The 71,889-nt window shown below is 44.2% G+C and overlaps 2 protein-coding genes across 2 annotated transcripts; one reads left to right on the top strand and one right to left on the bottom strand.

The window, feature by feature from the left end:
- The first annotated feature begins 15,543 nt into the window (after nt 1-15,543).
- ERMN (ermin) lies at nt 15,544-27,971 on the top strand. The gene is made up of 3 exons (XM_028746226.2): nt 15,544-16,167; nt 16,946-17,026; nt 24,816-27,971. Exons 1-3 carry the CDS (start codon nt 15,921-15,923, stop codon nt 25,295-25,297), a joined length of 810 nt encoding a protein of 269 aa, XP_028602059.2. The 5' UTR covers nt 15,544-15,920; the 3' UTR covers nt 25,298-27,971.
- A 2,573-nt stretch (nt 27,972-30,544) lies between these two features.
- GALNT5 (polypeptide N-acetylgalactosaminyltransferase 5) lies at nt 30,545-65,274 on the bottom strand. Its single transcript, XM_028746205.2, has 10 exons — nt 63,490-65,274; nt 52,774-52,940; nt 50,907-51,026; nt 49,345-49,480; nt 48,295-48,414; nt 47,331-47,448; nt 46,171-46,494; nt 43,026-43,106; nt 41,409-41,570; nt 30,545-34,163 (listed from the first exon to the last, which is right to left on the bottom strand). Exons 1-10 carry the CDS (start codon nt 64,788-64,790, stop codon nt 34,023-34,025), a joined length of 2,670 nt encoding a protein of 889 aa, XP_028602038.2. The 5' UTR covers nt 64,791-65,274; the 3' UTR covers nt 30,545-34,022.
- Between the last annotated feature and the right edge of the window lie 6,615 nt (nt 65,275-71,889).

The following is a 71,889-nucleotide window of genomic DNA, read 5'->3' as shown; positions in this document are numbered from 1 at the left end:
AGAAAATTAGACATATTTATTATCTAAGTAATCAAACAAAGGCCCATTCACAAGTTTGGCTCTACCAGCACATTTCCTTCACACAGTTATTAAGGGTTTGCAGCTGTCCATTCTTGTTTTCTTGTCCCTTTCTGATCACATGGAAAAAGTAACCCATGAACCAGAAGTATATGTGTGTACTGGTTTGCAGGAGTACAGCAATTCCTGTGATTTGAGGAGCCTTAAGAAGCAAAGCAAATCTATTATAAGCATGAGAATTGATGAAATCTTGTGAACCAGCATACAAGTATATTTAGTATTATTTCTTGCATGTATGTGCAAAGAAGATTTGGCAACATTAATGACCTGGGTTCATAGAGCTATAGCCTTCAGATGTAACTACACTGCCTGTTCCTGTTCTTTGATGTATGGTGTGTGTTCCAGAAGAAAAAAAGACCAAGTGCTTTAATACAGCCCCCCCCCCCCTGTAAATATAGTTCAAATTGCATTTCATGTGTATATATTTGAATATCAGTTTTGAAGAATGAAGTGGTTGATATTTGTGTTTCAACAAACAAACTGAAAGGTGGTCACCAAATGGTAAATATTGGGATATGGACATCAGAAGTTGTTCCAGGGGCAGGGGGTGGGAGGGGTTAAAAACTCAAACATGCTAAAAAAACATAAAATACTAAATTTTCAAGGTCCACATTGGGGGGGGAATGGAGTTTTGAGATTCTGATTTCTAAGTGGCTGGTTCTAAAAAGGCATGCATAGCTCCACCTCTGGAGTTGAATACGTCTGGTCATGGCCTATACCTAGATGACAAATGTCCTGGAAACTCTGAACTCTCTAAAGCAGGGGTGCCCAAACTTTTTCCAAAGAGTCAGATTTGATGAAGTGAACATGCGTGAGGGCTGACCAAAGTTCTTGAGCTTTTTTTAGGGTTGAGGTTGTTGAGCTTTTAGGATTTCCCGCCGGGACATATGCTGCCACTGGGGCCTGTTTAAATCAACCGGTAGGCTGGATTAGGCCCCTGAAATGCTCTAAAGGAAGAAAGGAAGGATAGACAATGGAGGAGCAAAATATAGCAATGAACAAGGCTGCAATTCTGAGCACGTTTAAAGGTAAAGGGACCCCTGACCATTAGGTCCAGTCGTGGACGAGTCGGGTTGCAGCGCTCATCTTGCTTTATTGGCTGAGAGAGCCGGCGTACAGCTTCTGGGTCATGTGGCCAGCATGACTAAGCCGCTTCTGGTGAACCAGAGCAGCGCACAGAAACGCCGTTTACCTTCCCACCAGAGTGGTACCTATTTACCTACTTGCACTTTGACGTGCTTTCAAACTGCTAGGTCAGGAGAAGCAGGGACCGAGCAACAGCAGCTCACCCCGTCGCGGGGATTCAAACCACCAACCTTCTGATCAGCAAGTCCTAGGCTCTGTGGTTTAACCCACAGCGCCACCCACGTCCCCTGAGCATGTTTACCTCGTAGTAAACCAGACCCCATCAGTGTATATGTAAAGTTAGGATTCCCCCCCCCCCCCCAGTGTTCATCACCGTTCCCATTGAACTACATTAACCGTTTTGCACAGTTTGGAGAGTTCAGTTCTAATCAGCGCCCTCTTTGCTTCTTCCTCACCTACTGTTCTCAAGCAGAGTGAACTTAAAAAAAACAACATTTAGAGGATGTGGTCAGGGCCCCTTTCTTATGAATAATGGAACTGCCTGCTAGCAGCTGTTTTTCATGACGTGGCCTAAAGGGAGGAGGATGTGGCAACTGTGCAGAGGCTAAGCATGCCTGGATCTCACCAGGGTCTGGGTGAGAGGCTGTATGGGAACCTTTGAGATCCACGTTGCAAGAGATGCAGCAAGATATAAGCGTACCAAATTAATAAGCAAAACACCTTGACTGCAAGGAGCCAGAGTACCTGTACTAAGTACTCTGCTGATAAAGTAGATGAACTACTTGCTCACAAATAATTTTGTATTTTTAAAATTAGGGGCCTAACAATAAATTAGACAAGCACTGCCCCTTCTGAGTTTCAGACACCTAGTCAAAATTGCTCTATTTCAGGAGGTCTGTGAAACCTAAACATTTTACATGTTTTAAAGAAGGATTTTCAGTTCTTGAGGTTTTAAATTTTGGAGGTTTATGTTTTTTAATTTTGTATGTTGTAAGCTTTATTGTGAGACCTACATGATGAAAAGCAGGATATCATTTTTCAAAAAATAATAAATATGCGGCGAAGCAAATTTCTGCATGTGCTTCCTCAGCACACACAAGGGCGGGGGCGGGGGGCGGGGCGGGCGCTTTGGTCTTTCAAATTTCAGCAGTGCCCTGTGCGAGGCCAAAATTCAGCTCCCTCACCTCTCGCCTTCTGTTCTGCATGTGCACTATGCTATAGTTGTGATGCCCCAAGGTGCTGATGGGAGTTGTTGTCCACCAATATCTGGACGTCACTACATCAGCTACCTGTGCATTTGGAGAAACAACTTGGCTAGGAATTTCAAGAAGACACAGACCTCTATGCTGGCTGTATTGTACAAATTTGTGTCACAAGGTTACTAAGGCACTTTGCCCTGTGGTACCACACACATATACAGACCCGTTTGCCAGAATTTACTGCAGTTCCCTACTAAGGGTGAAAGAGCCAAGGGCTAATATCACCACATGAGGTTGACCCACAGTCTCTGCCCATGCACAACTCTCGAGGTGGGTGGGCTTTTAGGTATGTGGTTTAAAAATAAATAAATGAGGAGGTATTCTGTGGGAGGATATTTCCATTTTCTCTACAGCTGCAGGTTTAATATAGCATGGGAGAGAGGAAGTGTTTTTCTGTCATGCCACTATGCTAACATCAGCTGTTGCCACAGTAACGTCGACCTTAGCGCAACCAGCAGTGCTGACGTAGGGGGGCAACCGTCTGCCAATTGCCTTTGGCAAAAGACCTCTGGGCCAAAAGGAGTTCTGGGTAGTTGTTGCACCACCTCTATCTCAACAGGAACACCAGCGAGGGAAGTTCAGCATGGACCCAACCAGATGTAATTGGTTCTTAACATCTCTTTTCTTTCTTCTGGCATTATCAGACAGATCTCTTTCCTCTTGCTTTTTATTCCCCTGCTTCCTCTGCTAAGTCTTGCCTTTGAATTTCTAAGCCTGAGGGCAGGGCCTACATGACATGTCTTATTTTCATTTATACTGTGTATTGCATTTTCATTGGTGTTGAGACTTTTTTTTTGCGGGAAAACAGACTAATAATTGTGATGTCCACTCCTGCTTTAACAACTATCCCGCTCTGTGTCACCAAAAGCAAAGCATATCCATGTTGCTTTAGAACAACTGCTTTTACTCAACTGAATATTTAATCATAATTTTTTAGTAGATTAAACTACTAAAGATTTCTTTAACTGGGTGACAGACTTATTGAAAACGTATTAGCCAAGGAGTGCATATCTCAAACTCAGTCAACAGGAAATTTAGGACATAAGCAATGTTACTATTGCCTGTCAATGTCGGTGAAGTCAGGGGCAGCGCTACCATGAGACAGAGTGTGGCAAATGTTGAGCGGCAAAGAGTGGACACAGTGTGTGCACTGCAACCTACCCTGTCCACCTAACTTAGCCAGCTGCCTTCAAGTACAGAAGATGGTGTCCCATTGCCACTGTTGAAGTAAGCTTCAGCTGCCAGTCCAGTCTGCTTCTGTATGTGAAATGGTGAGAAGACATCACCTTGCCCTTAGCTTAGCAGTGAAATGCCCTGGGTGAAGTTTAAAGAGAAGATTATCAGCATCCCTGCAGCCAGATGAACATACTTATTGGTAAAATACTAGAGCTGTGTGCAAAGCCCCCTGCATCCACCTATGACCCGGATCTGGCTTCCCCAATCAGGTTGGCCCACCCAGGAATCACCTGCCCTGAATCCGGTCCCAAATTAGCTTGGCGATGTTGCACCTCCTCCCCACATGACTTCTGACCAAGAGCAGAGGGGCCAATTCTCTGCGGGGTAGCACTCTGAACAATGCAGTATCAGTGCCTCTCTGCAACACCTTTTGTCAATCCCGTGTTAGGCTCCTTTGCAAGCGGCCAATTCTTCCCCGAATTAGACATTTTACAGCAAACTAGAGCGAAGCTCAGCAAAGAAATCACACCCCAGTCTCACTCGCCTGCTTCTGTGGCCTGCTTCATACATCGAAATGTTTGAAGCTTTTTGACGCGGTTGGTAAGACAAACAGGAAGTGGGTGTCAGAGATACATGGGAGGGTGCTTAAAATGGTTCCTTTGATCTCAGGCATGGTTTAACCACATAGGGAGGATGTCTTCTACTTTCAGGCTTGAGATAAATTATTGTTTTTACTCCAGAGTGTTAAGTTTGATATGATGCACATTTCTATATATTTCTGAAGCACGGTGAAAATCCCAACTGTTGTTTGACCAGACACAAGAGTGGAACTTCTCTTCCTCCTCACAAAAGTGTATTTGTGCCTTGCTTTAGAAATACTGTTTTTACCCATTTGCAAATTTAATTCTTAGATTAATGGTATGGGGCTTAGCAGATTAATCTTTAATTGGATGACAGCCTTTCTGAAAATGTTATTAGCCTGCATAATGTATATCTGAAGCTCAGTTAACAGTTAATCTAAAATGTAAGCAATGTTACTATCATCTGTCAATGTTGGTTATTAAAAAAGAGAGAAAAGGACAGCTTATCAGAATGGGCATGAACATCATGCTCAGCTCTCTTAAAAACTACTGTCTGTCTCCATCCTTAGGATCAAACAGAGAATATGCAATAAATAGCTTTTTAAAGATCTGTTTAATACAGCCAAGAATAAGTGTGTAGAAAGGCATATATGTTCAACTTTTAGCATTCACTGCAATACTATAGTTGCTGTTTGGTTCCGAGACACAGCTCCTACTGCCCTCCACTGATAAAATTCCATTCACATAGCCTCACTCACTGTCAGTGAACAAAGTCTGGAAGTAATCATAGGGTGGATCTACACACAGGAAACACCCCCTCCCGCCACTATAAATAAGTCAGAAATTAGATCGTTATAACAACAAACCCTATGGAAAAACGCATATAAAAATTTCCTGCTCTCTTGCACCATCTAGTGTTGCATGTTTATAGCGCATTCAAACAGTTGTTTCTTCACTAATGCAGCTGAGTCCATGTACTAACTGTACAAATAATCTGAGGAAACAAGGAAGTCAGATGGTGAACAGCAAATGAACAGTGGTTTAACTTCCTTACATACAACTGTCAGATATAAACAAATGTATATATAAACCATAAAGATTTATACTCAGTTTCCAAATTACAGCCTTGTCTCTCCTATGGCATTCATTGGTTGCCTTTGATGACATGACGTACAGCAGTGTTGGCCAGTGGCGTAGCGTGGGGGGTGCAGGGGGGGCCGGCCGCACCGGGCGCAACATCTGGGGTTAGGGCAAATCCACAGGTTAGGGGGCGCAAATCCACGGGTTAGGGGGCGCAAATCCACGGGTTAGGGGGCGCAAATTACTTGCCTTGCCCCGGGTGCTGACAACCCACGCTACGCCACTGGTGTTGGCTGCTCTTGAAAACCATGTAGCACCTCAATTCCTTGTTATGCCTGGGATTTGAGTGAGGGCTTGGCTGCCCCACGCAGTGGGAGTCAGAAGGATGCAGGAGCTGCATCAATGCAGCATAGTAACATTGCAGATAAGATTCATGACCACCAATTTCAGTTTAGGACTCTGCTGAATTTCTGTGAGGTTCCATTTCTGACAAGGAAGTTCTGTCTGGGCAAGGGTGTGTCTGTAAAAAAAAGAAAACCCTAGCTTCTGCTCTTGTACTCATCTTTGTTGTTGGCAGCCCTTGTTGCCCAATTTGCTGCTGCACTGTCAGGCGGTGGGGTGTGGGGTATTGTTATCAGGAACGCAGTGGGTGGGTGACAGTGGCAGTGTAGAAACCTCAGGCTTTTGCACAGCTGGGATGGAGCTCACTGTACAAAGGTAAGAGTCGAAGGTTGCCTCCAGATCAGCAAATTCTGCCTTAAGAGGGGTGGTTGGGTGTGCCAAATCACAATACATCCAGTGCTAATATCCATACATACCCTGAAGAAAGCTGACCAGAGAAATTTCTTTCTGCAAGAACAATGCTCTAACAAAGAATTTAGATAATTCCCAAAGATGCATTAGATATCAGTAGAAACTGTCCCGGACCCTGCAATCACCTTCTGAGGCCCTTCTTCATGTGCCTCCTCCACAAGAAGTCCGGAAGGTGGCAACACAAGAAAGGGGCCTTATCTGTGGTGGCCCCCCATTTGTGGAATGCTCTCCTCAGGGAGGCTCTCCTGGTGCCTTCATTACATATCTTTAGACACCAAGCAAAAATGTTTCTCTTCAACAAGGTGTTTGGCTGATTAACATTGTATTCTTTTAAAATGTGTTTGTGGGAGCAGGAGGTTATTGGCTTGTTTTTGTTTTCTTGTGTATTTTGCATTTTTCTTTTGTGAACCACCCTGGAATCTTTGGGTGAAGGGCAGTATGTGAATAATATAATGATGATGATGAAAATGATGTCAATAAATGCCACTGGATCAAGCAGTCTCTTCTTATGTTCCCTTTTCTTTTTAAACATTCTCCAGTGGCCTCCGAGGGTAAGAAGTTTGAGAACCCCAGGAATACCCTAATGTAGACATTGAAGGCCATTAGGAGGAATCAGCTTCTAAAAGTCACATGGATATTTCATTTAGGTGCAGCAGGTAATATTCTATCAATGGAATAAAATGATTTGATAAAATTGCATAGGTTTCATGATGTCACTGCTGGTAAGAAAACATTAACTGGTTTTGTAGAAAATGTGATTGTGATTCACTGGTTTATTAGGAAGCTGGTTGCCCTTTCTCCACGGAGCACATTATGTACCTTCAATGCTAGATTTGCTTTTACTGATTCTAGGTTTTAAAGGATTTCTTGATGTCCCAAGAATCAAGGGGTTTCTTTATCCCCTGCTTAAGCTCAGGATAAAGAGGGCAACTCTAGCTTATTAACAAAGGAAATAAGAACTCCTTTTGAGAAAGAACTTTAAGGAATGCCATTATGACAGCCATTGTGAATTTGCTCACATATTGCTTAATCCTTTGTCAGTGGCGTAGCGTGGGGGGTGCAGGGGGGCCCGGCCGCACCGGGTGCAACATCTGGGGGTTAGGGTGCGCAAATCCACGGGTTAGGGGGCGCAAATCCACGGGTTAGGGGGCGCAAATTACTTGCCTTGCCCCGGGTGCTGACAACCCACGCTACGCCACTGTCCTTTGTATTGATAACTGGAACTTGGACAATTTGCCTCAGTTTGTCTTATGAACTAGTAACAAGTGCATTGTGCCAATATTTGTTGATCAAAGGCTACCAGTGATACATCTGGACACACAGATTATATTTCTAATTTGTGGTGTGCAGCATTTGGTGCTATGCAGACTACAACAGATTTTTCAGTTTAAATTAGAATGTAATTTGCAGCGATGTCTGATCGCAAAAAAATATGTTTTGATGCCAATAGGTGGCACTAGTAATAACAAAATTTGCTGTGGGAAAGTGGATTGGAGGCCTTTCTGTCTCTTACATGGAGAAATATGCCAAGTGTAAAAAAGTGTAAAAAAATATGCCAAGCATACCCTCTATCAGCCTACAAATAGTCTTACACAAAGGAAAATGGTTTTAATTTTACCTCTGCAAAACAGAGGCACTGCAAAGGCAGTACCGAACTGAACAGTGCTTTATACGCTAATTGCTGTTGGCATCCGTCTGTCTTGGGAGACAATGGAGGAATGCACCTTTGGGGGTGAAGTCAAACTGTTGCAAGGTTGCAGCACCTGCTGTGGCTGTAAAGACCAAAGTTTTGTTGCAGCTGAGGCAGATGAAGGCGTGCGGTTCTGCTGACGCTGGTGTACCACAGCATTTCTTCTCTCTGTGCTCCTCCCAGCTGTCATTCCTCCTCTGGTCAATGCTATGGATGCACAACCTGTCTGTCTGTCTGTCTCCAGGCATTGCGGTCGTCTGCAAGGGATACCCACATAGCAGGGTTAATGTTGCCCGCTAAGGAGAACTGATGAAAAGCAACCACTTTTATCAGTTTCCTAGCTCACTTGGGGAAGAGCCATAGCTCAGTGGTAGAGCATCTGTTCTGCATGCTGAACGTCCTACCAGGTTCAAACCTTGGCATCTACACAGAGGACTGGGAATGCCCTGGAGAACTGTTGCCAGTTGACACTGTTGAGCTAGATGGACCAATGACTTGACTCAGTTTAAGACAGATCCCTAATTTCACATAGCGTCTCATGATTTTCAGCTGAAGATGAATCTCGTGTGCCTTTTCCTGATGCATTTCAGTGGAAGGAACACATTCCTCCTGTTTCAGTTATTTTCAGTACCAATGGGTCTTCAGAGCCAACACATGGCTTCAGCTGTTCATGAACAGTCTAGTTTGTTTATATCTCATGGAGGATCTCAAGGCAGTGGACTTGAGGCCACATCGTGCCTAAACCTTGGCCAGACACAGATCAGATCAGCTTCAGCAAGGTTATTGCACTATGTGCCTTCCTTCTGACCACAACCTCCTCACTAGCATCTCCCTCTCCCAGACTTTATTCGTTTCAGTGATTGCACTCAGTCATGCAGACTTGCATTTGATGCGCCTATTCATCCAGGATTCGTATGTCACGTGGCTTGCCGAGTGCCAGGCCGGAGCTGTTTGTTCCTCTTCCCTTCCAAGTGCCCATTTGAGATGCTTTCACTGCTAGCATAATTGAAGGCTCTATAATTACTCTCTTGTCTCGTGGGCCCCACAGGGATTGTGGGCTGCCAAGGCAGTCCTTTGCGATGTAGTACCCAGCTGAGGACATAATCTTTTTGCCATGGCTGTGTGAGTCTCCTGTGCTACAAACGATAAGAAACGATATGGAATTCTGCAGCAAGGTAGCCCATATTCTGCAAGGAGGAAAGCCGAATTCTGCGATACGAATAAATAATGGCTTGCTCTTTTGCACGATTTATTCATAGTTGTTCAAGGAGCGGCACTGAAGCAGGCTACGCAGTAGGAGCCCATCTATGCAGTGATTGTCCACGAAATACTGACCGTTTCACTGGGCCTCCATGCAAGAACTGTATTGTGATAGGCGTCCTAAGTCTCTCCTTCACAAGGCTGTTGCAAAGCTCGATGAGACAGTCATGGTAAAGCATTATAAAGGATATCCATGGGAAGCAATAGAAAAACTCAAGTCTGGTCCAGCTATTCCCAGAATAACATATTCCTGGAGGACACTGTGCTAACATCTAGCCATAAGAGTAGGGCATTAAAAATAAGGGACATTGTGTCCAGCTTGTGAATGGTCCCAGAGGGAGGCATGGTGGGCAGTTGACAGAGCCCAACTGAGGAAGCTGTTTTAATGTGCTCATTAGCAGGAGTGGCTTGCCTGGGGCAGTAGAGCCACAGCAATAGCCTCCCAGCAGCAGCAGCAGCAGCACTGTTACTTCCTAGGGGGGGGGGGGGGGGTGAGAAAGTGATGAGCTTGGAGCTACATGCCTTCTCCTCTTCCAGCAAATAGCAGTGGCATTGCTGCCAGGAGGCTATTGCTGCGACTCCACCCCACTGGGTGGAGTCGCTGTTGCTGAGAAGTAATAATAAATTATTAATAATAAATTTTATTTATACCCTGCCCTCTCCAGCCTGAGCCGGGCTCAAGGTGGCTAACACCAGTAAAATTACAATTAAAACATAAGGGGGGGGGGAACCAATTTAAAATACAGGTTAAAATACAATTTAAAATGCAGCCTCATTTTAAAAGTAGGCCATAGATCAAAACCATAAGGGGAGGGAAACATAAGGGTCAGACTGAGTCCAAACCAAAGGCCAGGCAGAACAGCTCTGTCTTGCAGGCCCTGCAGAAAGATGTCAAGTCCCGCAGGGCTCTAATCTCTTGTGACAGAGTGTTCCACCAAATCGGAGCCAGTACTGAAAAGGCCCTGGCCCTAGTTGAGAACAATCTAACCAGAGTGTTAAGCACTGTCAGGGGCATCTGCTGCCCAGGAATGGCTGGAGCTTCCAGAGCAACTGAAGCTGGTGAAAGGCACCCATTTAAACCAACCATAGATGATGAAAACTGTTAAGTTGTGGGTGAACATATCAGACGACACAGCAATTCGTCAAACAGTTCTTGTTTATTCACAGGCCAGAACTGAACTGAACTGAAGGGTTCAGCCAGCCTGCTTATATAGAGCTCCACTAGAATGCAACAGTAACAATTTTCTGTAACTATCCAATCACTGAACGTCACTTTCGATCCCTTATTTGCATATGTGGACCTGAGTGAAAACTATCCACAATATCCCCCTGCTGGCCCAGGGTGAGAACTTCAGTACATAACAAAAACGTTTAAACCATAAAAACTTTTAAGTAGCCAGCCATAGACTTCACCAAAGGCAAGTAGAAATAACCAGTGTTGCCCAAATAAGCAGCCTTGTGAAACCAGAGGAGGAAGAGGCACTCGTCACCTCAATAAGAAGAATTCAGTAGTACAGCTTTGGGCCTGTGATAGCAAAGGTCCTACTCCTTGCTGGATAGCTCAGTCGGTAGAGCATGAGACTCTTGATCCCAGGGTTGTGGGATCGAACCCTACATTGGGTGAAAGATTCCTGCATTGAAAGGGGTTGGACTGGATGACCCTCGTGGCCCCTTCCAACTCTGCAATGCTATTATTCTATTATTCTGCCATACTATTATCCGGATGTAATATGGTGCAGGGCCTGATTTTCTGACCACAACAGGCACATGGGCTGCCAAAGAGATAGGCAGTTCCTTGAAGATGTGGGTAGCAGAATACGTAGGGCTTCTCCCTACTTGGGGAGAAAGGATTTCCTTCTCATCATGACTGCTTTTATCAAGTAAAAGTCTGGCTCATTCTGCACCTTCACAGCTCATTTGACTCTCATGAACAGCCATAGCGATAATGAGTCACCTCCTCCCAGCTCATCTTTATGACAGTGATGGCAACTCTTGATTTAAGTATGCGAGCTCAGGGACCATCAGAGGCCACCTGGGCTTTGCTCCCATTTCCCAGTGCTGGAACTGAGCCAAACAGGAAGGTTAAAATAAAAGAAAGTAAAATTAAAAAGTGTGTACAGTATATGCTTTGCCCCTAGTAGAAAGGATGCCATATAAAACAGCAAGTTATTGTCTTATGTGGCTTTAGATGCTGGGCCAGTGAAGGAGATAGTGAAGGCTTCTCTATATATACACATCAACCCAGCAGTTTTTCTCTCTTAAAAAATATGCTGTTTGACTTTTGTACAATGTATGCTTCTTAAACTCCACAGATATACAGTGGTACCTCGGGTTAAGTACTTAATTCGTTCCAGAGGTCCGTACTTAACCTGAAACTGTTCTTAACCTGAAGCACCACTTTAGCTAATGGGGCCTCCTGCTGCCGCCGTGCTGCCAGAGCACTATTTCTGTTCTCATCCTGAAGCAAAGTTCACATGCTTGTGTGAATGTACACCTGTTAATCTGCACAAAACTATTTGTGTACATAGGTTCACAGATCATATACTAATCAAACTGAGATCATTGAAATAAAATGTGTGATAGAAATATAATTCAACAACATTGAATGTAACATGTGACAATCCCTAGGATATAATGTGAAAGTATTGCTATACAGTGGTGCCTTGGGTTACATACGCTTCAGGTTACATACGCTTCAGGTTACAGACTCCGCTAACCCAGAAATAGTGCTTCAGGTTAAGAACTTTGCTTCAGGATGAGAACAGAAATTGTGCTCCGGCGGTGCGGCGGCAGCAGCAGGAGGCCCCATTAGCTAAAGTGGTGCTTCAGGTTAAGAACAGTTTCAGGTTAAGAACAGACCTCCGGAATGAATTAAGTACTTAACCCGAGGTACCACTGTAGCTGCATTTCATTTAATTGCACATTGTATGAAAATTGAATGCATGGTTCCTAATGTAGCCATGTAATCTGCATGCAGACTGATTCTGCTTCCAGGTCTCCTTCATTGGCAATGTACTGGTAGCAGGATATGATTGTATATTAATATTTGGAGTTGTTTGATAATTAGTCTCATGGGAAGCATAAAATAAGCGCTGCTGATTCATCTCGCAATGTGTTGCATTCTCTGTACTGTTGCTTATTTAAATCTGACTCTCCACCCCCACTAAGGGCCAACTGCTTCTCGAGAAAGGCTGAACTCTCACAACGCCAGGAGAACAAGACTTTGCAGAGTTGAAAGAACTTGAAGTTTATATTCTCCAACTCCTTATGTATTGAGGCCAAACTCTTCTAAATCTGGCATCGCACTAGATTAGCCTATTTCATCGACAAGCAGGATCAAGAATAAGTATTTTTTTATTATTATTAAAAAAAAGGTGCACCATGCCAGATGCATATTAAGGATAAATGAGTCCATTCAGCAGAACATAGATAGTTGGCTCAAGCAAGCAAATAAGGAATCAAGCTGAGATGAAGTTAAAATTGCCTATGGTCAGATAATTTCTTAATTTTAAATTGCGGGGGCTGGGGATTTACTAATCTTAGACCTCAAGACTAAGATTACTCTATCCAATAGCCATTTGTAGCCTCTCCAGATTTGATAGAAAACTTCTAGGCAACAATTCTATGCCTATGTAATTGGGAATAACCCCCACTGAACTCAGTGGGACATCTTTCCAGGTAAACATGGAGTTGGTAGCAAGCAGACTACTCCTGAAGCATCAAATTAAAAACAGGGTTTCGGCTGCTGTTCAGCACCTAAAACTTTGGAAGTGCCTAGCAAAGTTGTAGAAAACAAAACCAATCTTGGGATCTTCATATGTCCAACCAGGACTGGTTGGTGGTGGTGGGCCTCTAAGCACCATGTTCCATTGAGAAAGGGCATGTAGGTATGTTGCTCCCTAGCTTTGTAATTCTGTTCCAGGGATATGAGGGTTTCTATACACATTATGTACTGTTCATGGTTTTTGCTAAGAACAATCCTCTGCACCCTAGCAGCCCACAAGATAGGGAGTTATGCTTATATGGCTCTACCATGTGCACTGGTCTAAATTAGAGAACATTCAAATGAGATCTTTTAGAAGCTGATTTATATTTTTTGCACCTCTGTAGTGTTAATGGTTGGGGTGTTGTTGCTTTTTCTCATAAAATTATAGTCATATGAGATGATTCTAAACCAGGGGTGAATTGGATCTGACTGACAGGCCAGATCCTGGGTTCCCCGATTTCTGGATATGCTGCCTGCCCCCCTCTGAATCATCAATCAGGTGAACCATGACATCAGGTGATCCATTTTTCCTTTGTAGCACGACAAGTTGTGCTACAAAGGAAAATCCAAGCCACTTCAATTCAACCTCCACTTTGGACAGTGACTAGTTGTGCTACCAGGTTCCCCCAAGAAGAATTCAGTTGTACAGCTATTTCAGCAAGCTTGAAATCACCCTTTTCTTATTTATTTAACTTCCTTAAAGTTAAAAAGTTGTCCAAAACTGCCATGTGCTTGCAAAACAGGCCTGGAAATGTCCCTGGAAATGGTGCTATGAGATCACATAATGTTGTTGGTAAGGGCAGTACAGGGAAAAGGTGGCTTCTCACATGCGGTGTTGTGGGGGGCAGCCTTTCCCCCCCCCTCATGTGAGGAAAGGGTACAACAATTAGGGCTTTTTAGTTTGGAAAAAAAAGGCAATCGAGTGGATAGTGGGCATGATACAGCTGTATCAAATTAAGCACAGTATGGAGAAAGTGATTAGAGTTTCTCTCCCTCTCATACAGTGTCAGATTACCAAATAGGCAGAGCAAGCAGCGGTCTATGGCCCCATGCCTTTTAGGAGTCTGCAACAATGGATCAAAATAATATTGATTTGATCTTGTAAGTAAACTACCATCAAGCTTCCTTAGTTCAATGTTATCCCACTAGAGCATGCCCACCCCACCCCAAGATTTTGACTGCTTTGGGGCCTCCACAGAGTTTAATCCAGCACTGCTCTTATAATAGTAGGACCTGGGGCTGTCTAATGAAATTGAACGTTGAAAGATTCAGGACAAGCAAGAGAAAGAACTTCACATAATTAAACTATGGAATTTCCACCCACAGAATGTAACGATGGCTTTTGCCACCCTGGACTCCTTTGCGTGGAAGGGTGGGATAGAAATTTAATTAATGAAGTAAATTAAAATAAAATAAAGAGGATTAGATAGTCCATGGAGGATAAAGCTATCAAATATCAGGCTATCAATTCATGGAGGATAAGGCAACTACTCTTGATGGCTGCATTCTACCTCCAAAGTCAGAGGCCATATGCCTCCTAACGTTAGTCACTGGGACTCCTAAGTGGGGAGATCCATGTCCTGTTTGATAATTTTATTGGGTTTGGGCATTATTTCATTTTCTTCATAATTGTCAGGTCTCTAAAGACCAGCTTCTTTTGGGAGGAAAAGTGGGGTACAGACATAAAGAGGGACATGAAATAAACATAGGCAAATGAGATTAACTATCTTCAGATGGTTATGCCATGGCTGGCATGGGGATCTTGTGGCCCCCACAAGATGAATCATATGACACATAGATTGGTTAGTAATGCCCTCACAACACACACACACACACACACACACACACACACCTTCCTTCATGTGCAGAGTGCACCGAGCCTTGCCTGGATAGATACAGTTTGCAGTATACATTACTGGGTGCCATTGCCTTCATAAGAGAACAAGGGAGGCATTCATGGTGAGTTCTGACACCTCTTTTTCTAGAAAAATAGCACTCATTACTGTATAGGGCAGTTTTTAATGTTTGATGTTTTATTATGTTTTTATATCTGTTGGCAGCTGCCCAGAGTGGCTGGGTACAAATTAATAACAACCCTAACAACAACAACAACAACAACAACAACAACTTATTACTGTGGTCATTGTGAAAATAAAAGGCTGGGCTTTGGACTGATCCAAGAGAGCTCTTCCTATGGTAAAGACAATTGTCGTTTGCCAAACTGTGATGCTTGAACCAGTAAGAAAAACTGGACCAGACAAAATTTCTTATTTAAAGTCATTGTTAAAAGATCCCTATGCTTCGGAGCATTGGATGCCCATCCTTTTAGCATATAATTTAAATCAATTGTTTTAAAGCAATAAAAGAAAAACAATCTATGAGCTTTTGTGGGGAAGGACAGGTTAAAAATGGAAATAATTGGGCCTGTGGGTGTGTGATGGCAGCAGATGGAACACAGAGCTATCTGGAAGAAGGATAGCTGAAAGTGACACAATTGCATGCAATCCTACCTCCCTCACCTCCCACTTTCAACAAGTTTCCAATGGACTCTTTGTCCGAACAAGAGCGGTTCAAGGTTTAAGCAGAACATTTAACCTGTTTGGGAATGTTAAGCTGGTTAACTCACAGCTAATGTGACTCAAGGTAGTCACTTGGTGTGGATTAAAGATTTAGAACAATCGCCACTCCTGTTACAAGGCTGGCATACAAAGGGCCATTTATGACAACAAGGACAACAATCTCTGTTTATTACTGCCAGGCTGACATGCTGAAAGCCCCACTCCTGCATGCCAGCACAAAAAGCTTTGTTGCTTGTAGATTGTTTGTTTATGTAAATTGACATGGTGCATTTTATTATGCAACGGGGAAAGGCTCTAAGTGACAAGAAAAGTGCTGATTGGACAAGCCTCTTGGAAAGGGACCTCTGACAAAGCCAAGGCAAATCCTGACATTATTCCCTGCTTGGCTGCAACAACTTCAGGAGGACGGAAAGCTTGTTGACTCTTCAATATATCTATCTATTTGGTGGGGGAGGGATAGTGGTGGATGGTTTGATTTCTGCAGCGATTCTGGGATACCAGATCATCTCTGGACACATATCCGCAAGGAACCTCTTGGATACTGCAGGAATCATGACAGAAGATGTCCAGGTTCCAACCAGCATGTCTGAATATAATCGGAACGTGCCCTCTGAAAAACCTCAGCTCCAGGTCATTGATATTATTGATCAAATTGCAAATTCTGTCGAGATATTTCCTTACGAAACCGCAGAGCCTATTCCCGGTTCCCCACTTGCACAAGGAAACCAAGGAGGAGGCGGCAAACATTTAGCAAAGAGCACAGCATACGAAGTTTCAGTTGGGATAAAGGAACTACAAGGTAAAATGCCAGTTTATGCATCCCCCCCCCACCCTTTTTGTCTTGGGAATGATGTGAGATGCTTTATTATATTGAGATCTTTTTATTTTTCGTGAAATGTGAGAAATATAAGTGTTTTAAATGTTTTTCTTAAAGTGTTCTTTTTACTTCTGTCTGTAAGATTATAAATCCTTTGTGCTGAATGAGTAACAGTGGCTGACACTTTCTGAAATTTTCTCTGACCCTCAAAAAAAAAAAAAAAAAGATCTGTCCCATTATTGATATGGATATACATTTTTTTAAAAAGCAAATGTGGATCTAGTTCTAAACACGATCTAGCCAAAGTTAAGTGCTTTTAATTCTCCTGAATGGGAGAAATGTGAAATGAATGAGAATTAAAAGCAAGAGAGATTTAAGCATGTGTTGCATTCTCTCTTTGAAATCGATGCACTTTAACTTTGGCTGGATTGTGCACAACTTTCACTGATTTTCTATTAATTTTAATTGAGTTTTAATTTCTGTCAATGGAATTTGCTTCTAAGTGTTTGCTGTACCTCCCTAAAAAGAAAAATGGAGGGGAAGGCATTCCATTCCATTTCACTGGAAGTCGGTCCATTGACTGCTGTGGCACATATTTTCTACTGCAAGTGGCTCTAGATCAAAATCTAATGGGAAAAGATCACTCCAGGCAGAAAGGTTTAAGCTGCACTATATGGCTGAAGAGATTAGCAATTGCCGCTGTAATCACTAAACACTTTGTAGGAGATGTCAATTTTACACTGTCTTGTATCTTCTAAAGGAGAGCCAGAGGGAAACAAGGAGAGAGAAACTGACATCTTTTCCCAGGAGACAAGAAGCTGGGAAGAAGAATCCAGAGAAGGTGAGGAGTAGAGCTGCCTTACTTTTTTTAAAAGTAGGAAGAAAGCCACAGATTTTGTTAGCAGTCTAACCAAGATCCAATTTAATTTAATGAGGCACTTAAGCACATGCACAAGTCTCTCTCACGGAAATCAGTTGAGGCTAATTCAGTCTAGGGATAAGATCTCAACTCAATATGAGTTTATACTAAAACTGGTGGCTATTTCTTCAGGGTCGACAGCCAACTTTGCATACAGGATTAAATCCCAGTGAAGGATGTCAGTGATACGTGCAGGTACAAGATGCATGGATGAAAGACTACAGCTAAATTTGTGCCCCACAGCAGGGGTGATTTGTCTCCCCCTCCCCCTCCCCCATTTATTCATTCTTGCTCACAAATATTATGCACCTGCTCTATCTACCCATCTCTCTAAAATCATGGTTTGGACTCCAATAATAGACTCCATTAGGAAAGGCAGAGTAATTAGGACCAAGTTAGATCATACATGTACATTTACTTATATGCGAGTCCCATTGTGCTTCGGATTTCAGTCTAGGGGAAATAGGACAGTAATTTTACAGCTGTCTTGGCTTCAGAAAGGTGGTGGTGGTATAATCTACACATTTATCAGAAGTGACCTTGTCAGTCTTCAAACCTCAGTATTTTGGAGAGCTCAGCTTGTGAAGAATGGCTTTTCCCGCCAACACATATCTGCATTCACGCTGCATTGTACAAGCACACAATAAAACCTATTAAGTAAAATTTGACACCTTCCCCTCCCCAACTCCCATGCACAAGCACTTTATCTCCAAATTGCAGACAGCATTTTTACTACCTATCCAATTCAACCTAATTAATACTTAAGACACCACAGGCAGAAGTTGAATGGAGAATTTTGTCACAACGTTAAAGCACCAATTAAGCCAGAGAGGAGTTGAATGCGACAAGTGTGCAACACCCGTATAAATGATCATGTAGCCTGCCTATCTTCGGGTAATGCAAAGAGACTATATGCAATGTGGTGCTTGGTCAATCCATATGGCTACTTGCTTAGCCGAGTGGCCCTGCACACAACTGGGTGCACTTGCTGCACAATAAAGAACAAATACTACACATAATGATAGGTGGGTTAGTCTCTTCAAGGCAGCCCATAGTGTGACTCGGGTCTCACAAACATGTCTTTAAAAGAGGGTTAAACCAATTCATGGTGGGTGGGGCTGTCAATGGCTACTAGGGTTGTGAGTGGCCCAGTCCAGCAGGACTTTTCTTATGTTTAGGTCAGAACCTTTAAAGGAGCAGCCAGCAAACTGGCAGAGAAGGCAGGAACATGAGCAGGGCATGACACATCCTGTTTTTTGGGCGTAAAAATGGCATCGGGGGAATTTTGGTGAATCGGGGAAAACCGGGATGTATGGCAACACGATGGAAATAGCAGTGGAAGCAGCTCCAAATTTTGCTCAACAACTTCGCGGATGCCAGGATATATATTTTTAAATAAAATATGGCAATCTGAGATAGCTGTTTTTAACTTTTAGATTTTGTTTAATTTAAAATGTTTTATTATTGTTTCCTGCTCCGCGCCCCTTTGGGTGTAAGGGTAGGATAAATAAATAAAAACATTCTGTTGCAACGGCTGGAAATAAGATTTGACTACCAGACCAGTCAGCTTGTTATAGTTTTGTTGCTGAGCAACAATGTGCAGAGCTCAATGGAGTGAGAAGCCAGCCATCCAAAAGTCTGAGATGTACTTACCTGGAGACAGAGACAGCATCTGAAGTCTGGTCCAGTCCTAGGGTTGGGTGAACAGCAGTCTATGTGATCAGACAGTCCAGGAGTCAGGGAATCCAATGATCCAGGGTCCAGGGTCAAAACAACCAGGAAGCAGCAAGGTAGGGCCCAGAACTCCAAGTGTTGTTACCAGTATCTGACTGCTTCTGGAAGCTCTGCTTTAAGAAGCCTGAAGCCAGCTGTTTCTCATCAGCACATTCTCCTCTGTGTCCTTGAAGGCTGATCAGTTGCAGGTGGAGCCATTCCGCTTTCTCCCCCTTCAGGCTGTTGTTCAGCAGGCAAAGCTGACTCCTGGCCCATGACACATCTTCTACTTGTAGAATGGGGGAGGGTGCCATTTTGTCCTTTGTCTCAGAAAGCAAAATGGCTTTGGCTAGCCCTGTTAAGGGACTATACTGCAATAAACAAAGTCTGAATCGGGGGTAACCAGTAGTCTCCTATTTAAGGTACTGCTCAGGCACAGTGAATTAACTGTGTCCTGTTTAAACACAGCCCCACATTCAGATAATGTTCTCCCTTTTCTTCCCTTAGATTAGGAGGAAATCCCTGCAGCAGACCTGTGTTTAGGTCTCTGCTTAAGGAACCCTATTACCTTCCAGTCTAATAACCCTGTTATATTACAGACACCTGTGTGGAGGCTGAATGGTCAATGTTTCATGGACAACCCAAGTTCTGCTCTTGCTTAGTTTTTGCAGTTTCTAGAACATTATATATAGTCTCAGTCACTGATGATCCTTGGATTGTGTGGTGCCATAGCTTGCTGTGGAGATGAGGGAATGTAAAAAACAACAAACCAAATAAACAAAAATCTGTGTGGGACTTCCCACCTGTGGCAACTGCTAATAATGGAAACTGCAGCCTAGCCTCTTGCAATATCTTCCAACTTGCTGCGATGATGCAGCTGCTTTTGCATGTGTGAAGCTGGACACAGCAGCAACTGCAGCATGTTGCAAAGTGAGTGGCCAAAATTTCATGCATAGGGACAAGATATATATACTCTACATGGTTAAATGGTCTTCTATGATACATAACCTTTATGGCTGGTTTGAAATCATTCATGCAAGTGGTCTGACTGCCCATGAGCTTCCACTTAATGAGCAAACACCATCGCTGTCAACAAACAAGGGACGACAGGCTTCTAAACATATATATGATGGATTGAATCCCATGGAGTGTGATGCACATTTGGTTTCCTTTTTCTGGGGCTTTGGGCATGGATACCTATCCTATTTGCTTTTCTGCACACAGCTTCTAACAGATGGTCGGTATGGTCAGCTTGGGCAGTGATGATGATCACTGGTAGGGACAGAATTCTACATTCCAACCAAAGTTGCATCGTTTGGTAGGCAGGCGCATACAGACCTGTGTGAAGGAATTGTCTGATTCAGGTTATTCTCTCGGTTGTTAATCAGAATTCAGCTGTGATCTTCTGGAAAATCCCACATGAAGTTGTTAACTATGCAGAGAAATTTAAACAGAGTGAGGTACATACTTGTATTGAACTGGTTTGCATTATCTTCTATTTGAGGATACTCCCTGCGCTCCTCAGTTTCCTTAGCATAGACACAACTCTGTTAAGAAAGTTTATATTTCAGAAGGAGGCAAATGTTTAGACAGTTCATGCCTATGTATATAAGGTACATTTGCCATTTACCTTTCTCTTGACGTTAGATTCCCTGGTGGCAGTTTGTGTAACAATTTAAGCAAGGATAGCAAAAACCACTCTGCTCATCTTTCATGGACCAATGTCTTATATGGGGGAGAAAGGTCAACAAGGGCTGTAGTTAGAAACACAAAATGGAAGTAAGATAATATTTAACCAGAACCTTTGCTTTTTCCCGTGTTTTTGTGCACAGCGTTAAGGATCCCAATTCTGGCAAAGCTGGGGGGGAAATGGTGCTTTTGCAATATGTGTTCACACCTAACACCAGTCTCAGAAATGGCACACTGTTAGTGTTTGTCTGCATTCCCAAGGTGACATATGAAGGCAGGAAGGGTACCTAGTCCTGGAGATGGCATCATCAGTGCCTCTTTTTATGGGAAGAGCGAGGTAAGCACCTGAGTGACTTGCCTGATCGAGATTCTCATGAAGCCTACAGATAAAGGCAGCCTCTTTGCTTGTGATATTTCTAGAGATCTGAAACAACACACTTTAGAACCCTAGAATTGTAGAGTTGGAAGGGACCCTGAGGATCATCTAGTGCAACCCCCTGCAGATGGTTCAATAATAATAATAATAATAATAATAATAATAATAATAATAATAATAATAATAATAATAATTTTTATTTATATCCCGCCCTCCCCAGCCGAAGCCGGGCTCAGGGCGGCTAACAACAATAAAACAGTACAAAAGTACAGCATAAACAACATTCTAAAATCATTCATTATAAAAATTAATTAATTCAAGCCACTGGCAACCATTGGGCCAGAGCTCCGCGAAGATTGCCGAGGGAGGGAGTCAGGCTGTGCCCTGGCCAAAGGGCCTGGTGGAACAGCTCTGTCTTGCAGGCCCTGCGGAAAGATGTCAAGTCCTGCAGGTCCCTGGTCTCTTGTGACAGAGTGTTCCACCAGGCCTTTTTAAAAACCAGTGGGCATGAACCAATTGTTTAAAATCTACTTGGAAACTCCAATAGCTGCCTGTTTGAATGCAACACTTGCAAAGTTCTTCTTTATTACAAGTTCTACAGAGAAACTATCTGCAGATCACATTCCTTGTCCGTGTTGAGTTCTAGCTAATATGAGTAACAGTGCAATGATATGCATGGCTGCATGCAAACCATACACTTAAAACATATCTAAATCACACAGCTTCCTCCAATAAATTCTGAGAGCTGTAGTTTGTAAAGGGTGCTAGGAATTGTAGCTCTGTGAGGGCTAAATTACAGAATACCAGGATGCTTTGGGGGAAAGCCATGTTCTTTAAAATATATGGTGTGTACACAGCCTAGGTCTACTCAGAAGTAACTTTTTTTTTTTTTTGGTTCATTGGCACCTACTCCCAGGTAAGAGTGTATAGGGCTGAAGTCTAAAAATACCATGAGGAGTTTCTGCCCCGACCCATACAGCTCTTCTTCATCCAGAGAATAATCTGGCAAATTTTGCTAACATCATTTTTTACGTGGCTCTCCATGTGTTGCGACATTCCTGCTAGTCATACAGCTCAGCCCTGCACATGTTTATGTGGATATAGGTCCCATTAAGTTCAGTGAGACTTGCTCCCTAACAAGTGTGCATAGGATTGTATAGTCCCACAACTGAAACCACATTGGGTACTCCTATTAATTTAAATAGATGCCTGCCCTATTTGAAAATTACAAGTGAAACAGGGGATGGTACTGAATTACCATGTCTCTCCCAAAGTGGGTTATGGTTCCTTCCACCTTTAAATATTTTCTCCAGGAGTATCACGAAGCTGCATGCATGCCTATGTTCTGGTGACTATTTTAGGAATGGCTTTTGCTATCCCTTCTCACCTTGAGCATCCATGCAGGAAGCTTGTAGAAATGTGACCCAATAGTTCAGGTTGAATCAAGTTTGATAAGAGAAGGCTTTTTTGCTTTTATAGCTTTATGCCTGCTAAGTGTGCGATTTCACAATCTTGACAACGCATTAACACCGGTTATTTGGATTTTGCATAACAACTGTTGGCAAGTCATTCCATACATTTAGATCCACTTTAATTACATGTCAAAAGCCATCAATATCCAGTGCCACACAGAGGGGCACAAAGTGATGCTATTTTATCAGCGTGTGCTTACAGAAGTGCACTGAACTTTTATAAAATGACTTTGGCAAAATACTCCAAATCTTGAAAGAAGCTACAATAGAAGGCCTAGGATAGTTATCTTCAATATGGCATTCCTTTAATCACAACCAGATGTTAGTGTTTACTCATTCAATCTGGACTCTAGACCAGGGATGGGGAACCTGTGGCCTTCCAGGTGTTCTTGGACCACAACTCCCATCATTCCTGACCATTGGCCATGTTGGCTGGGGCTGATGGGAGTTAGAGTCCAACAACATTGGGATGGTCACAGATTCCCTGGTCCTGCTGTAGACAATTTAATGGGACACTATGTCTTTCTCTGGCTATCCTACCATTGAGCTATCTAGTAAGCCACACTGCACTTCAGTGGGGTGCACACACACACTTTTCAATAATTTCAAGTAGTTGGAAACAAGAGGTAGAAATGACTGTCACCTGCATGCTGATGTTGCTGTGACTCAAACCTCTAGATGACTTTTCCCAGCAGGTACCCCATAGCCTACTGGCCAGAGGGTGGAAAATAAGCTTCTCAGTACCACCTTCTGAGGCCGATTCTCCAGGAAGGACTGAAGCCATTGTAACACTACTAGGCCCAACCAAGAGTTGGATAGTCTGCTGCTTATTCAGTATGTTTGCCCAGTTAGATATTAGGATAGAGTGACCATGTGTCCTACTTGGGTTTGAAAGGCTGCTTGGTTTAAATCTTGTTTCAAGGTTAAGAACCATAAGAAGGGAGAGCATTTGCCCATCAACAGTTACCACCAGAACAGGAGACTGAGGAGGCAAGACAGGTCACATCATCACAGTCTTTCCCACTGTGTAATGCGCTTCTGTTTCGATTATAGTAATTTCTAAATGTGCACCTGAACATATAAATTAGCATAAGCCTATTTCATACAAATCCGTATCATCTTTTGTCCTTTTATTGGGTGGGGGGTGCATTTCTATTTGTTGGGAATGCATAGGTGGTCAGTCTATATCAGGTATTTTGCTGAGTAAGCCAGTATCAAACTAGGCTGCTCTCCTATGGTACCACCTCCTGAGCGGTCAAAAAGATACCAGACTCTACCTGCTGACCTCTCAGAATCCCCCTACTGACCAGATATTGTCTGAAAAATTCCAGGCATATTACTCTAATAAGAAGGTTGAGAAAAGTGGCTGTTTGCAGACAATTAGTTGCACTTTGAATCAAGAAAATATAGCAATTTAGTAAATATCTATTTCAAGGCTTTCAAGCGCTGTATGTTACACCTCAGTTATCTTGCTAATTTGTGTGTGGTGGTGGTAGAACGGGAAAATTAGATGGTTATAAATTTTTGCAAAATAATGATGATAAGACTATCTGCTCCGGGGACAGTTCCTATTTCTTTTTATCAATTTCTGGTAAACCCCTGCCCTTCCTGTGTCCCTCTTTCCCTTTTATAGATGCCTCACTAACAATTCGTTAGTGCAAGCATATTGCTAGAGAGCTCATGCTTCAGGATTCAAGTCACTTCACTGGGCCTCCTTAGAAGTAGTGTTGAAAAATAGGGTGGTAAGGATGGTGGAGAAGAGTGCATGGGGTCTCTAGTCCATTTGCTTATAAACTCCCATCAGCCCCAGCCAAGCATGATCAGGGATGATGGGCGATGTAGTCAAGCAGGTCCCCCAGCCCTGGTGTATAGGATCGTAGGCACAGTTACTTTATATATTTCAGAAAAAGAGTGAAAAGCAGAAGGGAGAACAACATTCCCCACTCCTGTGAATGTTTAGATTGATCTGTAGGGCACTGGTAGTCTCTTTAGTATGCTGGTGTTGTATGTGGACCATGGCCATTCAATCTCATTATTCTATAATACAATGTTGTTGTTGTTGTTGTTGTTGCTTTTTTGTGACAGTACTCACTGGTCCAAAGTACCATCGCCTCTTTTTTTTTGCTGCCCGTTGCAGCCATTTTGTACTGGCACCCACTAATTTTTTTTAATCAAAATATGCGCACTGGTACTTCAGTTTTTACAAAGACAAAACCTCTTCTGATTCTGCTTCCACATATATTATTTCAGTATTCCTCAAGCCAACCCCGTCAGTATTATTAGTCTTAAATAGCAGGTGGGTTGTGAGTAGGGCTGAGAGACAGTGGATGCCCATGGGCCACCTACTGAGGTAACGGCAAACTTTAAACAAGGGATTTCCCAGGTTTGCATCTCAGCCTCCTTGCCACCATACTTTTACCCTAGCTCAACTGCACTGTAACCCCACTGTTATTTGTTACAGGCTTTTGCGAGGAGAAGCATCCTGTGAGCACTATAGACCATAAAGTAGCTAAGATGGAAGAAAGAAACATGGAGGAACCCCAGACTGAAGAAGTCTACAGCACTAATGAGGTGGTGGTGGAGGAGGAACAGGAAGAGGCGGAGCTGAGTGAACCCAAGGAGCCAATGAAAGAGGAAACGCAACTAGAAGAAAATGAAACCATGGCAGAGGAAGATTTTGATGGCACTGAAGAAATAATGCAGAAGGAAAGCAATGAGGATAAACATAAAAAGAGGCTGGAGAGCGGCAGCAAGGATTTCCTTTCTGCCAGTGCCAGCTGTAACTCTCAGACTGAGAAACCTGCTGAGCAGCCGAGCTTGGTGAAGAAAAATGATATCTCCAGGCACAGTTATTCTCGATACAATACAATATCTTACCGGAAGATCCGGAAAGGAAACACTAAACAGAGAATTGATGAATTTGAGTCCATGATGCATTCATAAAACAGGCAGAGGATTTGATGGGCATGCTGGGATTCTCCTCCCCTCCCCAATGCCAGACATTTATCCACCTGTAATATCAAGTTATCAAAATATATTTTGCAGCTTTGATCCAACCTAAGCTTACCTGTAATCTAAGGCTACAACCCTATGCACCCTTTCTGTTTGGGAACAAGCTCTATTGATCACATTTACTTCCAGATAGATATGCATAGGATGGGACTGCATGGCTGCAGGCTTATGTATTGTTATCTGGCAGTACTGTCTGTTGGACTATTAGGGGACTTGCTTCTGAGTACATAGCATGTGGATACGCTTGGACTGGAAGTCTCCTTGAAACTAACAGAACAAGTTAGTCATGACTAACTTCACTCCTACTGCTTTTGGTGGGACTGATGCATGTCTGCTCAAAAATAAGTCCCATTGAGTTCAACTGGACTTAATCCCGCAAGTGTGTCTAGGATTGCAGTCATAAATTACAACTAACTTTCATTGGACTGGGGCTAGTATGTGCAATTTGTCTGCACCTCAGAAATGTAACCACAACAATACATGTACTAACTTAAATCAGCAGTGTAATGACTTTAACATAGCTCAATCAAAAAAGGTCTTTTAGAGATAGTTTTCCATCCCCCCTATCCATTTTCGGTACTGAAATGGAAGAAACAGCTAGGGGACGCCAACCTTTGGCAGCCAGCAGGCACATTTTGAACACTGAAAGAGTGTTGCGGGCACCAGTCATAAAATGGCTGCCGTGGGGTCATGACATAACTCAAAACTGCTGCTATAAGGGCATGTCTTCCACATCTAAAAGAGAAGAAATTAGACAGGACCACAAAATGGTGTGAGCTCCTCCTCACAGCTGTGGGGTGGGGAAGGCACATCAGCCTTCACTCACAGAGAGAAGCTCTTTGCAATTCTCCTCAGTTCAGAACAGGTGGGAGGATGGGTGTCAATTCCTGGCATCCAGTGAAATGTGGAGACATGTTTAAGAGGGTGTGTTCAACGTGAGCCAGTCCAAACAGGAACTGAGCAGGGAGAAGAAACATTTTTGAGGGGATATTTATTAAGACTTTTTGTGGGTGCCATAGGACACACCGCCACAACATGGGCATAACATTGGTGACCTTTTAGATAGCCCTGGACTAATTTGTAATCTCTTTAAAACACACACACACACACAGAATAATCAAGATGGTTCTCCATTCTGGTGATTTCCTGACAAATAGAGTAGACTTGAGGATACCGTTACAAGAATAAAGTTATAACTCGTTGCAATTGCTATGACCTCTGTTTTTAAAGGGTTCTGTGAGCATGAACTACACACCGCCTTTGAAACCCACTTCCTGTCTGTTTTCCTATCCTATCATTCTGTGTTGAGAGAAAATAACGGCATACATTTGCACCAGCTAGTTGTATTAGTCTTACATTATGGGCATTGACAAAATGAGCCCAGGAGCTACTTTAAAACTAAGGTGGCAATCCTTTTCACATTTTCTTGGGAGAAAACCCCACTGAACATGGTGAATCCTCTGCAGAGCTTTGGTAGCCAGTGTTGGAACATATGCACTGTTAATAAAAAGGCTGAAACACTGTTTTACATTTCAAAAACTTGAAATCCAGACTAGAACCAGATTTACCCATCTCACAAATAAATAACTGTATGTCCACTATTCTCACAAAACTAGTTCTCACAATTTTGTCTGCCAAATATTGTTCCATCACATTCCAGTCAGCAACTGAGAACATCAACACTGCATACTAGTATCAATTAGTACACAGACTGAAATGTTAACATCATGTTTGTAAATGACTACAGTATTAAAATATATGTACTTCAGCTGTTAACATTCTTTGGTTGATATATTGTTATAACTTTTTTTAAAAAACCCAGATTGGGTATAAACTGTGTGTGTGAGAGAGAGAGAAAGAGAGAGAGAGATTGTGCGATTCAAAATGAGAATAGGTTTGCCTTCCTTTTTCTTCCTCCCCCAATCTGTATATTTTAGCTAGTGTAATGAAAGGCAACTGAAAACCCTTTAAAATCCCATTGAAGTTCATTTCCAACCAGCAAAAGAGGGAGAAAATTTGCATATCCAAATTGTTGCAGATGATACTGTTTAATGAACCAGCTCTTGTTAGTGCAGATAGCAACTTTTCCAGTAGCAACAGAGTTCCTCAATAAGAGGGGGGAAATTAATAGAATTGGCACAAATAAAAGGGCTTTCATGTTTAACAGATGACCTGAATAAAAAAAAGTAAGAGTCCACTCCTGAGAAATGTTAAGTGGGGGAACTAACCTTAAGGGAAGCACCTCAGGTGAATAAACAGGCTGAGGTGAAATTAGAGGCTATTATAATGCTTATGAAGACAGTTTCTCGATTTCAAATGCTTTGAGAAACCAAGAATTATGACACTTTTCGTTTCCACATTCATCTTCTGAAACAGATTCTCTTATTGGATTCACACGACCATTCTGACAGGGAGGTAGCCAGGGGAAACCATTGTGAGTGACTTTTTGGTGAGGTGACCAAGAACAGGAATTAAAATGTTCTGCATGGGTGGTTTTATGGCAAGTCTGGGGAGCGCTAAGCAAGGAATCAAAACTGAGAGCAACAGGCATTTTTAACATCATTGTTAAGAATTGCATGGTTCAAATAAAGTTCCTTGTTAAATACTTGAGTTTCCTGTTCATTACTTTTCAGATATATAAAATCAGAGACCATTGGTGTGATTCAACATGGTGAAATGGTGACATTCTGGTAGCTGGATGAGGGCCAACCAACACACTAAGGCTGAATCTTGCCATGACTAGACATTTTCAATGAGTGGTTATGTGGTCTGAGACGCTCTTTCTGAGGGAAGAGGTATGTCGTTCGGAGGCATTCCTACATTCACTTCTTTCATTGGACACCCAGGTGACCTCAGTGGCAAGGAGGAGCCATGATCAATTTCAGTTGGTACGCCAGCTACGCCCTTTCCCGGACAGGGATGTATTGGCTATTATGAGTCATGTGATGGTAATATCTCAACTGGACTACTGTAACACGCTCTATGTTGAGCTTCCCTTGAAACTGGTACAGAGACTGCAGCTAGTACAGAACACTGTGGCCAAGTTGTGGAGTGGGGATCCAAGATGCAAACATATTTATAGCTCTGCTTGAGAGAACCGCACTGGTTGCAGAATAGTTACGAGTCAAAAGTTTTGTGAATCACTGCCTGCCCCTATATTAGACCTGTAAGTTCAGGGGATTTTATTCATGGCACTGCACTTTAAAGAATATCACAGGACAGTGACCTGAAAACAGGCATTTTCTGCTATTTGCTTCATATTTCTTGCTTCATATGTCTTACAAAAAAATGTATTGTGTGCAGGCTTTCCTTGATCATAAGATTGGGCCCTGTACCACTGGATCAGTTTTTATATGATTTCTCCTGCTTTATGCTGATTTGTACTATTGTGCACAGCTTAAAAATGATTACGATAATTAAGGGCTTTAAAAAGGTAAAAGGTAAAGGGTAAAGGGACTCCTGACCATTAGGTCCAGACGTGACCGACTCGGGTTGCGGCGCTCATCTCGCTTTATTGGCCGAGGGAGCCGGCGCACAGCTTCCGGGTCATGTGGCCAGCATGACTAAGCCGCGTCTGGCGAAACCAGAGCAGTGCATGGAAACGCCATTTACCTTCCCACCAGAGCAGTACCTATTTATCTACTTGCACTTTGACGTGCTTTTGAACTGCTAGGTTGGCAGGAGCAGGGACCGAGCAACGGGAGCTCACCCCGTCACGGGGATTCGAACTGCTGACCTTCTGATTGGCAAGTCCTAGGCTCTGTGATTAAACCCACAGCGCCACCCGCGTCCCAAGGGCTTTATACTTTTAAATTTTAAAAAACCCATGCAAAATATTAATGGCAGATCATCTGGAGTTCTCTGGACTGCCCCTAATATTAAAATTAAATATTATAAATTTAATTAGGGGAAAACAGCCACTGGGAACTGAAACCAGGAGCAGAGGAAGGGTAAGGGCAGTGGTGGTGCTTAACCCCCTTCCATTCCAGATTTTCCCTGCAGTCACTTCTCCCTTCTGTAGAAAAAGAAAGAAAGGGGTATGGGGTAGGGAAGTCTGGGTTGCAGTGAAATCTGCGAGGGTCTGGAACTGGGAGCTTATGTTACTGCAGTACTAAAGAGTTCTTTGATGTTTCGCATTTCTGGCAGGATCAAATATTGTTTGAGATTTTTTTTTTGTTCATCGTACAAGGCCATTCTTTATTTTCTAACTGGGAGGGGGAAAGACAGTTCTGCATTGTACAAACCAAACACTAACCTCATTGTTCCAATGGAAGTTGTTTATTTGCCCTCTGGTCTGTGTACATTCAAAGGATATCTCCTCTTCCCAAGTTATAGTAGTATGGTTTTTGTTATGAACGCCCTTCCAGAAGATAAAAGACAAATCCTGGACATTTCATATTCAAAACCTAATTCCTTCTGGGATTGTAGAGTGAACAACAATGTGTGTAATTCTGATTTAACTAGAAATGGGGGAGGGGGATCACATCTTTATTTTTACAAAACCCTCTTTGGGTTAAATATGTGAGAGAAAATTAAAGCATAGCTCATGAAATTTTCCTGATAATTTTTTTTAAAAAAGTAATTGTTTAGTTTGACACCCCCTCCCCCAAAAAGTGAATTTGCAGATTTTGCTCTTACATAGGAAAGCTGGACCTGTTGAATTTATGCCTGTCATGCAGTTATTAAGACATAGGAACCTCCCTGAGAGAAACATACACAAACACAAGCATAGTGGCAACTGCCATCTGGGCAATCTGGACAAGGTTGTAGTTCTTATGGGTAGCAATGTGATGGTCAGGGTTGCCAAGAATGTTCTCAGTGCAGAGGGTTTTTATGTGTGCATGGCTCTGGTTATGTACTTAATTCATTCTGAAGGTCCGTTCTTAACCTGAAACTGTTCTTAACCTGAAGCACCACTTTAGCTAATGGGGCCTCCTGCTGCTGCTGCGCCGCCGCCACGCGATTTCTGTTCTCATCCTGAAGCAAAGTTCTTAACCTGAGGCACTATTTCTGGGTTAGCGGAGTCTGTAACCTGAAGCGCATGTAACCTGAGGTACCACTGTAATTCAAAAGTTAAAAAATGGGCTTTCTGTATTGGGCTTACCTGAGCAAATTCCAGGCTTATGCAGATTCCACTGCTATTAAAGGAAAACTGTTGACAGATGCCGTGAGACAATGTTTGTAAAAAATTATGTCAGATTTTTAATAAGAATTTCCCATGTGTAAATAACATTTTTTGTTTGAAATGCATAAAAGCTATGTTTAAAAAACAAACAAATAAACCACCAGGTGAGCGCATTACTGCTACCTACAGTTAAGGGTACAATACGAACGCCAGACAGGAAGGAACTAATTACATATATATTTTAAAACCCACAAATTATATTATATAAAAGACATCAGCTCACATTTTAAAAATATATATATACAGCTTTTTTTTAATTAAAAAAAGAATTAAGTCACCACTCTTTTAGTTCATTTATCAATGTGAGTTCATCTCTGAGATATATACATTGCATAGCACATAGTTAAAATTCACAGTGGACAAGTGCATTCAAAGTCATCGCACAAGGCTTTTTTTTTCATTGGATGCAAATTGAGGTTCCTTCCTCCCAACCCCCAATAACAAAATCAAGCAAATTAAATTTAACTTTGAGAATGAAACATATACAGGATCCATCATTAAATTACATCTGGATCAAATTTATGACAGTATATAAAATGCTAAAACGACTGGTAGGGTCAGATTTTGGTCACTAATGCACCTCCTTGTGCTGCTCCAGCAACGTAAGAGTAATGTTCAAGTTTCCTTAAGTGGTTAGGTAGTAATTTCCTTGAAGGTCATGTAGGCGGAGAGGAAAGAGGAGCACAGCTATGCTGCCTTGCCCTGCTCATTACCATCTTAGTTCAGCTAAGTACTATCCTCTAAATAACAGGACAATCCTTATTTTAAGAAGATGGGGCTCTTTCATCTCAAGATCGCTTCACACACACACCGAGCTACTGGGAAAGTGGTGCATGGAAGAAGCTTTGGCATGCTCCTTTTCTGAAAAAAACCACAAATGGGTGGATGCTGTATTGCGTTGCACATGTGACTCTTGGCAATGGGGTGGTAAACGCGGCCCAGTCCAGAGAAAAATTAGCTGTGCTTAAGTTCTACTGGAACAGGAGCAATTGCATCGAAATTTCAGTGGGGATTCAGACTGGATTGAGGGTGGGTGTGCAGCAGAATGAGCTGATGATCAAACACTAATCACCTCTTCGGAGTGTATTATTAAAGCCGGCAGTGCTAGCCCATATACTGGGTTGATGGTGGTAGTATGGACAGACAAGTATTACACAGCAGGACATTTCACTTATCCCCCCCCCAACACATACTATTCCTGTGTCAAAATAGCAGTGTTTATTCACCTGTGTTTTCCCCTAACCCCTCCCCGCCATACGCTTCCTGCCTTCTTCTGCAATCTAGCAGCCAGTGAGTATTGGGTTCCTAGCTTTTTGCACCCATGTTATTGCTTGCAAATACAGCATTTTTATTTTTTTAAAAAAGGTCTGAAAATCTATAGCGGAGTGTCTTTCCCATCTTCCAGAACCAAGCAAAACAGGCGACGGCAGAAGCCTACTTGTAAAAGTTGTTCTAGCCACAAAATCGGGTCCAATGTAAATGGCGGACGCTCTTTATTTGAAGTCATTTCCATCTGCATCTTTGGAAGTTGCAGTGGTTTTCTGTCTGGGGATATCAGGATGGAGGAATGCCTTGGGAACATGTTCTTAGGTTTTGGGTTCCAGGAGCTCTCATCTTGCTCAAAATATAATTATGATTTTTAAATATATAGCTTGGCGTGGTTGTTGTTCCTGCAAGAAAAGCCTACTTGGGCAGTGTTTCCCAGTACTCTATGTTGTAGATTTTTGTGTGTGTCAAGAGGTCCACAAGGTTCACCCAATATGCTTTTTTAAAGAATAAGCGAAGCCAGGGTGGACGCGAACGTTTTGCAAATGGCACGAGGGGAAATCCAATGTGACTGTGACATATGGCCACTCCGTGCCTGCTAAATGACAAATGATGGAATGTCAGCGCACAGAATGCAATGAAATTCATGCTCTTGATAAAACATGAGTGTTCAGACAACATCTGTGTAATTTTTCTGATGGCAACTACGGGGCAACAATATTGGAGGGTGCTGGGGGGCGGAGAGACTCAGAAAGACAGTTGGGAATGAAGCTGACTGTGAAGTCTGTTAGGCAAATCAATATTTTGGCAGGTTCAGCTTGCCAAACACTGTCAGTGCTGATATGCGATGTCGCGGCCACATTATACAGAGGCTCTCTTGGACATAAAACAGACTTGTAAAAGGCTGTAAACATCACGGATGATGAAAGCTCGGCTGTCATCGAAGCTTGTATTGTGAGGTACAGCTTCAGGGCAATGCTCCGAGGCAAAGGATGCTCCTTACTCCAGAGAAGCCCCACCGCCTTTGTGGCTCCTGAAGACTATGGCCGTCTGAAGTTTATGTGGTCCTTCAGCAGTTACCTTTCAAGTTGCTCAGAGGGCACTGCTCTGAAATAAATGGTTTGAGGGCTCAGGCCTGCAAAGTTACAGAAGTGACTTAACAATACCCAAGATAGCCTACATGAGGAGGGAGATGGAGGGCCATGACCCACTGGTCTAATTGCTGACATTCCCATGTTCAGTGGAATTTCTCTGAAGGGGCGCATACACAAGACAGCTCCTCGGATCAGAAGGTTCCCAATTACCTTGATCACCTATGGACACATGGGAACTCTTTTTCAGGCATCCCTCTGAGCACATGGATGTTGGGAATTTGTTTATGAAATGTATCACTTGAGCGCATTGGCTTGCTGGTGAGGGTGAAGTCGCACTTTCCCCCATGCACATAGACTAGATGCGTAAAAAAGGAAGGCACCTGAAAATCCCTACTGTGCACATACGCTGAATCTGTTGCTGGACTGTGCCACTTAGAGCTTATAGACTGTGCGTCTGATCTCTCCAATCTGGACTGTTTTAGCCTGAGTTTGTCCCCAAAGCTTCTTGGAAGTGACAGCAAGAGGGCTTGCCCCGTAAGACGTTTTCAAACTCCTGCCACCTCCACACACATAATAAAGTCATACTTTTGCCACAACCTCAAAGTGCAGCCTGGCCATTCACCTGGCAGCCACTACCAATCAAATTTGACAGCTGTCAACTTCTATACTCACAGGCCACACGTTTTGGGATGCAGATTTGAGATATGTGATTCTCAAGGTTTCCAAAAGATCGGCATTTTTTTGAAATAGGGAGAAGAGCGAAACTTGTGAAGTGGAATCTCCGCAATGCTCCTGTAAAAACAAAAAACCCAAACCAGAAATGTAACAGTGCCAAGCAGGTAAACCCTCTAAGGCAGGAAGAACTTTGGTGATTTTTTTCCTCCCCTGCCAATGTGCCGGCCGTGTGTCATTAAGCCGCATCAAACCAGCTGCGCTCTCGCTCCATCTTCTGATCTGGCCATATGCTTCTTCCAAAGTGCCGGGTTCCGACTGCGGTTTGGGAGGGAGATCGGAGTTTATTGCTCGCTGCTATCTGAAGTTCCACAGCTGCCGCTTTCAAATTCATCGGATTACAAAGCGACTCTTCTGTCCGGTTTGCTCGTCTTCCTCTTCAGGCAGCATAATAATTTCCAAACTGCCACTTCTGATAAAGATTGGAGGAGGAACAAACGCCGGCCCTCAGGGCTTTCTGAGACCGATCCACTTCCAAACACGTGGCCCGAGGAAGGTGTTCTAAGACAATGTGATCCATCTGGAAAGAGAGGGAGAGAGAGAAGGCATGGGCAATGGGCTGCAAGTAGCAAACTGATAAACTGCTATTTAATTTCACTGCACACAGGTGGTGTCGTGACAATAAAGGTTTATTTATTTTATTTTATTTTTACATGGGACTAGGGAAGGACCTCCCTAGCTGCTTTTGCTCAATATGTATTATTGATCCTTCAACAACCAACCGTTGGCTGATACCATCTGGAAGACACCAGGTTGGCGGAGGCTGGTATGCATTTATAAGCTGAATGGGGATGTTGGACAGTGCTCAATATTTCCACCTGTTCTCAAACCGCAACTTGGCTGCACCCTCTGTGCCACATGGCTTTCCAGTTCTTTGAAAATGCAACGCGCAGAACTCTTGCTGCTTGAATGACAATTACCCTGCAAAGGAAATCATCCCAGATGGCATTTGCAATATAGAATGACTTATGGCAGGAGATCCTGCCTTTCATATCGCATTATGTCTCAGCTGATGAAGTAGAAAGACACATACCATGATGGGAAGTGGATTGGGTAATTTGTTAATTAAATCCAAAGGGCTGGGATACAGAATTGGATTATGAAATCGTGAGCAGTTTTGAATGAGCGGGGATCCTATTCTGGTTATTTTGCATTTAGCTATCTTTCATGAGGCAGAGTACCATTATACTGAAGGCTGCTCTAGGCTTACTTTTGAGAAATGCAGGTTAATATTTTGAAGCATCGTTTGATCGAAACAGCAAATCGTAAAAAATGAAAATGTATTGTTTGGGGGGGGTAGGCGGTGGAAATACTATTATCTTGACATATATGCTATAGCGATTGTTCACAATCTGGTGAATGTTGATGTTCACAACGCTGAAAATGCTAGCTGAATTTTAGGATTGCCTAAAAATTAGACAACAGGCATTTGCTGATTTTCCAGTTAAATGTGAATGTTGTTAGTGGTGTTTCTGTGAGTTTTCAGACATTCACAAAATTTACTCTTTTTCTTAGACAGTAGTATGCCCAGTATCATAGCCTTTGGTTTACACATGCATATTTATCATGTGACAACTGCAATATCTGATGATGGATTTTCATGTGTGAATCAGCCACTGTATATCTGACATCAGAGACAGAACTCTTCAGGTAAAACATTCATCAATGAGTCAGTTCACATGTCCAGGTATCAGCCAGTACAGTACTCCAGGATTGGTCAACACATGTTGGCTTTATAATGCAATTGCGCTCAGTGTTTTCTCTACCTCTGATCTACTCCACTGGCTGCTCCTTGCAAAGGGCAGGGAATTTTTTTAACTTGATGATGTTGCATCATGTGTCTTTAAACTACGCATGACTGGCAAAATGCAGAAGAATACACAAGTCAGCAAGAGCTGTTCGTTCCTTGTTAGGCATAACTTTCATGGTTTATTCTGCCTGCAACCAGGGACAAATTTGTCAATTTGGGTTTCTTGTTTTCCCAGCCTTAAGTTCAGTTACCCACATTTCTGCATCAGTTTGAGAGTTTTTTTAAAGCGTTCACAAAAATATGCCAGCGTTTTTGTTCACATTTCTCATAACAGACACATATTTGTATATAATTTTGCTCAATACACATTTTTTGTAATTTTTGCTAATATAATGCATTTAAATGTTATTTTCACTAATACCTGCATTTTTAAGCACTTTACCCTAACGTATGCATCTTTGTGCACATTTTCTGTTGCTGTTGGAGAACTGCATTGCACAATTCAGAGAAGTGCAAATTTCAAAGGATAGTTGCGTTTTGGTTTACGTATTGTTTCAGTAAGTGTGCATCACAGTAGATTCATGTTAAAGTTTCATCCTACCTGTGCCCATGGAGTAGTAGATAAACTTTATTCGCATTAGCCAATGGCCATAGCAATATAAAACAAGCAATATATACAAATAAAATATATATTAATAAAAAAGACAGCAATGGGTAAAAAGGGCAATCAAATGTCCAAGATTATCGTTCAGATAGTGGCCCTTAATCTCATTGCACCCTCAATAAACCTAGCAACCTTTGCTGTTGTCTGATCATTTTGATCTGTTAAAGAAAGAACAATGTGGCCTCAAATGGGCGGCCTGGGATGGTAAGTAAGAGTGGGGTAATGACCTCATTCCTCAGATCTTTATAAAGGGGACAGGACAGGAGAACATGAGCCACTGTTTCCAGATTACCATCTCCACAGGTTGTTTCTCAGTTGGAATCTTTTGGTATCTGCCCTCAAGTACAGCAGAGGGCATCACATCCAATCTGGCCAGTGTGAAGGCACACCTGTATTTTGGGATAGTTAATTTATACATATATGGTGCCAGGGAATCAAACTGAGAAGGAGGGGGGGAGGCATACCAAGGACAGAAGTTCTTTATAATGGCCAGATTGTTCTGTTGCTCTAAATCCTTCAGACGCTGTCCAATTAGCCTTTTTGGTTTAATAAAGCCCGTCATGAGAAGCTGATGTGGGTGGAGTCCACAGGATAGGAGTTTTGTGCCCATGGAGTTCTGTGTTTTAGTGCAGAGGAAGCTACAGCCATTATCTGAAAGCAGAGACAGCAAGCACTACACTGATCAAAAAGCAAGGTAAACTGCTCTGTGGATTTGTCCAGAGCCGTTTCCTTTGGCTACCTTAGTGCAGAGTAACAAATCATAAAATGGTAATCTTGTTAACGAATTAATGACAAAGGCTCTTTTAGGGGAGGGAAAGCCTATAGTACAATGGACACACTCCACAATACGTTTTTAGCTGGGAAAGTTCTTTTCTATTTGATTTCTATCTAGCCATGAATATGGTTGATTGGGGGGGAAATGAGATGATGTCAATATGCCATCTTCAGTACATAGCTGTCTTAGCAATGACGGAATATACTTGAAGAGCTGACATTTGGTAGAAACCCAGGAAAAATTCCCATCATTTCAATCTTTGTATCTGCTCTCTCAAAAGACCGTTGTTTGCTTTCTGGAAAACGCCCTCTATAGATTCCAAAATGTCTACAGGTTCTATTCACTTCACTACTGTACTTAAGTAAATACAGTGGTACCCCGGGTTACAGACGATTCAGGTTACAGACTCCGCTAACCCAGGAAATAGTGCCTCAGGTTAAGAACTTTGCTTCAGGATAAAAACAGAAATTGTGCGGCGGTGGCACAGTGGCAGCGGGAGGCCCCATTAGCTAAAGTGGTGCTTCAGGTTAAGAATGGACCTCCAGAACAAATTAAGTTCTTAACCTGAGGTACCACTGTACAAAGCATTAAGGAACAACCCATTTAAGGAAAACTCGAGGCTAATATATCCTTTAGGAATAGCGCTGTAGTTGTGCCAACAAATGCACACTGGGATGTGACCGTATGCAGGCCACCAAAAGCCCATTCCTGGTTTTTGAGAGTGGAAGGGTTAAAAAAAAGTGCATCAAGTGGCTCTGGTTCTTAGTTTTCACACCTGCATTTAGATTTGCCATCTTCAACTCAGCTCTGTTGCATTGCCTGCTGTTTTGGAAGCCTAGGACCACAAAGCACCATCCACCGTGAAGTTGTCGTGTTCCAATGAAATCAATTTGAGCAGTTCCACCAGTGCTCTTGAACAGCCTCCATTCATTTCACACAAGGATGCCCATGCGGATTGCATGGGCGCTAATGTTTAGGGAAGTTTTAACTGTTTGATTCTATTTTTACTATTCTGCTGGGAGCCGCCCAGTGCGGCTAGAGAAACCCAGCCAGATGGACGGGTTATAAATAATGAATTATTACTATTACTATTAATGTGATGATAGTGGTGGGCAATTTTAAAAACCCAGTTCATGGACCCTCATGCAAGTGGGGCTTAGTGGTTGGAGTGTCGAGCTAGGACCTGGAAGGAAGACCAGGGTTCAAATGAGGTTCACTGGGTGACCTTGACCCAGGCATTGCCTCTTAGCCTAAGCTACGTCACAGGGTTGTTGTGGAGATTACAAGAGGAGGGGAGAATCCTTGGAGGGTCCAACCTCCTTCACTGGAGGTTTTTAAGCAGAGATTGGGTGGCCACCAGTTATGGATGCTTTGGTTCAGATACGTGTATTGCAGGGGGTTGGACTAGATGACCCCTCGGGGTCCCTCTCAACTCTGTGATTCCATTATTCTATGTATGCAGCCTTGGGAGTTCCTTGGGAGGAGAAGATGGGCTATAAATCAATCAATAAACTCCATGCATTGTTCCATGTGTATATATATATTCAGCTGCCAGATCTGGGCGAACATCACTGCACCGCACTGGCTCCACCCATGACATTCATGCATTGCACAGGACTTCTGAAAAAGAGCACCCATGCACATACAGCTGTGTGCATATAGAAATGTGGGAAGCAGTAAGTAGCCCTGTACAATCGGGAGTCCTGATCACCTGGAGGTGCCTATGCATGTACAATTGCAGAGTACCTGTGGCAGAACTGACGAACATAGGAGCTGTATGCTCAAATCCCCCTCTTTGTACTCCAACGTAAGCTGAAATGTACAAATGAGAACACCAAAAGCTTCCAAAAGGTACAGGTTTGCTTCCTGATTACCCCCAAAGAACAGGCTGTGCTGTGGCCGATTTTTATTCATTCTGAACAGTGCCGGTACAAGACGAGCCTGCAGAGGACAGCCCTTAGCTTTGTAGAAAATAAATCCATCTTTTGGTTTCAAGTGACGGCAATAACTTTAGGCTCCCACAGGGCCAGCCTGCCCTCCAAAGCTTTCATAAAAAAAACTAATCTGATCTTTTACCTTGGCGGATAAAATTGTACGGCTCAAACTTGCTGCTGGCTTAGTTTTGTACAGGTGCAATTGCCCGTATCCAATAGAAGAAGAAGAAGAAGAAGAAGAAGAAGAAGAAGAAGAAGAAGAAGAAGGGAAACACGACTTTCTATATTGTGGAAGGTCCAATCTGTTTTAAGGCCCAGAGTTCAGAGGTAGATCAAAGAATGTCAGTGCTACCTGACAAGCTATCTGGTAACTTAAATGGCTGGTCATTTTTCATATGCTTTTTCATGTCTTAGCCTAAAAAAGGGAGTATTTTCACTTTTTAGGAGGTTTTGAACCAAGATTGGCAAAGGAGGAACAGATGGAAAGAGTCACAATGTCAAGATCTTGTACAAGATTATCAATCAGCTCCTATAATTGCTATTCTTCCCTCTCAATAGCCCCCACCCAAAAGTCTTGAAAGGACCTGCTAAAAATCAGCTTCTTTCAGATAGGGAAAATCATTTTAATTTACCTTGGTCCTTTTTTTAAAAAAAAAAGCCTTTAGAATTATTTCTAGAAGCTATAGCTGAGGAGGCTGCAAACGATTTTGGTGTTCGTGTTTTAAATACAGTCATTAGATTGATTTTTGCACCAGGACAGTGTAGAGAATCTATTCTTTATCACTGCAAAGTGTTTCTATGATGTATGGAAGGAAGATCTGTGAGAAACTGAAATCACAGTACTTAGTAAGGCAAAGTTGAGGTCTTAAAATAGAAAACTACCCCCAGCACCCAGGGCAGTGTGAGGTTATTGCCTCAGGTGGCGTGGGGAGGGGGGGCAGTCCCCCAACCATTTCCCTTGAGTCCCTTAAACTAGCCTATTCTCTAAATTCTAAACTACCCAGCTGCCTCACCTGCAGCAGAGGATGTTGTTCCATTGCCAGTGTTGAAACAAGGGTTCTGCTGATGGAACTGGATTGCAGGGTGGTGGGTTGTGGACACAACAAAACACAGGGGGAGACACTGAATCCCACCCACTGAGATCAACATGACTTAAGTTAGTCACTTCAATGGGACTCCAGCACGACTCACTTATAGTCTGAATCCAACCTGCTATTTTTACAGCCACCTGGTTTCAGACCTTTGCCTCAAGACGTGTGCTGATTTTGCGACCCAAGGAAGCTTTTGGAGAAATCCCACAAATTCATTGGCCTGCACGTATGTCTCAGTGGAGAAACAGGACTTGGGGCTTAAGAAACGTACCTGCTTGAAAAAGTTCCAATGATTCCTTCTGTTCTCTCTCTCTCTCTCTCTTTCACACACTCACAAACCACACACACATATAAAGGTAAAGGTAAAGGACCCCTGGACGGTTAAGTCCAGTCAAAGGTGACTATGTGGTATGGCGCTCATCTTGCTTTCAGGCTGAGGGAGCTAGCTCTTGTTCACAGACAGCTTTCCAGGCCACGTCTGGCACAACGGAACACTGTGACGGAAACCAGAGTGCACAGAGACGCTGTTTAACTTCCCGCCGCAGTGGTACCTATTTATCTACTTGCACTGGCGTGCTTTCGAACTGCTAGGTTGGCAGGAGCTGGGACAGAGGAACGGGAGCTCACCCCGTCGTGGGGATTCGAACCGCCAACCTTCTGATCGGCAAGTCCAAGAGGCTCAGTGGTTTAGGCCACAGCGTGACCCTGTCTACGTTGATTTGTTTGTACGGCCTGGAAGTTTAAGTATGTAAGCTTGCTACATCCTGCGTGGTTGCATGATTGGAGCACAGGTGAGCAACCTGAGGGCCATATGCAGCCCTCAACTTAATTTCATATAGGTGGGGGGAGCCCAGAGGGGAAATTGAAGGGGGGGGGGAAGAGCTGAAATGAATGGAGTGATCAAAGGAGAGGAGGAAAGCCTTCTGCAAGTGGCAAATCTGGACAACTGACAAAAGCAATCCACACCCCTGCCTGTACCAGGCTACTAGGTGTAGAGGAAGGAGAGAATTGGTGTAAAAAGAGGGTGGGGGGGGGAAGGGCGTGTCCTGTCCACTTTTGGCTTCAGTCTTTCCCACTGCCACAATGTGCCACGGTTGATTGACCCTGGTGGACTGCAGCCCTTGACAGCCAAAAGGCCTGTCACCCCTGGCTTAAGCATGTTGGGCTAAGGACCAGAGAAACCCATGTTCAGCCAGAACGCTCACTCACTCAAACCATCATCTCTCAGCCTAACCTACCTCACAGGGCTGTTGTGAGGAGAGAATGGGTTGATAAAACGGAACTATGTGCACCACCCCGAACCCGTTGGAGGAAGGGCAGGATAAACATATGGAAATAACTAAAAAAATGCCCTTCGATTCATCAAATATAGCTAAAAGTTAACGCCTGCACAAACCCTTTCTCTACTTGAATGACGAATGCCTCTCACATGCCCCCATACAAATGGAAATGAGAGAAAAGGCTCCCTTTGTTTTGCACCGGTTCCAGTTTGGCCACAGCGAAGGAAGCTGGGAGGGAGGAGGAGGAGCCCTTTGCAAATGCTGCACTTACGAGTTCTGGATGAAAAGCCACCAGTGATTTATGCAACCATTTCAGGCTATTGTTTCGTTTATCGCAAGGGTGCAGGCCCAGTGTCCCTTCCGCATCAGTCACTGCTACACAGGAGTCTCCGTGCTGGATCAATCTCAGCCAAGTATAGTTGAACTTCTGGTTCTGCGCATGGGAAAGAATTAGTAGCAGGCAAAATTTCAGTGGTTGGTTATCACGCTCAATTTCAACCCTGCTTTCAGGTGCCGCTCGGAAGACACAACAGGCGTCCAATATCTGCACTTTCCAGAAACAGTTGAAGACCTTTTTGGATAAATGGGTGTCCACTTGTTAGGACTTTAAACTTATTTTAAACGTATTTGGTTTTTTTGTGTGTGTTTTAAACTGCTTTAAATTATTTTACATGTAGATCACCCAGTTTGGAAGGTGATTTGGTAAATAAATTTTAGTAATAGTAATATGCAGCTCCTTAAAATTTTATTCAGTAGCCAGTCATTTTAATGATTGTTCTGTAGTGCTTTTATTTTACATAGGTTTTTTTTTTACATTGCTGTACACCTTCCCGATGTTTTGTGAGAGGCTAGTATACAAGTATTTTTTAAAAAATAAATGACTAAAATTAGCCTTTCCAGTAGGCAGTTGAATCCCTCAGTATGCAAAATGCAGGCAATCTAAAGCAGCTTTCGAAATTCGCCATGTGCCAGGTGCCACTTGCAACCAGGTGAAGATGCCTGGGAAGCAGGATGGTGCCTGATGTCTCCGTCATCTGGAGGTGCATGCCTGGGGATCCTTGGATCTGAACTGTTTCCACACACTTGGAACACATCCTGCAGAATCCTATCCATTATATTTTATCTGCACAGTCAGAATGACTTTCACGAACCAAAAAGTCATATTGAAAAACACGACTTGCCCAAAAATGGCAACTAGGCGTTCCGTTTTGGTGATGGTAACCCTGGTTTATGAAGTTATTTTGCTGCCTGGCTTATATATCTTCTAACACGGACCTAAAGGCAACCTGTGAAGTGGGTAGAACTGCTGAGACTGTCCTCTACGATCCTGGGATAAACATCAGACTGCGGTTTCAACTAATTTTTAATATTGCAGTTTGATATTGTTGTTACCTGTATTTATGGGTGAAGGGTAGGCATGAAAGCCAGCCTTTGGTTTGGTGGGTGAAAAACGCGTCTCACCCGTGGCACTTCGCAGTGGTGTGAACGGGAAAAGGAACTGGATTGTTTGGAACAACCCATTAGTGCAAAAAGTAGTAACTAACCCCATGAAAATATTACATATCTTTTATACTTCCTGGAAGCTGCAGGAAATGGAGTGGGAATAATCTGGCTTCCAGAGGCCACTTATGTACCACTCGCCAGTGCCACTGGTTTGTGACTTCACTGGAAGTCACAAACTCCACTCCGTCATCTGTGCCTCTGGGTAAGTATAAAGGGCCTTCTTGCATCTCCCGATAGTGAGGGAAGCCTAGCTGTGAGCCCAGCACGAAGACTGTGCCCAGTATTAGCCTCCCAAGTTGAAATTTCAAAAAGGGCATTAAAGACAAGCAACCATATTGGGCCTCCAATATGAAAAAATGAACAGGAAGGCAATAAACAGTCTTACCTTGTTATTAACATCACATGTTTCAAAGGCCAGGCTAGATGTATTCACAGTGACGCATTTAGCCAGTGCTATGTTAATGATCTAAAATAAAACAAGCAAATTGAAGCAAAAGGTTAGAAATGTAATGTCAAAGTGGGCGAAAAGACCCTGAAGAAGGAATGTAGCATTTTTTTTTTTAAAAAAACCCCAATTCAATGTCTAGAGGTGGGCAATAGCCACTAGAGCTCCTCTACCCCATTTCTGACATTTGATGGGTATTTCGTAAGTTGAAACATAGTAACTGAAGGTGATCAATCAGATTGGGCTCACTTTTAATGAGTTGGCCTGAGCATCTGACGCTATTTTGACAGGTGTGTGACAACTAACAGGGAAAGAAAAAGAAAATTTAAAAGATGGCCTTTACTTTTTAACAACTTGGCAGCGCTTGTTTATTAAATTGTTAGCTGTCTTTGTTATCTCATTAAAAAGTTTAGGTGACATGCAAATTGATTCTAATCAGTTTCAAATTCTTGTGTTTGTGGACAGCCCTAAAATCAACCCTTTTTTCTGTTTTGGAAGTATGAAAACTTTCATTCTACTGATTCAAATGCTGTAATTCAGGTTTGTTTTCAGGCTGGAGGGAGCAACGATGACTTATCTCTATTTGCTGCAGCCCCCTATCAGCAAACCTAAGTCAGGGACAGGTAAAAAGAGCAATTCTCCACAGCTGACCTTATGCAGTCAATTGGGTTGCCCAACCCATCGTAATAGCAATCTTCCATCTTGAGATTATCTTGCCTAAGCAAGACTAATTTGCAGTTTTAAACAAAAATCTTCTGGGTTAATGATGTGCACTGTAATTTGTTAATGCAAAGGTCAAAAAAATAAATATAAATAAGTGGCTAAGCCCTCCTGCTGTCACCAGATCTCCGTTTGCTAATGGATTTGGGGGATGAGTGACTGATTGCATTTTGCAATTTTTACGGCCGTGTACTAAGTGGCCTATCAAGGATCTCTTTCCAACTCCCTCATCACAACACCTTCTCTCGCCCAGGGTCAGGGATGGGGAAACTGCAGGCTTCCAGATATTTGCTGGACTACAGCTTCCAGTATCCCTGACCATGGGTCATGATGCCTAGGGCTCAGAGTGCAGTAACATCTGGGAGCCCACAGGTTCCCATTTCTGCCCATGATGGCATAGAGCAGGGGTCTGCAACCTTTAAGACAAAAAGAGCCACTTGGACCCGTTTCCGAAGAAAGAAAAAACTGGGAGCCGCAAAACTCGTCATTATAAAAATAACCTTTTTGTCACTTTTTAAATATTTCTTTGTTTGACCCCTCAGAATTACTCCTTCTCATAGAAATAAACTTTAAATTAACAAGTTACCTTTTTTTTGTGTGTGTGTTCTTCACTCCCCTTCAAAACAGTGACCAGCGTACATGCCCCCTTTCAATGCAGTGACCAGCGTACATGCCCCTTACAATGTGGCGGGCGGGTGGGAAGGTGACGTTGGGACGGTGTGTGACTAACGCATGCAACCGCCCCCATGCGACGTCACAGCCAGTACAGCGCCCGCCACAGTGGGGAGTGTCGGGGCGCACAATGCGCCTCCTCCCCTCGCTAGTATCCGCCCCGGAGCCGCGGCAAAGGTGTAAAAGAGCCACATGTGGCTCCGGAGCCACGGGTTGCAGACCCCTGGCATAGAGCATGGCACTCTCTCACTTTCTCTGCACACCTGTAGAAATACACCTGTATTAGCCCTGTAGAAACAAGGAAAGGTCAGAGTTCTTGTGATTGCCAGGCACAGAAAAGCTCCTGCAACATCACAGGTCTGTGTCTGCTGTCATGGAATGAAAGGAGGGGACATCCCACGACAGGGGCAGAAGGAACACTGCAAATATGCATAAGGCGCAAAGCAGGAGTGGGGAATCTTTGACCCCGATAAAACTACAACTCCCATCAGCACCAGCAATGCAACTTTGATGCCCTCTCTCCTAATTACAGCTTATAAATTAGTACTGAAATTGGATGGTGGGCACAGAAAGTTCATCAGGATGCCGTATCACTGCTTTAGGGAAGAAAATTTTGGGTTTGGGATAAGGTACCAAAATGCCAATTTTATTCCAGAAACTGGAGGAAAATGGGATTCTACTGCACTCTAGTGGCTGCAAGCAAGAAGTCTGAGATCTGAGAGGAAGTTGAGCCTTGGTGATTTGAGTTAGGAATGTAAGAAGAAGAAGAAAAACAAACCAAACTAAGATGTTTTAAGCACCAATACTCTAGGGCAAATATCTAAAATGCCAGTTTGGTAGTATGAACAACTCTTCCTTCAGCTGCTAATCGTTACTGCAGGGTCTACCGACACTAGGCTGCTCCCAACATCTTCCCTTGGCTTCACCCAAAGCTCCTCCTCCCTGACAGATTCCAGTGCTTTAAATGGGCACAGCTACATCTCAGTTACAACAGCTGAATAGAACCTTCATCTTCAGAGGCCTCTGAAAAACTAGGTGCTGGGGACAAACAGCAGGGTCCAATGCCCTGCTCAAAAGCTTCTCAGAGGCATTTGGGTGGTCACTAGCGAATGCAGAATTCTGGACCAGATGCCTTAGCTCAGTTGGTTAGAGCATAGTGCTGAGAACGCCATGGCTGCAGGTTTGATCCCCGCATGGGGCAGCTGCTTATTCCTGCATTGCAAGGAGTTGGACTAGATGATCCTCAGGATCCCTTCCAACACTACAATTCTAAGATAAGTGAGTAGCTTCAGCTCACAAACCAAGCCCAAGGCGGAGAGGTGGGGTCTGGGCCCCAAACATCAACCCATTTAATATATTGCAACACATGCAAACTCCACCAGGATCTTTCCCCCCACATTAATTTCCCACTCATCCTTTGGACATGAATTCATCCCCCTCTGGTCCTCCAGATGTTGTTTGATTCCATCTCTCACCAGCTTCAGTCAACGTTGCCCATGGTCAGGGATGATGCAACTGTATTCCAACAACATCTGGAGGGCCAGATGTTCCTCAGCTCTGGGTTACCAAACACTGAGCGAAATCCATCGCAGGCAAATATCACACAGCAGCAAAATACATAAAATTTTAGACGATGATGTGCCAAGTTGACATTAGCCCAAGGGGCACATTGGAGTTGGGAAATTGAACATACCAGCCCACTAGCTTTAACAAGGGGGGCTTCTAAATCAGGGTAGACGTTCTCCAGGTACCATTTGAAGTTTTTGCACTGAAGCCTCTTCCTCAGTTCTCTCTGTTGAGTCAAATCCCCAACGTCCAGGTTCTTTTGGATGAGGTGATAACCATGTCCATAGAAGAGATCTTTGTATTCATCCAGCCAAACCTCTGCAACTCGGGCCAAATTCCGCTCCACCGTGGTAAGGCGGTCTTTAGGGAAGGAGTAGGGGTTGTCGTTCCTGAAAATGTGGCCCACTCTGGAACACGGGGTGATTTCTATTTCCCCTCCACACATCCAAACCTAGTGAAAAAGAGGTAGGATAACACTTCATGAGGCAACCACTGGCCAATGGATTCTGTCATGTAATATGCCTTAGGGTGCACCCGGATAGGGAAGGTTTAGCACAACTTGCTGTTGATAATTATGTAAGGGGATTCCACAGCACACCAGCTCAGTTCAGACAGCATGCCTAACCATAGTTTACAGTAAATGTGGCTTAAGATCCCAAACTACAGTTGGAGCTTCTGTATGTACAGGCAACCTGTGGTCTGTTTTTGTTTTATATCTGCTCAGCACTACAGTCTCCAGTTGCAATGGCCTTCAGAGGCACAGCAATGGCTGTTAACAATGGTTTGTCAATTCAGACGTCACACCAATGAGAGATAGCACAAATCATGGTTTGCAAATCCATTTCCCATTCTAATCTGCCACTGGATCACAACCCACAATCTATCAGTTCACGCAAAACATCAACCATGTTGAATGTTCCTTAACCATGGTTTCATATGTGGTATCTGACATGAGCCATTGTATTATTTAGTGCTTTTTGCCTAGGGTTTTATTTTAATCTATTTCATGAAAGCTATATTTTGTTAAAGGTGCATACATCTTACAAAGCACCTTCAAGTTTAAAATGTGATTGCTGGGGGGACGTGACGGAATAATATGTAAATATAACAGATACAATATACTGCTTGCCCTGATGCAGTCATTTTTGACCATTTATTTCTACTAAGGAGCATCTGAAACCACTATATATGCAGGACTGCTGCTGTAATATGACCATTAATATGATTATGAATGTGATGCAAATCAACTGGGGTGGGAGGAATACTGTTACAGTTAATGCAACATACCTTGAATGAGATCTCCATGTTTTCACCTCCCCAAACATCAAGGCCAGGATCATATGTCCCAAGTTCAAAAAAGTACTTCTTATCAATAGAAAATAACCCACCTGCCATCACAGGACACCTAGTAATTGAAACATAATTTAGGATTATACATTGTGCTTTAAAAGAAAATACAGATTTTGCAATTAAAGGGTGCCTACCACATGAATTTTAACAATGCTCCATGTGCTTACATCAGGGTTCCCTTTATGACTTCCAGGATGAGTTAGATCTGCTCGCCCCCACCCACAAAAACTTAGCAGCAGGCTCTGCCACTGTTTATAAACTCTAAAATATAATCTTGTTATATGATGGAAGTCTTGAATATGGTGTAGATGGCTTGCCTTACAAATGCACAGTTTGGGTGCAATTGCATCTAGCTAAACATAGCATTAGGTTCCTTGCACAGGTGGTAGTTTTAACATGTTTATAAACTGACATCTCCCTATTTATATGATGCATACTTTAAATAAATCAGGGGTAGCCAATGTAGGGCTCTCCAGATGTTGATGGACTATGACTCCTATCATCCCTGAACACCCTGGCTATGCTGGAGAGTTGCAGTTCAACAACATCTGGAGGTACCACGTTGGCCATTCCTGGTTTTCTAATCCAGGAAATTGTGGCTGAACTAAATCTTCAAACATCCCTGACCATGTTGGCTATGGGCTGATGGGAGTTGGGACTCCAACAACTCTGGTCTAGAGGCCCAGTGTTTACCCAAACTTGTTCTTTGTATGGGATCCTCATAGCTGAACTCGCTGTGTTTTAATGATGCTAGTTTGCACTCAGGAAAGAGTAGGGTTGCACACCCAACAAATGTTACCTATGTTTTGCAAACCTGAGTAATATACGCCTTTCTCCCAACTTGTGGGTTTAGTGCTTAAGGAGCAATTATGTCAACAAAATCTTAACAGCTGAAACTTACCTAATTATATCGGTGTCCTTAATCCCATTTTTCAAGATGACATCTGGAGGAATGGGCTTCCATCCAAAATTCATTGGCCATGTAAAAACACCACGCTGAAAGCTGTCCACGGTCATGTAGCTAAGGAATGGAAGTCACAACAGGAATTAACTTCAGAAACAAAAGCTGTGTCTGAAAAGGGTAACCGTAACATGAATGATATACTTTTAAAGGGGAGGGGCTGTTAATAGATCCCACGGATAACATTAAAACACACACTCTCACAAAATTATGAGCTTTTTAAACATGTGGTGAAATGTGTAACATCCTTTAAAAATAGTTTTTAAATTCTTGGTGTAACATCTTTTCCTGTTTGCAATTTATTTTTGAAACTGTCACAACCAGAAGATGCTTAAGAAGATAAAAGGTAGAAAGGATTGGTTCCAAAACGTAGAAGGGGAACCTGTGGTCTTCCAGATGTTGTTGGACTGGCACTGGCCATGTTGGCTAAGGGTGACGGGAACTGGAATCTAACAACATCTGTAAGGCTACAGGTTCCCCATCCCTGCCAAGAAAAATGATCCATGTGGTCCATTAATAGTCCACATGGATCATTAATAGACTATGAAGAATTGGATAGGAAGGATTTGAAACCTCCAGGATCAGAGATTCTCAGAGGACTGGAGTAAATATATGAATTATTTGAAAAGCAATTGCAATCAACAGATCACGCTAGTAGGATTGCAAGAAGTTTTTTAAGGAGGACTATGCGAAATATTGCAGAGAAAACTATGATAAGAATTATCAGTGATGGAGTATTAAATGTAATACTGAAAATAATGAAATGCAGATTATGTGAGAAAGACTGGAAAATCTTCAGATGCAGTTGATGGAAGTCCGAAACATTGTATAAGATAAGAAAGTACGTTATATGATTTTTGGAAATTGTTTGTAAAAATCAATAAAAATATTTTAAAAAAGAAAGGAAAATTATCCACGTGAATAAGTATTTTTCCCTGTGCATGGATTACCAAGGCGGGACCAGAACAAATATGGAGGCATCAAAATTACCTCATATCTTTGTCACTGATGACTTCAATAACAGGACAGGCAACTTTCTTCCTGTTCAAACGGATTCTGTCCAGGAGCGGCTCCAGCCATCCTACGTTACATTCCACATGAGAATCTAAGAATGTCAGTACGTCACCTAGAGAAGAAAATAAAAAGGAGCTAATTCCATTGCAGAAGGTGAAATGGAACAACTCTGGAAAGTTCTCACTCCAGGGAAAGGGAACCTGCAGCCTTCCGGATAATGCAGCAGTCCAACTCCCATAAGCCCCAGGTACCCTAAGTGAATGGCTCGAAAATATGGGGATTGTAGGCCAGCACAGTCTGAAAGCCCACAGGCTCCTCATCCATCGTACTTGATAGCCTCTTGTGAAAACATTGCTGGGTGTGTGCATGTGATAATAGTTTCTTGGTGTCCTATTGAAGAAAGAGATCTAGGAGAACATCCACACACAGCCAGGGACGACAATGCCCAACTCACTGTTTCTCAGCTTAAGTAAGAGTGCTTCCACGCAGCAGTTTTTTGTGGACTTGGTGCTGCTCATGCACACAAGTTTTGTGTAGCATCGACATGATGTCACCCTCATCATAATGACATCCTACTCACCCTCCCATTTCATCTGGGTTCTCCCCTTTTTTACTTATCAGATTTTCACACAGAAACAGCAAAGGGGAAATAACAGTCAACCAGTGCAGACAACAGTGAGATGGATGGACCAATGATGTGACTCACTATAACATAGCTTAAAATGTTGCTATCCCACGTCACCTGGAGAAACCTGGGATGCACCCAGGACCCCCTTCTCCCAATGCACCTTGTTTTCCCTCAGTGAGCTCTTCACATATCCCAGTTGTATTGTCTGTAGTGGTTTCATGACTCCTCGTAGGCTAAGATCACCTGTGTGACTGATTCAGGAAGCACTGTCCTCATTTTCAGTTAGTCTTGTTTGCCCCCTTCTCCCATGTCATCACCAGGGAACAATAATTTCTGTGATTTTAAAAGGTTTTTACATTAACCTGTTCATGCCCTGATTTCCAGTTGATACCAGAAAGGGGGGGATGCTGAAAGCACCAAATAAAGTTTTTTTTTATTTTATTAAATGAACGTTCTCACAGTTAAAGCGGTTTTTCGGGAAATGTTTTTAAAACATATTTTAACTCACTATTTTTTTGGGGGGGGGGGAATCGAAAGGAAGAGAATATTTGGTGCCACCTTTGTAGTACTACTGAATCTACATGACTGGTGTAGATGCCTTCTATTATTCTGATTTTCACTTTCAGAATTCATTTTTAAATTGTGTGGCGATGAGGTACAGTCCACTGAAGGTTAAGCATGCCTACATCCCAATGAATTAAAGCTATATTCTTACGCACTCTTTTCTGGGAGAGAGCCCCATTTAGCAGAATGGCACTTAACTTCTGATTGGACCCATTTAGTTCCACTGATGTCAGTGCAATGAGTCAAATTTCCACTGGATTGCTTCCAGTGACTTCTGTCTTTTTTTAAACAACAACAGCAGCAAATAACCAGCTGCACTTTGATGATAAAATGCAACTCTTCTTACCTTTGGCAATCTCTGCTCCCGCTAGTCTAGCTCGTATTAAACCATGCCTTTCCTTGAGATGAAGGATCCGGACTTTGGGAAACTGGGCCATGTACTGGTCTAGTTTGTCCTTGAGGTATGCTAAAACAGAACAGAAGAGAAGCAAGGAAATGGACCACAGATTCGTGCCTATGAGCAAGAAATAAAGAGGAACCAACCAGCCCTCAGCCACTGCCACTTGTTCAGATTGCTGGAGGAGAGACAGTGGAAAACGAACACTGGTTCCCTTCTTCTGACAGCCATGACAGGGACGGTGGACCCCCTTCCCCTGGCTCCCCACCCAACACTCACTTGCTGCCATGTTACCTTCATTACATATGAATTGTCGCCTCCCAAAAATACTTTGCTTTTTAAGCACTAATTGACACATTTCTTTCCTTTCCATAATCCTCCAAAAGTTAGCATTTCTTAAGCTGCATCCATAGTGCAACTACATAGCGGTTTCTCTCAAGCTGAGTGGAGAAGTGATAACTCACATAAGATTTCAGCTCAACGTTACAAGAAACATTTTAACATTAAGAACAGTGGACACCAGAACCATCAGCAGAGGGGTGGAACTGGGGCTCCTCCTCACCAGAGGTCTTCCAATAAGACTGGTCACCCATCTGCTGGGATGCTCTAGCTATGGATTCCTTGCATTGAGTAAGGGCATTGGATTGAGTGATGGACTCGCCATAAGGCCCCAGTAAGAGGCAGAATCAAATCTATGATCATCAGAAGAAACCACCCCACAGAACGGTGGGTCCTTGGTCTGTCCTCTTTCAGGCCAAATACACTTTCAGGATAAAGGACGTGGGTGGTGCTGTGGTCTAAACCACAGAGCCTAGGGCTTGCAGATCAGAAGGTCAGCAGTTCGAATCCCTGCGACGGGGTGAGCTCCCGTTGCTCGGACCCTGCTCCTGCCAACCTAGCAGTTCAAAAGCATGTCAAAGTGCAAGTAGATAAATAGGTACCGCTCTGGCGGGAAGGTAAACGGCGTTTCCATGTGCTGCTCTGGTTCGCCAGAAGCGGCTTAGTCATGCTGGCCACATGACCCGGAAGCTGTATGCCAGCTCCCTTGGCCAATAAAGCGAGACGAGCGCTGCAACCCCAGAGTTGTCCACAACTGGACCTAACGGTCAGGGGTCCTTACTTTCAGGATACCCGTACAGTCATACCTTGGATCTCAAATGCCTTGGTTCCAAAACAAATCGGCTCCCGAATGATTGAATCCTGGAAGTGAATGTTTCAGTTTTCAAACATTATTTTGGAAGCCGAATGTCCAACAGGGCTTCCGCGGCTTCTGATTGGCTGCAGGAACTTCCTGCAGCCAATCAGAAGCCGTGTGTTGGTTTCCAAACGTTTTGAAAGTTGAATGGACTTCCGGAATGGATTCCGTTCGACTTCCAAGGTACAACTGTATTCTAATTGTCTTTTTTTTTTTTTAATAGAAATAAAATGTCATCTATAGGAACCAAACCAAACAAAACCAAACCAGTTTGAGCTCACAAGGAAATGTAAGGCAACAGAATTTCACTAGAATATCACAACAACCACTTGTATTAAGTTACATTTGTTTTATTGTTTTTATCTTGGTATTTAGTGATAGTTTTACACATATTATTTTTTCATTGGGTTTGTGTATTTTAGTCATGGTTTATATATAATTGGATTGGTTTGAGTTTTGTTTTCTTCTTTGCGATTCTTTTGAGCAAATTTTCTAAATAAATAAACGGCAACCTTAAAAATGAAACAAAACAAAAAACCCGACAGCATTTTTAAAAGAGCAAAACAGCTTGGAAAACAGGACACTCAGTAAGCCGAAACACACTGGGAAACACCAACCAACCTTTTGTGCTGAAGTCATCCACCAGAATAACCTCTTTAATAAACTGAGGAGGGGAGCGGTTGAGGACACTGTGAACAGAGCGCAAGAGGGTGGACCACACTTCGTCAACAAAGCATATGATGATGCTGGTGGTGGGAAGGTTGTTGTGGACGAGAAGATCTCTACATCTGTAGCGAACAGAAACAGGCATAAATGGCACTGAAGCAGCGGACACACATGGGTAAAAGCACATGCAAAAAAGAATGGAGGGTTGGCGTTTCTAACAACTTGCCATAAAACATTTTACCGTATTTTTTGGTCTATAAGACTCACTTTTTCCCTCCTAAAAAGTAAGGGGAAATGTGTGTGCGTCTTATGGAGCGAATGCAGGCTGCGCAGCTATCCCAGAAGCCAGAACAGCAAGAGGGATTGCTGCTTTCACTGTGCAGTGATCCCTCTTGCTGTTCTGGCTTCTGAGATTCAGAATATTTTTTTTCTTATTTTCCTCCTCCAAAAACTAGGTTTGTCTTGTGGTCTGGTGCGTCTTATAGAGCGAAAAATACGGTACCTCAAGATTGCCTCACCCTTTATATACACGGTCGATCACTGTGCTCTGCAGAAGGGGGTCTCTTGCAGGCTCTGCCTTACCAGGAAGTCCATTCCATATGATATAGAAACAGGGCCTTTACCGTGGTTGCACCTACCGTTTGGAATCCCCTCCTCCCATTCCGTAATAGACAGCTGCTGCCTCTGCTGTCTTTTTGGAGCCTACAGATTGCCTTCCTCTTTCAACAAAGCCTTTATCACAGCCTGCATCTGCACTGGAACTGTTTCCCACTGTTTTTATGTATGGAAATGTTTGCAATTGTTTTCTGCTTCTCTTATTTTACGGTCGTAACTGTTTTTTTGATTGGTGATTTTATTGTTTCAACCTGCCTTGGCAACCCATGATAAAATCCAAATAAATGCTAGTGATGTTTTCAACCAAAAGGAACGAAGGGAACCAAGGAGCAAATTTCCATGTAACACTATGATGCTGGTCAGCACCGACATCAGGGGTTGAGCAGGCAAGAGAGGAAGTGGTTGTACTTTCCTGTCAGGAGCTAACATCAATAAAAATAGACTATGTTAATGAGTCTCCTTTTAATGGAGAGGAACTTCATAAGATACAGGGATTAGTTGCTATAATTCCTGATTTTTTTGCCACTCGGGCAGACTCGATCAAAACATCACCACCACCACCATCATCATTATCACCTAGACCAGTGGTACCCAATTAGCTACCGTATTTTTTGCTCTATAAGACACACTTTTCCCCTCCTAAAAAGTAAGGGGAAATGTGTGTGCGTCTTATGGAGCGAATACAGGCTGCGCAGCTTTCACTGAAGCCAAGAGAGCAAAAGGGATCAGTGCGCACCGATCCCTCTTGCTCTCCTGGCTTCACTTCACTGGAGAGGCACTGCGCAGCTTTCCCTCTCTGCGCAGCACCCCTTCAGCGAAGCAGGTGGAGAAATGGAGCCCCTTCCGTTTCTCCTCCCGCTTTGCTGGAGAGGCGCTGAGCAGAGAGGGAGTGAATATTTTTTTTCTTGTTCTACTCCTCTAAAAGTAGGTGCATCTTATGGTCGGGTGCGTCTTATAGAGCGAAAAATACGGTAAGTACTACAGAACCCCTGTTTTTCAATAGCCAAGCTATGTAGCCCCTAATGTTTGAAAAACTTGGTATCTCTGTAATAGCTCTTGTTATGTGAATGGTGTCAAGGACGCCCTGTGTGGGTTATGCGGACCCCCCTGGGGTCCACCGGCCACCAATTTGGAACCACTGATCTAGTCTACAGCCTGCGTTGCTGCTTCTCAGCTTCTGTGTTTAAGAGAGCTCAGAACAAGCAGGGTGGCCAACCTAGTCTTGAAAAACCAAGACGCACAAATGATTTTTCCAGAGCAGTAACTTTTTTTTTAATGGCTTGGCAAGTGCAGTGTGCTATAATGAACTGGAAGTCAGGAGAAGTGAAAGAGCAGATGTCCTGTGGGTTTTGCAGTATATGGAAGCCAGCTGTGGAGGGCGGCGTGTGTGTGAATAAGCTAACAAACAGAAAAAGCATCCAGTGGCTATTTAAAGAGAAAACCAATGCATGGCTTGCCTGCACTCCTGACATCCATCTCACTGCCTGATTGGCATTGCAACAGGCAACTGTTCATTATCTACCTGCACTGTGACAACTTATGGGCGACCAGCAAAAACATGGTAGATAAAAAGCACGTCTAAAAAGCTGTGGAGTTGTATGTGGCAGGGTGGAGTAGCAGATACAATATCAGGACCGGGAAAATATGAGTACATATCCTCCCTTAACCATAGATCTCACTGGCCGACTAGGGGACTTTTGGGGTAATACTTCCTCTCAAGAGTTTTTGAGGGCTGGGTAGAGAAATGCAGTGTTTGAAATTAGCCAGGCGCCAGGCGCATTTTATGCCTGACTACTGACCACTTGCGTCCAAGTGAAGATGCCTGGGTGCCAGGATGGCACCTGACATCACCAGCTGGAGGTGCATGCCTGGGGAGTTTTGGATCTTGGCTGTTTTCTCACACCACATCCCGTAGAATTCTATCAGTTATGTTTCATCTGCACCATCAGAACGAATTTCTGGAAGCGAAACGCTTTTTCTGTGCAGCCTGAGCAGGAGCAATGAAAAACATCATAGCTAATTGTTGTTGCTTGCCTTCACTTACTCCAGGCCACTGCCCTGCTCACAGTTGTGCCGAATATTCTTACATTTTGAATGGTCCGTGTCACCATTAAGAAAAAAAAGGTGTAGGAGTAGACAAATATATATGTGGACTGTCACTGGATAAAGTTCTCAAAGCTCTTAACCTAGCTCAAGGTTGTCATCTGAACTAGCCAGATGTTTAACTGATAATCAGTCAAAGACAGCCCACCGTTAAAAATAATTTTAAATAAGACTTTAGACCTTCTTGGCCAAAAATGACAGCTAGACATTTCATTTCTGGGAACTGCATCCTTGGTTTTAAGGAGCCATTTGGCACCTAGCTTGTGCATATGAGTTTCTAACACTGGAGAAATGGCATGCTTTGATACACACACCTTGGAGGCGGAACAGTAAACGAACGGTAATAACAGCAATGTGTAAAACATGCAGCACAGTTTTAAACACAAAAGAGCCCTTAGACCACCTCAAACACAGTCCCTGTTCTCCCAATGGCCAACCAGATGCCCACAGGAAGCTGACAGGTAGGAACTGAGCTCAGGAGCACTGCTCCCCTCTAGCGGTTTCCAGCGACTGCTTTTCAGAAAGATACTGTCTCCGATTGTGGCGGCAAAGCACAATGAACTGGACTAATCCTCTTTTAAAGTTGTCCAAGTTGGTCGCTATCACTGCCTCCTTGTGGGAGAGAGTTCTCTCCAGTTTAAGTGTGTACTTCGTGAGGAAGCAATTTCTTCCTGGAAGGTTCAAAATGGAACCTTTGTTAGGCCTAGGTACAATGGGCCAAGGGAAATGTAGTTCCCATAGCTCCTCACATGCCCAGGAGCCATGGGAACTACAAACCTATGGTCCCTTGAGTCTAGGATGTCAGCACTAAGGGACTGAAGGGAGCCCTTCTTCTGAATCTCTCCATTGCTGTCACAACCACTACAGTGGTACCTCGCAAGACGAATGCCTCGCAAGACAAAAAAACTCGCTAGACGAAAGGGTTTTTTGTTTTTTGAACTGCTTCGCAAGACGATTTTCCCTATGGGCTTGCTTCACAAGACGGAAACGTCTTGCAAGTTTGTTTCCTTTTTCTTAACACCGTTAATACAGTTGCAACTTGACTTCGAGGAGCAACTCATAGAACGCGGTGTGGTAGCCTTTTTTGAGGTTTTTAAAGACTTTGGTGATTTTTGAAGCTTTTCCAAAACTTTCCCGACACCGCACTTCGCAAGACGACAAAAATCGCAAGACGACAAAACTCGCGGAACGAATTAATTTCGTCTTGCGAGGCACCACTGTACGAGGAGGGGAGGGTGAAAAACCACGCACACAAAACAAATTTCAGAGTCTCATCTAATTACTGTACTTAAACTAACACTGGGGGCTCCTTAGAACAGAATGCAAGCTCAATACAGTACAGTGGTACCTCTGGTTGCGAACGGGATCTGTTCCGGAGGGCCCTTCGCAACCTGAAAAGAACGCAACCCGCATCTGTGCGTCTGCAGGTCATGATTTGCAGCTTCTGCGCTTGCGGTCATTTTGCGCATCTGCGCATGTGGCGAAACCTGGAAGTAACCCTTTCTGGTACTTCCGGGTCACCGCGGGATGCAACCTGAAAACTCACAATCTGAAGCAAACGAAACATGAGGTATGACTATATTCTGAAGTGATTTTCAGTTTGGAAACAGATACAAACAATCCTAGTTTTATTCCGGAAGAGGAGGAAAATAGATTTCTAGTGCACTCTAGTGGCTGCAGGCGGGATGTGTGAAATCCTGTAAGAAATTACAATAGTTTCTCCATGCTTCAATGTGAGAAGATATAAAACACTGAAACGTTAAGACTCCAGCAATAAGGAAAAACAGCTAAAATGCCTATTTAGCACCAACGATACTTCCTTAGCCGGTGTGTAGCCACTCGTCCTTGTAAATCATGATTAAATAAGTACACTGTGGAACACTGCGGCCAAAGCAGGCTGCAAAGACTGGGAGCTGCAGGGCCAAGTTAAGTTAAAACCTTGAAGTGGGCCAATTATTTTACTGGCAAAAAGGGTACTTTAAATGGAAAACGTAAAAAATGCAAAACAGAACATTGCAACTGCTCCTGAAGCCATTCCCCAGGCACCCCTGCCATGTAAGGTTACACGGGTGGTGACTGGAGAGGGTCTTCTCAGTTGTCGCATCCCAGCTAGGAAACGTTCTCCCTGGGGTTGCTTCCTGGCAGCTCAATTCAATGCAAGGACTTTGACCAACGCATCCCCCGCTTATCCTACCTCTGTGTTTACTACAACCAGTTTTCGTATTTCTGTTGTGTTTGTAGTCCCTTTGAGACATTTCTAAGAGCAAAGCGACTAACTAGCAACCATAATAATACAGTGGTACCTCGGGTTACATACGCCTCGGGTTACACACACTTCAGGTTACACACTCTGCTAACCTAGAAATAGTGCTTCAGGTTAAGAACTTTGCTTCAGGATGAGAACAGAAATCGGGCTCCGGCGGCGCGGCAGCAGCGGGAGGCCCCATTAGCTAAAGTGGTGCTTCAGGTTAAGAACAGTTTCAGGTTAAGTACGGACCTCCGGAACGAATTAAGTACTTAACCCGAGGTACCACTGTATTTGCAAAACTTTTGTTGTTGTTGTTAGCTTGTCAAAATAAAAGCCTCTCCTTTCGCTCTACCTAAGCCGGCGAACGCTGATGTCTGCAAAGCAACAAGGTCTGAATGTAGCCCACTAGGCCTATATATCAAGAAGGAACAGAACAAAATCTGCAGATCTGAGGGGGCGATAAAAATTTCTCCCATTTCAATGAATTTGTCATTTCATTTCATGGCAGTAAAAAGGAGGAGGAGGCAAAGGGCTGGGTCAGGTCTGAGTCTTTCCTGCTTGAACAAAAGGCTGAGGGGAAAACATTTCTCTCCATTCCTATTTGCAATTCATTGGTGGGCCTGATGTGGTGCCTTGAGGGGGGCCTTCGCTCCCTAAGCTCCAATATCTTCAAGGGGATCTTGAGGAGGCCACAACATCCTACCAAAGAACTTCTCACAGAGTCAATTCTCTCGATTGTTCCTTGAGAATGTTTTATGTGGTTGTTGTTTCCCCATATCCGTATCTTTGCCTCCCTTGCCTCTGGGACGTTTTGTTTGGGGAGACGGCTGAAATTTCCAAGCAGCCCTTACAGCAAGGGAAGTTAGAGAGAGACAGAGAGAGAGACAGAGAGAGATGGTGGAAAAGGCACTGGAGAGCCACTGCTGTCAGAGTAGAGAATCTTGACTTGATGAACAAATGGGCTGACCTGGTATAAGGCAGGTACATTCACTGCTGGTGCTATAAGGTAGGCGCATAGAAGGTGAACCTGTAATATATGGTGCAAGCATCACCTCCACTTACACAGGGGTTACGTCCCGGGCCCTCATGCACCTAAGTGTAATTGCATAAAATGGGAGAGCACCCTCTAAAAAGCCTCTAAATCCCTATTCCCCTCTGCTCTCCAGGTCTCTCTCCATTCAGACCAAAAGAACTAGAGTTGAAGCTGTGGAGGCTGGAGGATATGCAGGAAAGTGTCTGTGGCGGCTGCTCCGCTTAGCAGCCGGGGAGGCTGAGCAGCCTAAACAAAGCCTCACTCTGTTATACCAGGATTGTCCTTGCAGTAGAGAAGAGGGGGTGAGTGACAAGGAAGAAGGGGAAAAGGTGGGTGGAGGAAGGGGTACCAGAACGAGACGCAAAAAAATACAAATAGAAAAGGAGGTGGCAGAAAGAAAGACAGAGGGAAGGAGGGAGGGAGGGAGGGAGAGAGAGAAGGAAGGAAGGAAGGAAGGAAGGAAAGAAAGAAAGAAAGAAAGAAAGAAAGAGGGCCATAACAACTTTGGATTTGGACCTCACCTACCTGGCCCTGCCCTCCCCCCAAACAAATTGCTCCTGAGGCAATGTAGCTCTTGGCTACATTCACACCATACATTTAAAACTTATTTCTCCCTCAAAGAACGCTGGGAACTGTAGTTTGTTAAGGGTGCTGGGAATAATAGCTGTCTCTGTATGTGTGAGGGGGTAAACTACAGTTCCCACGATTCCTGGGAGAGGGAGACAATATGTGCTTTAAATGTATTACCTCAGTAAAAGCATTACCTCAAGCCCTGCACTAGGATAAAACAAACTCCCAGGGCATTTTAAATAATTTAAACGTGACAAGAAGAAGAAGAAGAAGAAGAAGAAGAAGAAGGAGGAGGAGGAGGAGGAGGAGGAGGAGGAGGAGGAGGAGGAGGAGGGGAGAGTGTGGGTTTTTTAAAAAACCAGCAACATCCACCACCCTAGGCAGATTTTAGAGGAAATACTTCTTTGCCAAAGCAAACTTTTCAGCATGTTCACAGTGGAGAAACTTGTTCAGCGCCAACAATACACCCGCACAACTTCCTTGTCGCACCTGACACACTTTGACAATTGATTTCCCTCATGGGCAGGAACGTTCCTTCTCCAAAGCTGATAAGGAAAATCCTTGTGCTCCATATTCAAAAAAAAAAAAGGAAATCCTTGTGCTCCGTATTCAAGGCTGCAAAAAGGAACAGTCTCCCCCCCCCCCCCCGAGTGAACGAGTGCGTCACTAACTGTTCTGCTAGCTTTGCGGTAACAGTACAGGCTACCTAATCTGATGGACAACTTTCCAGTTTTCTGTGTGTACTCCGATGCCTGAATTAACACTCCCACAGCTGGGCAGGGCATCTTGACCGAGAAAACTGCAGGCTCATTTCCGTAGACACCACTTCTACTTTGTACTCGCCCTGAAAGCACACGCCCTGCAGATTTATGCTGTTGTGGGACTTTCGATTAAGAAAGAATAGGATAGCGGAACAGCTTACTCCAGTGGCTCAGGCCACAATCCTATGGCCACTTAATGAGGTAATACTCAGGGCCGGACCAGAACATTTTGCTGCCTGAGGTAAAGGGCGAGATGGCATTCCCTCCCGCACAATTCCATATCGAGAAGCTGACAAGGCTGGCCATCAAACCTTACCTCAGCTCTAAAAATGTGAGTCCTCCTATACACCTGAGGGCAGCTAGCTAGCTTAGGGAGCGGCACAGAGCAGGCCATGTCCTGCTCTGCCCTCCCAGCTTCTACCGCCTGAGGCTGCCGCCTCACTCTGCCTAATGGTAGGACTAGCAACAACAGGCACATCTATTCATTGAAAATGTTTTACAAGCCACTTTATCTTATCAAAAGGCAATGTAATCAGTGCTAACGAAGCATGACAGATAAAGGGCAAGGAACTAGATCCGGTCAGCTGCCCGGATCCTTCTGTCCCCACCCCCACCCGCCACGTTTCACGTTGGCGGCCCCTCACCTGTAAAACCACCTGGCATCAGAATGATTTTGCCCACGGGGTTTAAAATTAAAATTGGAGGAGGGGAATAAGCTTCTCATGAAACTTTGTAGTGCTAACAATCCGCTGATCTTCGGAGCTTGCACAGAGCCCATATGCAGCGTGGTGCAAGCACCAACCATCAGCCGATTGTCAGGTGTTCAAAGGGATGCATGCCGTTCTATGAGAGTCCTGCTGGTCAGCTGATGGCCAGGGCTTGCAAAAAGCAATGCATGGGGCTCCACAAACCCCTTTTGGGCCTAGACACACATCTGACGACATACACGGCCTCTGGGACAGCTCAGTTGTTAGAGCATGATATTCTTAATCTCAGGGTTGTGAGTTTGAGCCCTGTGTTGGGCAAAAGATTCCTGCACTGCAGAGGGTTGGGCTAAATGACCCTTGTGGTTTCTTTCAACTGTACAATTCTATGAAGGGTAGGGCAGATGGGTGACTTGGTTGAGGAAGCTGAGGGGGTGTTCATTAGGCCTGCGGGCTGGAGGTTCCTCAATGCTGCAATTGGCCAACAATTAGATTAGGGAGCAGGTCCTATTGGAATAAGTATGACCGGCTTCTGAGCAAAACTTCTTCAGATTGTGCTCCTTGAATTCAGTGTAAGGGATCAGTGAAGCTCAAGCATCTTCCCATTATTTCTCCCAGCCCTCATACACTTGAGCAGCGGCTGAGCCACATCCCAATGTTTGAGTTCCTCCACATCACCCTTCAAAAGAGTTGACTTTGTCTCCTCTTACAGCAATGCGCTGGATTTGCCTGGGAGAATTCCCCCACTTAACTCTTGAGGGTTTATAATAATGGCTCTCAGGCTGAACTACTGCGCAAACAGAAAATATTAGAACAATCCACAGCCGCTCTGGAAAATATACCTGCCCCCCCCCACCTCACTCTATACTGAGTGCCGCTATCAAGAAATGCAGAGAATCAGCTCGCTCCCAGCATCAAATCCAGCAAGGAAAGCTCCCTCTTGAAGTGCTTCCTTGCCATCAGAGGAGCTTAACAGATATCCTATATATTGCCAACACATGTCAAAATGATTCATAGTGGAAAAAAACCTCATCTTCCAGGATGGAGTCCCAGTGTGATCAATGGTTTGGACCTCCAGATGGCATGGACTACAACTCCCATCATCCCTGACCACTGGACATGCTGGCTGGGGGTGATGGGAGTTGTAGTCCAACAGCTGCTCGCGTGGAACCCCTAACATGTACATAGCTGTTTGCATGTTTGGGCTTTTTTTGCAACACACACTTGGTAGGAGGAGACATGATGTTGGGGGTGGAGCTAAAAGAGCAACCCCACTCTGAATTAAACACTCCATTGCTCTGCATGTTCTTTTTGTTAATTTTCTTGAGTTACACAGAACACCTCAACAGACCCAAGATCATCCTGTTCCAGGCATTTCTTCAATTCTACTGCCACCTAGTGCCCAGGTTAGGTTAAGCACTCAACCAAGCCAGGACCTGTTACAGTCATACCTTGGGTTGAAGTAGCTTCAGGATGAATATTTTTGGGTTGCGCTCCGCGGCAACCTGGAGGCAAAGGAGCACGCTACTTCCAGGTTTCACCGCTCGCGCATGCGCAGATGCTCAAAATGACATCATGCGCATACGCGGAAAAATGTGACCCCGCGCATGTGCAGACGCTTATTATGTTCGCTTCAGGATGCAAATGGGGATCTGGAACAGATCCTGTTCGCATCCAGAGGTACCACTGTATCTATATATACAATATAGGAAGAACCTATCACCGGATAGTTTATTAATCAAGCCACCGCTATAGAGAACATTTACAATGCCATGAACTATGAAGCCAGGCAATATAGTAATGAAACGTTTCGTCCTATATACATCCTATAGGTACAGTGATTACCTATCAACAACATGGTCCTGATTTGGAGAGCTAGTGTGAGCCAGAAAACAGGGTTCATTGAGAACCTTAAAGAACTTTAGCTAGATTCTCAGCTTAGCTGCAGGGAAAAGGTAGCATTATTCAGGGACACAGGGATTTGTTTACTATAAGTATATTATTATCATTTTTGCATGCTAGCGTGTGTAAGGCTGGATGTTAAAATTTAAGAAAGAGTTATTATAACACACATATTAAATTAACGTGTTAATTTGGATTAATTAAGACTATATAGGATGCTTGTTTCCAGTTGATACTTTAGGTTAAAGTGGGAGCCAGTCTTAAAACTGTGTACAGTGGTACTTGGTTGTTGCACTTAATCCGTTCTGTGAGTCCGTTCGACTCCCGGAACTGTTTGAAAACCAAGGTGCAGCATCCGATTGGCTGCAGAAGCTTCCTGTACTCAATCAGAAGCCGCATTGGACGTACAGCTTCCAAAAAACGTTTGCAAACTGGAACACTTACTTCCAGGTTTGTAGCATTCGGGAGCCGATGTGTTTGGGAGACAAGCCGTTCGACAGCCGAGGTACCACTGTACAAAGGCAGTGCTTGCACCCAGTATATGAAAAGCATTGTTGTGGCTTCCTATAAAATGAATGGGGATGGGTTTCTTTTTACGCTAAATGTTTCCATTTAGCTGCTCAAGATTTATTGGCAACTAACGCGAAGCAAGTGGCATAAAATCAATTTGATCACTGGGCAATTCATGCTAGCCCAAGTCTAGACTTGTGCAAGGCAAGAAATCGGGTCTCTTACCCAGCAGGCCTTGTGTCCTCGATGGCTCGGTCTAGTGGGATGAGGTCACTTAGGAAGACATTGAAGTTCCCCTCCTTCCACCTCCTTTTCGCCTCCTCTTCCTTCTCGCCTGGGACCACCGCAGGGCGCCCATACTGACCCAGCGCTTTGGGGTCCCTTGGGGCCAAGGTCCTATCAATAGTCAACACTTTGTGTAGCTTGGCCCTTTCTGTGAAATGGGTCCTATTGGTTTGCCTTGATTGGTCCTGATGGGCGGAACGGGCGCCATCCGCCTTCCCTAGCTCAGCCCTTCCAACTGGAATGACTTTTAGGGTCGCCGCCGCTCCCTCCTGGGTCGCCCCCGCCGGTCTCAGGCCCTCTTGAATTTTGCCCGTAGTCACTTGCGCCGTTTTCCCGACGGCTCCACCTCCTCCGCCTTCGGGAGCCTGCGCGGCCGCGGAGACCACCCGCGCTCCCTCCTTGCTTATAAGCACCACTTGGTTAGGCAGGACGACTTTGGCACCGGCAATTCTGGCCGCCGCCTCCTCGGACAGCTTTCCTGGACGTGGCGCACCCGGATACTTCTGCGCTGCTTCCGAAGCGGCAGGCAAATCCAGGCCCCCGGGCCGCTTTGCAGGGACATTTGGCCCGCTCAGTAGCCCGGGGCTGCCCCGAGGTCCCCCAGATTTGCTTCCGTTGGTGGGCAATCCAGCCAAGGCGCCTTTCTCCCCTAATCCACCGTCGGGTATAAAAACCGCCGCCTCTCTCCCCCTGGATCCCGTGCTTAACGGCCCGGGCCCTTTGGCGGCGACTTTGCTTCCGACGGCAGGAGCGTCGAGCGCCCGCCCCGGCGACCCGCTGGCAAGAGGCAGCTTTGTGGGCGGCGGGCGAGGGGAGCCGGCCTCCGCGCTCGATTTCTTCTCCGCGGGGGCGGACGGAGCGTGGCTCCGGACGTCGACGGCGGCCGTCCAGTGCAGGCTGGGAGCTGCTGCCGCCGCTTGGGGGGTTGCGCGCCTCCATTGCGCGCCCGGCTTCCCCCTCTTCTTGCTTTGGCCGCCGCGTCCCTTCTCCTCGAGGCCCCTTGGCAGCGCCCCTGGCGGCGCCCGGAGCTCCTCTCCTCGTCGGGCGCCGTCGAGGCTCTTCTCCCGCCAGCCGCGCAGCCTCTCCTGCCGCACCATCTCCTCCTTGAGGACGCGGGTGTTGATCTCGCCGAAGGAGAGGCGCAGCGCTGCCATGTCGAAGAGCAGCCACACCACCGAGGCGGCGAAGATGAAGGCCAAGGCTCGCCCGCTGCCTCGGAAAAGCTTCCGCAGCTTGTTCATCTCGGCAGAGAGAAAAGTTCTCCTCGGGTCGCTCCGGGCACAGCCGAAGGCGCCTCCTGGGGCCCTCCTTCCCCGCTCGGGAGGCTTCCTAGGCCTGCTGCTCTAGCCGAGGCTGTCGCTCTCCGCTGCCCGCCCTGGGCATCTCGATCTAGGGGGAGCCGCCGCCGCGCCGGCCGCCTGTTGCTCCCTGCCTGCGTGGCATCGTCTCCGGGGCTCGGCGCGCGCCTCGCAGCCACGCGGCATAGCCCGAGCGCCCCCGGGGCCACTTGCTTGATGGTCTGCCCGCCCGCCTCGCCTCTTCTCCCGGACCCTTCCTCCTCCAGGCTAGGCGCACGCTGCCCTGGCTGGGCTGGGAAGGAACCTTGCAGGCGGCTGCAGCAGATCAGCTGCTAGAGCAATTGCTCCCTTTCTCTCTTCCCGCCTCCCCCACCCCCTCTCCGCTCTCATTCCTCCTCTGTAACCCAACACCTTCCCGGAGCAGCAAACAACCTCCAGCTTTGCAAAGTTCCTGAGAGAGTGCCGCGTGGCTCCTTGGCTGCCGCCACCTCCCGACCTCGACCCAGTTGCGCCTTTGCAAACACGGGCAGCGAAGATCCGCTTTATGGTTTGAAGCGGGCGATTCCTTGTCACGGGGAAAATTCTCCCTTTCTGATTATTAGTATCGTGATTATTTATTAAATTTGTATTCTTTACCTTCAGCCGAAGATCCCAGGGCGGTTCGCCACAGAAAAATGCAAGATGAGAATACCAAATAAAACTAAAACAAACCAAGCCTTGCTTCCTCAAGAAAAGGGGTCATTTTTGGGACACTATGATAGCTTTTTGAAAAAAAATAGAGTTGCATGCAGTTCTGGGGTATACAGTAAGGATTTCCTTTCTCTCTTTATTTATTCATTTTTAAGATAAGACTACTGTGTCCATTCGCAGCCAGCTCGGCCAGCAATGGAACAAATGGTGTGCCTTGAGAAATAATTTGCTTCTGAGCATGTTAAAAAATCACCCGGCTCCCCACTGCCAGGAAATCACAGCCTGGAAGAGGGTCTTAAGATATACACACCACCCTTCAGAGATGTTTTGCATAAGGCAGGACTGAATAACTTGTTTTCAACCAAGCAGCTACATTCCCTCAAGAGGAAACTTCCAAGGTCTGTGTTCCAGGGCTGCGTGGAGCCAGGTGCAGCAGTGGGTGGAGTCAGAGTCAAAAAGTAGGTGGAGTAACAGGTGTGACTCAAGCTGTGTACAGTAGGCTACATTCCACCCACACAAAAGTCAAAGGTGTAATACACCTCCCACACACACTATTTCTCTATCTTGCTCTATCCGGGCAAGAAAGAGGCACTATCACAATTCAAGGGTGCTTTCCACCACTCAGGCAAAAGCACTTGAAAGTGTGGAGCAGGGTCTCTGAGGGCTGTGGCCCAGGAAAAGTCCTGATAGGCCTGGAAGTTTAATAGATGCATTAAACTCCTGGGCCTAAGGGTATATTCACATTAGTGGCTTGGAACACAGAGAAACACATCTGCATGTACAAAATGGTTGGCATCAGGGGGTGAGGATGTCTTCACCCAACGCACAGGACTTTTTCAGTTTCCCAGGCCCTGCAACCCCCCTAGAACTGTTCATTTGCATGCTCATCTGCACAGGCACGATGGCTCTCAGGCTATGTTCCCACTACCATTTATTGCACATCCAGTTGTCTAGTTGGACTGAAACTGGTTTGAGGCGGGGACACACATCAAACGGCAGTATGTGTTCGAGTTTATATATCACACCACAGGGCAGTTTACCACAAAGTAACACAACAGACGACATAATGTACATATACAACATATATATATATATATATATATACATACACACACACACACACACATATACTACAGTGGTACCTTGGGTTACATATGCTTCAGGTTACATACTCCGCTAACCCAGAAATAGTACTTCAGGTTAAGAACTTTGCTTCAGGTTGAGAACAGATATTGTGCTTTGGTGGCGTGGCGGCAGCAGGAGGCCCCATTAGCTAAAATGGTGCTTCAGGTTAAGAACAGTTTCAGGTTAAGTACGGACCTCTGGAATGAATTAAGTACTTAACCCGAGGTACCACTGTATTATGTAGATACCTAATAATATAGGTATCTACTAAATAATACGTGTTTAGTGGCAAGTATAAAAAATGAAGCTAAAATATATATATTAAAAAACCCAGTAACATACAGAAACAGTGCTAAGTGCAAATATCTCTGCAAAGCAAAAATAAAAATTGAGTAACACAGTTCTCTGCCCTTTCATGAAAACCAAAATCTGCCTGAGGCAGTTGCCTCACTTTGCCTATTGATAGAAGTGGCCTTGTGAGCACAAGGCCTAGGATGCAACATGCTCCAAATGGAGGTTTTCACACTGAGGCTCCCAAAGCCCCCACACCCTACCACAGGGCTGCAGCCTCTGATAGCAACAAATCACAGTGAGTGGCCAGCCCAAATAAACGGGATGTTTTGAGCCGATTCCTATCTGCCAAATGAATGAATTATTCACAGTGAATGAAGGGGAATACTCTCACTGTGAATCTGGTGCTTGCATATTATGAATCATGAAACATTTCACAGCTGGAAATGGCATGGTCAAACAGCTCCACCGCAAACTTCGCCGTCTGGTTTTCCTGCTCAGCAAATACAAACGTGCAGGGTTTGTTTGAACAGACTTGCTCAACATGGGGCAGCGGCCTTTATGGGTATGAACCGGTTAATTAACTTCAGACCACTCTTAACATTAGAAAAATACTGAGGGTCAGCCTCACATCGGCAAGGAAATCTGGTGTTAAATAAAACACATAGGTTTTTATTAGATTATTTTAAGTGCAGGGCTTCAGAAGTGGAGGTTGTTGCTTAGTAATAAAGTAAGAAATCAAGGCATCTCAGGTGTCAGAGCAACCTGGGGTCTTCAGAAAGGAATGGATCACATACTTCACTACAGCACAGACACTGAGGTCTACCTCCGAGGGCGTTCTGGCAGTTCCCTCACCATGAGACATGAGGTTACACGAAACCAGGCAGAGGGTCTTCTCGGTAGTGGCTCCCTTCCTGTGGAACACCCTCCCATCAGATGTCAAGGAGATACAACCTTTAGAAGACATCTGAAGAAAGCCCTGTTTGGGAAGATTTTAATGTTTTATTATGTTTTTGTATATGCTGGAAGCAACACAGAGTGGCTGGGCAGGCCAGGTCTTCCTGTTATATACCTGCTGGGATTGACAAGGCATCTGACCCTCACCTGAATCTCATGGCTCTCCTGACGAGTGCTTTGGTCTGCAGCCACAGTGTGGAAATAAAGGATGAGATTGCTCACCAGATACCAGGCACTCTACTATTCAATTAGGCCCCAGTGTTTTTGTTACAATCTCCTTCTCAATTAAGTAATCAATTTTAATCTAGAGTTTAAATTCTCAAAACTTTCTTATTTGTTAATTCGAGCAAGTAAACTACTGCTCTCACTTCATTACAAACAGTATATCTACCTGCAACACGCGGGTGGCGCTGTGGGTAAAACCTCAGCGCCTAGGACTTGCCGATCGTCAGGTCGGCGGTTTGAATCCCCGCAGCGGGGTGCGCTCCCGTTGCTCGGTCCCAGCGCCTGCCAACCTAGCAGTTCGAAAGCACCCTTGGGTGCAAGTAGATAAATAGGTACCGCTTACTAGCCGGAAGGCAAACGGCGTTTCCGTGTGCTGCGCTGGCTTGCCAGATGCAGCTTGTCACGCTGGCCACGTGACCCGGAAGTGTCTTCGGACAGCGCTGGCCCCCGGCCTCTTAAGCGAGATGGGCGTGCAACCCCAGAGTCGGACACAACTGGCCCGTACGGGCAGGGGTACCTTTTCCTTTACCTTTACTTTACCTACAACACACTTGCAATTAACCAACTAGAAGGATTACTGTTAATACCACCAGTTTTCCTATAACTTGATATTGCTGGATAGTTTTGATGAACTGCAAAAGCATTTTTAGTTTGCTTTCTGTTGTCACCCTGGAACTTTTCTTTATTAGTGTCACTTTGTTTTGTACGATTGCTTGCAAATGAAGGGAAACAACTTTTCTGCTTGTATATATTTATAATATAATTTTGGTTACTGAGGACAAACAAGATTTTACAAAAACAAGATTAGGCGCAGGTCTGGCCAGGACGTAGGCATCCTAACTGTAACAAAGGTGACCTGTGTGCTTGCTTGCTTGCTTGTTTAACAGCTGTTAGGAACTTCAAGGTCCCTGCTCTCCCTTCTTATGGTCTTTGTACTGGACCTGGAGACTCCAATAGAGAGCATTCCATGTCAAGAAGGAGAGCAAGTGAACACCCTGTCAAATGACAGGGTAGGAGCTACGTGGAGCAGGGCCTTTTCACTGGTGGTGCCCATTGTATGCCTTGCTCTTCCCAGACCTGCTCTCTTTTGGCCTGTATTTTGGAGCTTTATAATTTAGGAAGACTTTGGAAGAACTGGTTGACAAGTCTTATCAGTCGCTGATGTATGCGCAGATTTTATTTGCTGCTATTCTGTTCTTCTGGTGCACCAGGGTTTACACCAGCATAATAGAGTTGACCAGGATGCCAGAAGGGATACAGTTTACGAGCTTTCTCCATTATCTGCACAGCAGGGTGTGTTCAGTCAACAGTGCAAAGGCTGAGCTGAAGCATTCCCTGCTGGTTACCTGCTTTCAGCAATAGGAGTCGCTGTTTGGTAGAACCCAGTAGGTTAGCTGTCAGATTCTAGAGCTCCCTATTGGTGACTCTTAGGTAATTCACAAAATACAGAGTCCATTCATAAAACACAGTGTTCATTCATAAAGCAGTAACACAAATCTCTATTGCTACATACTGGGTGTATATTTCAGCAGTTGAACGTACAGGTTTATGGCCATGCTGTACTGTAGTGCTTATGCAACTGTGAATAAAAGGTGGCTGGGCTCATTATCTCGGGGTTTGGCAGGGGGGGGGGGAGAGGTGACAAAACTGATTTCCAAGAAGTGCCCCTCTTTTATTTCTATAGCAAGTCCTTGCATCTGTACTCTGAATAGTGACATCAGGAACCTTATAGGTGCAGGGCTTGTCAGTCCAACCCCTGCACAGTCTCATCAGGGCTGACCTTAAGGCAATTGGAGCAATTTGGCCAAATTGGGCCCTGTGTGCTGCTCCTAAGGGGGCCTCCTCACCAGGGCAATCTAGATGGATTTTATTTATGATTTTGCAGAATTTGGCTTTGAACTGGGGCCCTACAAAAAAAATTCAAGTTGTTCCCCACTGCTTCAAATTGGGCCCCACTGGCTAGCCCTGAGTCTCATAGTTGCTGGGCCTGAGTTGCCCTGCCCTTGCATGAAGTCTTGGGTTTGCAATTTTGGGAGATGGGAAACTGCCCACCTTTGCCTAACTTCTTGTTCTTTGCAGTCCTGCCTCTGCACTACATGGAATCTGTCTCGATGCTAAGCTTACATGAACATGTGTCTTGTGGACCAAGGACGCAATAACGCATGAGTGACTATTAGGTTTCTTTTGAATATTCATGCAAATTCCGTTAAGTATTTCATGCTCACAATTTCATAATTGAACTTTGATTCCAGTGCTTCAGATTTGTACCATTCATGTGGAAAATTTGTCACTTTGCAACTTCACACTTTACCACATTGCCAGCATTTGCCACTTTACTAATGTTTTGTTAGCACTCACATAAGTGGTAATTAGATGTTAGCGTTCTTGCATGCCTAAAGACTTGTTACGTGACATGGAGTAACTAATTATAAGAATAGTTGTTCTGTCTTTCATATTTCCCAATGAATCGTCTAATGGCAAGCATGAGCTGTTCCCTTTCGTAGAGGGCACACATCTCTGCCTGAATATTTATGCAGCTTTTCTCATTTCTGCCTTGAAACCAATTTGGACTGCCTCGTCTGAGGGCGCACACATTTATTTATTTGCAAATATTTCTGTTCTGCCAAACATTAAAACAAAACAAAACGGGCAGTGAACAACAGCATAAAACAATCAATAAAGTTATATCAATAAAGCAAATTACAAATAACAATTAAATGAATCAGATTAACAACACAAATGGATCTTCCCACAGGGAAAGCCTGAGTGAACAAATGTGTTTTAAGCAGACACCTAAATACCATTACTGATATTTGGTGGGAATGCATTCCAAAGAGCAAGTGCCACAACACAAAAAGGCCTGTTTTGTTTTTAAAACATAAGACAAACCATAGGAACATGTAACACTACAAATAGCGTCATTCTTGAGGAACACAGCAACAGGGCAGGGGTATATAAGCACTAGCAGAAGAATGGGTGTGGGGGGGAGCGCGCCACCCCCGGCGGCCTGATCCTGGTGGGGTGCCATCATGGCTGCCCCCCCACCCTGGGCGCCATGCCCAGGACGCGCGCTATACCCTCACGTGTTCTCCCCGCCGGAGCTTGAAACTCCGCCACTGTATATAAGCAATGGAGGCTTATATATTATGGCAAAGGGGGCACTGCCCCACAGACATAAGTATACTGTCAGCCAATCCCCGCCTACCTGCCAGCTTAAAACTTGTCAGAAGGCGGCTCTGCCTGTATTTGCTTCCTGCCTTCCACCCTGCCAGCCTCAATGGGCCCTAGCCACCACTGTATATAAGGTAAGGAAGTCCCCAAGATCATCTGGCATGGTATTTCAATACACCAGCTCCAAAAGCTGGCTTTATGATGCAAAATAAATTGTCAGCATGGCAGACAATCCATAATCCTTTTTCCAAGCGAGCCATCAAAGTCTACTGCCTCCAGCCAGACATGTAGGGTTACACTACAAATGGATCATTATTTAAGTCTTTGTCAGGATCAACTAAACACAAGTGTGTGGCAGAGCAGTGATTTCTGCTAGGGAACATTCAGTTCTAAGGAGCAAATATGAAACCCCAAAGCCTATTAGAGAACCAAGGAATGGGTTCTGTGGGCAATGCGTATAAATTTTTAGCATTTTGCTGTTGCAATGACAAAAAAGTTGTATTATGTATTGAAGGTGGGGGTGGGGGGAAGAAATAGTAGAATATCACATAGCGTAAGAGTCCTGCTGAATCAAGCCAAAGTC

The sequence above is a fragment of the Podarcis muralis genome, chromosome 1, assembly GCF_964188315.1.
Source record: "Podarcis muralis chromosome 1, rPodMur119.hap1.1, whole genome shotgun sequence".
In the NCBI taxonomy this organism is placed as follows: Eukaryota; Metazoa; Chordata; class Lepidosauria; order Squamata; family Lacertidae; genus Podarcis; species Podarcis muralis.
Note: the sequence above shows the minus strand (reverse complement) of the source record. Positions and strands in the feature narration are given on the sequence as shown.

Coding starts and splice junctions, on each gene's coding strand:
- ERMN (XM_028746226.2), top strand. CDS start 15,921: ATGACAGAAGATGTCCAGGTTCCAACCAGCATGTCTGAATATAATCGG. Junction 16,168..16,945: donor TGGGATAAAGGAACTACAAG/GTAAAATGCCAG, acceptor TATCTTCTAAAG/GAGAGCCAGAGGGAAACAAG. Junction 17,027..24,815: donor GGAAGAAGAATCCAGAGAAG/GTGAGGAGTAGA, acceptor TATTTGTTACAG/GCTTTTGCGAGGAGAAGCAT.
- GALNT5 (XM_028746205.2), bottom strand. CDS start 64,790: ATGAACAAGCTGCGGAAGCTTTTCCGAGGCAGCGGGCGAGCCTTGGCC. Junction 46,495..47,330: donor ACATGGAGATCTCATTCAAG/GTATGTTGCATT, acceptor CTTTTTCACTAG/GTTTGGATGTGTGGAGGGGA. Junction 43,107..46,170: donor TTGTTAAAGCTAGTGGGCTG/GTATGTTCAATT, acceptor GTTTTATTTTAG/ATCATTAACATAGCACTGGC.